This window comes from Conger conger, chromosome 6, assembly GCF_963514075.1.
Source record: "Conger conger chromosome 6, fConCon1.1, whole genome shotgun sequence".
Lineage (NCBI taxonomy): Eukaryota > Metazoa > Chordata > Actinopteri > Anguilliformes > Congridae > Conger > Conger conger.
The window spans coordinates 53615024-53675971 of record NC_083765.1 but is presented as its reverse complement, the minus strand read 5'-3'; the positions used below and the strand labels follow the sequence as shown (position 1 = coordinate 53675971).

The window sequence follows — 60948 nt, the reverse complement described above, 5'->3', positions numbered from 1 at the left end:
ACCAACCCAATTTTTCATACAAAACTCATCGGTGAGTAAGAAAACCATCACCTGTTACAAAGCGCAGGGCACTATGATACACAGCATCAAGCAGCTTCAAAATGGCAGGAGAAGCATGCATATACACAATGTCACCATAATCAAAAGCAGACATAATTTGGTACTGAACAATGGATTTCCTGGTTTGAAGAGAGAAACAGGATTTATTCCTGTAAAGAAAGCCAATTTTAATCCTCAGCTTCTTTATGAGATGTTCAACATGTGTGTGAAAAGAGAGCTTGGTATCCAGCCAAATACCCAGGTATTTAAATGAGTCGACACAATCAATTAGTTCTCCCTGCAGAGAGTGAAGAGAAAGGCTATTATTAACAATTGACGATCGAGAGAAAAACATCCATTTAGTTTTGTTTGAGTTTAAGACTAATTTGAGATCAAGCAGAGATCGTTGGAATGTGTCGAAGGCTGACTGCAGGCTTGCAGCTGCCTGAGCTGGGGTGGGTCCAAAGCAGTAAATTATTGTATCGTCCGCATAATAATAGACATTAGTGTGTACAGAAGGGAAAAAAATATTATTTACATAAAGAGTGAATAAAATTGGACCAGTAATGGACCCTTGTGGGACACCCTTAACAACAGATAAAGAGCTGGATCTAAGATTGCCAGCAACAACAGACTGCTTTCTCCCAGACAAGTAGTTAGAGAACCAACAAAGAGAAAGGTCATCCAGGCCAATGGAAGCTAACTTACTTAACAAAATACCATGATCAACAGTGTCGAAGGCCTTAGAGAGGTCGACAAAGAGGGCAGCACAATGTTGGCGATTATCAAGACCATTCACAATATCATTAATGACGAGGGAAGTGGCAGTAACAGTGCTATGACCGGGTCTAAATCCTGATTGATGTGAGTGTAGGATATTGTATGCGTCTAAAAAAGCCCGCAGCTGTTCAATTGCCAGGGTTTCTAAAACCTTAGCTAGGCAGCACAGTCTAGAGATGGGACGATAATTGTTTAGGTCACTGGTGTCACCCCCTTTGAACAGGGGCACGACCTGTGCGGACTTCCAGACCGATGGGATTTCACCGGAGATAAAAGTTAGGTTAAAAATGTGAGCAAGCGGGGAGGCGACCAGGTGAGCACTGAGACGCAAAAGATATGGGGCTATGTCATCCTCACCCTTAGACTTTTTAATATTCAGATGGGAGAGTGCCATGAAGACTTCATAGTCACTAACCGGTCTAAAAGAGAATCTATTAGCAAGAGGGGAGGGGATCGAAGGGTTTTCGGCCAATGACGGGTCATGGACGTGTCCCGGCGAGACCGTATTGGCTGATAGCCTATCAAATAGAAGGCCAGAAGCTACAAAATGTTGGTTAAATGCGTCGCACATTTTTGATTTGTCTGAAATCACATTATTCTCATAGCTAATTTGAGGTGGGAGAGCAGAGGTGGATCCAGATTTAAGTGATTTTACAGTTTTCCAAAAACTAGCTGAGTTTCCTTGGGCATTTGCAAATGAAGATAAATAGAAATCAGATTTGGCTTTCCTGACTATACTAGTACTTTTATTCCGCATTTTCCTGAAATGTAACCAGTCTGTCGGATTACCAGTAGATCTGGCAGTAGTCCAAGCGGAGTCTCTGAGTTGAAGGGTTTCAATGACTTCCTCAGAGATCCAGGGACTAGAGTGATTTTTTACTCTGAGATTTTTATAAGGAGCATGCTTATTAGTAATGGAGTTAAAAATATGGGAGAAGTGGTCAGAAGCTAACTCGGAATCAGGGATTAAGCATAATCTATCTAAATCAGAGTGGGATAAATCGTGTAAGAAGCCTTGTTCTATAAAATCTTTAAAATTACGCTTTGTGATGAGGTGACCGGCGGCACGGATGGTGCAGTGGGTAGCACTGCCGCCTCACAGCAAGGAGGTCCTGGGTTCGAATCCCCGTCGGCCGGGGCCTCTCTGTGTGGAGTTTGCATGTTCTCCCCGTGTCTGCGTGGGTTTCCTCCGGGTAATCTGGTTTCCTCCCACAGTCCAAAGACATGCATGTTAGGCTGATTGGAGAGTCTAAATTGTCCGTAGGTATGAGTGTGTGTGAGTGTGTGAGTGAATGGTGTGTGTGCCCTGTGATAGACTGGCGACCTGTCCAAGGTGTATTCCTGCCTTTCGCCCAATGTATGCTGGGATAGGCTCCAGCCCCCCTGCGACCCTGATCAGGATAAGCGGGTTCAGATAATGGATGGATGGATGGATGAGGTGACCATTGGATTTATTAGCTTTGACTAATCTAACACAAGCTATAGGGCAGTGGTCGCTAATGCCTGGTGCAAACACCCCGCACTGAGGATATTTAAATGGCCTATTAGTTAATATAATATCAATTATGGTGGATCTAGATGGAAATTTGGTCTTGTGGGGTGTAAAATAAGTTGAGATAGATCTAATTCTAAGCAGAGCTGTTTAAGACTAGTAGAGCTATCAGAGAGCCAGTCCAGGTTTAAATCGCCCAGCACCACCAATTCGGAAGAGGCATACAAAGATAACACCTTCCCCAACTCCTCTAATGCTGATGTTGGCGCAGAGGGTGGGCGATAAACACCAGCAACCACAATATGGACGTCACCACCCAGGAAAACATCTAAAACTAAACACTCAAAACATTTCGGGACAGTGGAGGACACAAGGACCCGTACGGCTAGGTGTTCCCTGACAAATATAGCCACTCCACCTCCTTTAGCTCTCCTATCAGATCTAAACAAATTAAAACCAGCAATAGAAACATCCGAGTTGGAAATTTTCCCAGACTCGGTAATAACAAGTATGTTGGGGGCGGCATCGACAATCATACAGTTAATGAAATCCATCTTGGGCAGCAAACTCCTCGAATTTAGGTGCAGAAGCTTCAAACCGTTTATGGCCCGCAAGTCCTGCAATGACCCCAAATCATTAGATCCCAAAGTAGCAGAAGGAGCAGAGCCGGGCAAAGCAATACCAGTAGAAACAACCACCAGGTTTCCCTGCACAGCTCTGCTTGGACTGGAAGCACGACGAGGAAGACGTACTGGGAGGGGGCTGATAGTGGGGATGACACACAAAGCCGCGGTATCCTTACCAGACCATTCAGGAAGCCAGCTGTTGCTCCGCAACTCAGTTGCTGGACTCGAGGCAATCGTTGTTGACACTAGTCCGCTGCCGCTCCGAAGCCCAACTGCGCAGTAGGGAAGCGCAGGCCGCCTTGCTACGGATCCGGGCTGAAGACGAGCCACCACCGCAGCAGGAGCGAATTCCTTCCGGAATGAACCAACGCCAGAATAGGCCGACAGTCCGGCGATCACCTCAACAGCCCCGCCGCAACATACCGGAAGAGACTGCAAATCAGCCAGCAGACCTCCACCGAAGCAGGCCAGAGGAGCCAGCAACCCAGTCACCAGGCCAATCACCCCCAGTGCGGGACCGCCACGGCCCGCTGAAGAAAGCAGCGCAGGTGGAGGAAAATCCAAGCTAGCTGCTAGGCTAGCTGGGCTAGCTGGGCCAGGGTTTAGCTCAACATCACCGGCCAAGAGGAGTATCAGCGTCAGCCAAATGAATCCAACAGAAGAGCTCGACGTAGGGACCCCATCCTTACTAGATGATGACGGGGCTCTGGCACGGCCAATATCCAGGACCCTGGAGAACAGGAGATGTTGGCTACCTGCAGTCGGGAAGTAGATTCCCTCCCCATCGTCAGGCAAGAAGTGACAGCGTGACGAGCAAGCGATCAGGCAAAAGATTAAAACAATGACAATCACGCATCTTTGTGGAAAAGTTAAAATAGGAGGCAATCCACAATTGAAACGTTTAAAAGTAGGACGGTTAAAACGTTTAAAACGTTTAAAAGTTTGTCTCGCTTGAGCAGTGGACGCTGCGGTCGCCATCTTGACATCACGTGACATGACCCTTGACCCTTAACCTGACCCTTGACCCTTAACAACTTTGTAACGCAACTTTTTTTTGTCTTTGTAACGTGGTTTATTCATTAGCTGATCTAGACTCTCCGCATAGCGGTCATTATTATTTAACCCTGCTAATATTCTTCCAGCAACACCAGAAGGACAAGCATGCAAACCCCTTCGGCCCTCGCTAAATTCCGTCATTGGGTTAGCGTGGGGTTTTACACAGCAGACGCAACTCTGGATCTTAATTTGAGTCTTAACTGTAGTTACTTAGTTCGCACAGCACATAATTGGCAATGGGCATTTTTGGTTTCCATATTCACAGGGTTCGGCGTCGGTACATGTGTGTGTGTGTGGTCTCTAAATTAAAGAAATTAAGAATGTTGCACACTTGAATAATGACACTTCGTGATATCCAGGTGCTCATATTTTATTGTATTCTGCAACAACACATGAAAATATTGTTAGCTGAACTGTAGTCACGATAAGTAGCTATGACACGCTTCTGCTTTCTGCTTTCATTCACACTGACATGACTTGCTCTGGCCAAGGTACAGCGCGTGTGAATGATATTGTTTACCCTTTAAGATCAAGCTTGTTTATTGACCATTGTTATTGACTTCTGTTTTGTTGACCATTGCCTGCCTGTACCACAAACTTTTCCTGCTCCTTTTGTGCTTCTGCCACACAGAGATTTCACGTGTATGAACTTTGCTTGTTTTTTGACTGGACATTCCCCGAATAAAGCCCTGACGGGACTTTATTACATCCCTTTTGTCTGAGTCGTGCATTTTTCTTCCAACCCCCCACGCACCTGTCTCACTTTCTTTGATTCTCTCACAGTTCCTCCCTCTCCCGTCACTACGGCAAAGTTTGCACACGTCTCGTTGGTGTTGCAGTCTTCTGCACATGGAGTATAGGTTGTGGTGGTGAGGAACCCCATGGATCTCTCCACAGATGTCCAGCTGCAGGTGATCCCTGGGCCGAGAGGGCCAGCCAAGATGTTACAGGGGTGGGGGAGCCTGGTGGCCAGTTTTGCCATTCATGAGGCAGGTAGAGTAGTCCTGGACCAGGGCTTCAATGTCTCTGTCTATTCCTGGCCATCACACAATGCTGTTTTAGCTTCACAATGCCCTGGTGGCCCTCATGTGCCATGGTCAAAACATGCACATGCAGAGCACTAGGGACCACTGTGCAAGGTCCGCAAGCCACACAGGTGTCGTTCTAGCAGGAGACCTCCTGTTTGACTATCCGGTGTGACTACTGCCACCTAGCGGCTAGGAGTGGTATGCGAAGTTGCAGGCAAACTGTGTCCAAAATACTGTTTGAACAACCAAAGAAATATTCAACGAACATTAAAAAAAGGAGCAGAGCTGAGAGAGGACAAGGTCATGTTTGGAGGCTTCTGTGAGCTCCTGCAGTGAGACAGTGGCTTGAAGGGGTGTGTGTAGCAATAACACAGGGCTCATACCATATTCAATTCAATCAGTTCAATTTTATTTTGTGCTTTTTTTAGAGGCAGTGTCACACAGTTTCACCAATTTTAGCATATAATAAAATAGCAATAGCAAATAGCAATAATAAAAATATAGCCCAGAAACACGCATCACTATTTATGTAACATTCAATATTTTTTCTCTTCACGCTGAACCCATTTTTGGCTTAATGTCGAAGACTTTCACAATTATTGTCCCAATACCGAATGCAGTATACCATACTACAAATGCAGAAACAAACAGATCTCATTTCAATTAACAGACATGAAAAACTAAATTAGAGTGTACTCTCATTCATTTCCATTCAGTGTAAATGTGTCCAGTTCTGTTTTGTCTGATGGCGAATGGCTAGAACAGTCCTACTTGTTGACTAGATGCACTTAACAGATCAGTTCAGCCACAGCAAGGGGCAAGGCAATGATGCAGTTGATGCAAGTGCATGTCACATCAGTGATGTCACTGATGACCATAGACAGTGAGACTGAAGTCCATAGCACAGAGCAGGAAGCACAGCAAGAAAAAAGTTTGGGATGCAATTTTCTTTGAAAGATGGACAAATATAAAAATAACAGCAAACAGAACACTCACATGAAACAACTCAATTATGTATCTATGAATATTTGATGCTGTAATAGGTCAAATTGCATGGGGTCACACACAGCCACACATCTGTCAGTCCATACAATTCATGTTCTGAATTAATCAAAACAGTGTGTACTATTATAAACAATTAACAGTTAAAAAGAACAGAACAACAACATATAAGAATAGGGAGTTTTGTTGAATTTATATGCAGTTTTTTTAAAAGGTATTGGAATACATCTGCCATCTAGTTTTGTGTCTCATGTCAACTATTCCTAAATTTAACATTGGTTAGTAATGTTTAGATCCATTGAGTTTAGCATCTTTCACATGATTATTAAATTCAGCTGTACTTCTCCGGAAAAAGGAAGAGAATGAAATCCATGTCCACGATAATTAGGATTACACAGTTCTTGCATGCAGCTTACAGTGGCAGTTAAGACTGGCTTAGAAGATTTTGTTATTCATGTTTTAGCTTTCTCTTACAACACACCCTGCAGCACAGATACCTGACAAGAAAAATTAGAATCAGTAAGATGAACAACATAGCAGCTAGCAAGGTTCCTATGACATCCACTGAGTGGTAGACATACCAGGGCATCCTGTAGGACTCTGTGCGCAGGTGACCAGCACCTTTGTGTCGCATGACAAACTCAATCCAGAAGAGGGCAAGGTCCAGTGGCTTCATTGGCTGGTCGTGGTGCAGCCTGGAAAGCCTCTGCATGTTCATCCTGTAGGAGGGCTCATGGAGCACTTCCTGTAAGGCCTGGAGGAAGATGTTCCTGTCTAACGTCACGATATCCACTATCTTTGCTGCCCCTTTTACTCTCATTCTATTGAGGTTGTCGGGCTGGTCAAAAATAAGTGGGAGGCCAACTATAGGAACGCCATGATAAATGGCCTCGAGAACTCCATTGGTTCCCCCGTGAGCAACAAACGCTCTGATTTTAGGATGACCCAGGAGGTCATTTTGTGGCATCCAGGTGACCAGTCGAGTGTTGTTGCCCAGAGTAGCTGGCCTGTCCCCTGTGTGTCTCCAAATCACCTTTTGAGGCAACTGGGCGAAAGCAGCGGCTATTTCATCAGCCAAATCATGAGGAAGCTTACCAAATAATGTTCCCAAGGACATAATAATGAAACCATGCTCTCCTGAGCTCTGAACAAACTCCTCCAGGTCCACTGGGAGGGGCTTAGCAGGCTTACATTGGAATCCCCCCATATAGACAACATTAGGCATGGTGGGGCGCGGGAACTCAAAGACAAAATCTACCCTCATGAGCCAAATATCTGCTGCCTGAAAGAGCTCAAAATAGTCTACCTCTGAGCCAAAGTAACGATGACACAACGCAGTGTAATGGGAACTAACCATGCCTTTGTAGAGAAGTGGTCTTAACATATGAAAAATCATGTTGCGGACTCGATTGGGGAAATTCATTGTATCTGTTAATTCTGCTACTGGGAAAGGAACATAGGAAGGTGGCGAGGGAGCGATTGCCAAATGAGCTTCTCCATGTACTGTCCATCGAGCATTAAAAACAAGGGGTAGACTAAGGTAATGGGCTAGCACAGCGCCACCACCTGAACCGGGATCAGCCAGAACCAAGTCATACTTGGCATTGCGCAGGGACTGCATCAGCAGCTGATCTTCAAACATCCGTACCACCATTTCAGAAACGTTTTTATGCATTTGGTAAAACCCATCCTTTAATTCCATAGTTAAGCTGTAGCGAGACCAAGCAGATGCACCTTGTCTTTGTATCTGTAGTAACCTAGACACAAGCGAGCTGAGAAACTCCTTGGGCTGTCCCCCAGTGCCATTGATTGTGATTGAGGTGTAGTGAGGGGACGTCTCCTTGATGTACCAGCTGTCTGATGCTCGCACCACAGAAACGTTGTGGCCTCTCGAATGTATCTCTTCAATCAAGACTCTCATGTTTACCCAGTGGCTGCCATCCATTGGGAACACAAGGACCTTGCCTCCATGGACTCCAGGCAATGTGAGAACCACCAGTGTGATCAGGAACAGGATGGAGGAATGCATCTCGTCACAGAATGCTCGATACACTCAAGCTTGTGAAGAAACCTGAAATGTATATATGGTAGAATACAGTTGTTGGAATAGAAGCAAAAAATTAATTAATTCATTATCCTAAACCACTTATCCTGAACTGGGTCGCAGGGGGGCTGGAGCCTATCCCAGCATACATTGGGAAAAAGGCAGGAATACACCCTGGACAGGTTGCCAGTCCATTGCAGGGCACAAACACCATTCACTCACACTCATACCCACAGGCAATTTAGACTCTCCAGAGAGAGAGAGGCCCCGGCCGACGGGGATTCAAACCCAGGACCTCCTTGCTGTGAGGCGGCAGTGCTACCCACTGCACCATGCGTGCCACCAGCAAAAAATGGAATCTGTTAATAATAACCATAATATTTGATTTGGAATTATATGGCTTATTTTTTTTGTATGACTGTGCTTCATGTTTACTACATGTTGTGCTTGGAAATCTTGGTTATCTCTTCCATAAAAATCAGACCAAAGATCCTTCAAGATAATTAATTTTTTGTCAATATACAAAGAGAATGTTTGGCAACAATTGGAGAGTGATGGATATTAATGAATTTAGGATGAAACAAGTCTACAGGTCCCAACATGAGACCTGTCATGTCAGTATGTTCAGGTATGTGCAATACTGTACACTCACCAAGCACATATTCATGAGATTATCTTATCAGCCAATTGTGTGGCAGTGCAATGCATACAATCATGTAGATACGGGTCAGCAACTTCAGCTAATCTTCAAATCAACCATCAGAATGGGGGAAAATGTGGGGCCATGGTGGCGCAACATTCTAACATGCAGCAGACTTGCGGTTGCAGTTCTCTGTAGTTGCACACCGGGGACCAGGATTCGAGTCCCGGTCCTGCCAAAAGGCAAGTTTGGCCGGCTCATATGGAGCGGCATTAATTGGCTCGCCCCTCCAGAGGGAGGGTCTTGGCAGGGTTAGCTGATCGCCGTACAATAAGTGCCTCGGACACCTTGGAACCACGGACAAGATTAGAGAGATGAGACGTCTTGAAGAAGGCGTGTCACTCTTCCTCGGCCCGCCAGGGGGCGGGGTGTGGACGGTGTATCTAACACTGACTCGAATTGAATTAGAGGAGGGTACAATTGGCTACTAAATTGGGAGAAAAATCAGAAATAAATTTATAGAATGGGGAAAAATGTGATCTAAGTGACTTTGACCGTGGAATGATTGTCGGGGGCAGACAGGGTCGTTTGAGTATCTCAGAAACTGCTGATCTCCTGGGATTTTCATGCACACTAGTCTCTAGCGTCAGCAAAGAATGGTGCAAAAAACAGAAGTGAGCAGCAGTTCTGCAAACAGACACTCAGAGACATCAGAGGAGAATGGCCAGACTGACAGGAAGGTGACAGTGACACAAATAACCACACATCACAACAGTGGTAGGCAGAAGTTCATCTGTGAACACACAACACATCATAACTTTAAGTGGATAGGCTACAGCAGTAGAAGTAAAAAAAAGAAGTCTAATAAATACCTAAGAAAGTGCTCAGTGAGTGCATGTGCAACAGTTGTTTCATGGCGTCTTGTAATATGTCCTCTACTGTAATGCAAACCATGTGCAAACCATCCTTACAGAGTAGACTGTAATATGGCATGAAATTAAACACAACTGAAATAATATTTCATTATTCAGATGAAAATAGAGCCTGGTTCTAGAAATATATTTGTGTGGATTTCTGCTGATTTCAAACTTTCGACATAATCATCTGTGCTGTAATAGGTCAAATTGCATGGGGTCACACACAGCCACACATCTGTCAGTCCATACAATTCATGTTCTGAATTAATCAAAACAGTGTGTACTATTATAAACAATCAACAGTTAAACAGAACAGAACAACGACATATAAGAATAGGGAGTCTTGTTTAATTTATATGCAGTTTTTTAAAAGGTATCGGAATACATCTGCCATCTAGTTTTGTGTCTCATGTCAACTATTCCTAAATTGAACATTGGTTTGTAAAAATAATTATTTAAATTTGTCTGAGGCTATATTTGAAGCACAAGAGGAAACCACACTTACTTTTGCGATATATGGCACAGATAGGACTGTATATTATTATTATTTTGTTTGTTTTTCCATATAAACGATGCATAATCTACTCACAAAATAAAACAACACAACGCGGATTATACCCTACAGGAACACTGCAGGTGCCATATGATCATGTTTCTAAACTCACATAAACTAAGATGAACAGCTACGAAAGTCGCCTATGCTAATGTTTAATGGCATATAACGATACTTACTGGACTTGTTCGCTCAGTTCCAGATATGCATGCTTCACAGCGTTAAGCGAATTGTATGGTTGGCAGGATTAGGATTAGTTAAAATGGTCTCTTCTTGTATTAGCACGCAACATTTCACAAGAGAGAACAGATAATTACACACGAATTCCTTGTTCGCTCTCCGACTAGGAACTAGGAAGTAGGAGTACTGTAAATTAACTGGAATGAAATCGCGTAATACATGCTGAAAGATATGTTTTGAAATAGCTGGTAGCTATTTGACCACCAGAGGTGCGTTCAAGATATGACCAGTTCCATACTCAACACAGTTTGGCCAGCTCACGCTGTTTTGACACAGCTGGTAACTGGTATTTCAAGATGGTCATAGCGCAATTTTACACCAAGGTGGACGGCTAGCCACAGCTCCAGTGAAATAAAGCTCTCTCTTATTTCTTGTGTTCAGTTCAGTTTATTATCGAATCAAAATTGACCTGCGAAGAATGACTCAGTATCATGATATTAACCCTCTATAGCGCCTAGATATACGGGTACTTGCACAGTTCACTGCAGAATATTTATCACAGACATCAGAAGCAAAAATCATGAATTCAAATGTGTGTGTGTGTGTGTGTGTGTGTGTGTGCGTGCGTGTGTACACGCCTGTGTGTGTGGTACCTATTTAAAAATCCAAAATCTGTAATCTGTAAAAGCCTTACATATATATTCAAATATTTCATGAAACATGTCAGACGTTACTGGAGTCCAAAAGCAAAACAAGCTGTACTGAAACAAAAAGAACCAGTAGTAAGTATTAACACATAAAAACAAACAAAGAAATTAAGCATTTGTAAAAAAAGGGTCAATAGGTTAATGAATAATTTTACAAAAAAGGTAAAATTGCTATCATTCATTACCAACATTGGCAATATTGGGCACCATACACCCCACAAGGCCTGGATGATGATGTTGCTGTTTAAAGTAAAGCTGCTGTCTATGGTGCCTAAATTTATAATTGTGGTAATTGTGGTAATCTGCGGAGGTTGTCATATTGGTTGTAAAAGTGGAAGCCTCCTTACAGGAAGGCAGTAAATTGCTTCTTGAACTCCATTGGTTCCTCCACAAGAAACAAAGGCACCAATCTTAGGATGTCATCAAGTAACCACTGGCCATCCAGGAACTACAGGATGGATCTAGCATTCCAGTACAATACTGATGAAAGGCAACTGCAAAAAAAAGTTTTTTAAATAAATAAATCAGATAATAATTCATAAAATGTGTTTTGTGTGTACTCAAATTATATTTTGTGTAAAGATCTGAAATCATGCAGTGTGACAAATATGCAATGGGGACATCCCATCAGCAACATCCCATTTTGTGCAAACATTTCTTAAACAAGCTATTTTACCCAAAGTATGTAAAGCATCAAAAAATAAATCATGTTACTAAGATATTGAAAATAATGGGTATCTGTTTCCTGTCCTGTCTGTGGCAATGTGCTTCAATCAGTTTTATATGAGATATATATTAGCTAATGCTTAATGTAACTATCAATGTGACTATAATGTGACTATAAATGCTTAGATCGCAGGTTAGATTAACCTACAAAAGTTTTCTCCGCTTGTAGCACATCTTCATTGGAGCAAAGGAATATGCAAACCTTTCTCACAGGTGTTCAGTTGTATCGTAGAACACCTGTTGACCTGTTTTATCTGAAGACTGACAAACACACCAGCGCTACTCAACTCCACATTGAGTGGAGTGTCTGTCGGCATTTTCTTCAACCGTGCGCTACACCGCCTGAATTAGCTGTGGAGGGCTGGAATCATTGCGGTCTCAGGCTGCCTATGGACCACCCCAATGATCAGGGTCCAAAATGGCAGCTGGTGGTTCTGTCTTGGCTTCCATCCACTGAATAATAATATCACCCTCTCTCTTGCCCTCTATATATTGAGTCTCTGGATCAGAGTTCCCAGTCTCATGGTTGTTTTACCTTGATTTGCATTGCTTCCATTGCAAGGTGACCTTTGCATAGTTTATGAATATTTATGTATGTTACTTGTTGTATTGACAGCAAATGCTAATCAAGTAAATGTTTCATTCAGACTGATACATTAAAAAAAAGAAGGTATCATAAATTCACTGAACTTAATTTTCCTTTCATAAAGCTATGCCTCATATGTTTCACCCAACTTACAACTAGAAGCTTCCAGTCATCCTCCTAGTTTATGCTAATCTTTCACAGACTACCTTTCTCATGAACGTGCTTATTTAAAAGTGCTTATCAAAGACTGTTGTTATGACCACGCCTGCCTTACAGGAAGCGAGTGGGCATAACTGCACCAGGAGGAATGGAGAGGAAATGAGACTGTGCAAAATGGCCCTGATTCAGGAAGTACCTTCATTCAAAACATAAAAACCGCAAACCATGCACACTGTATGCATGGAAACAATTCATGTTCAGCAATAACAGTTTAATTGTACTGCAAGAGGAAGAAAAAAACACTGTTTTGAGTAACACTGTTTATTAGTTCACACGTTCACAGGGGGAATATGTACTTTTTTATGTTGTATGATGTTTCATTTGTAAATAAGTAAAATGCTTAATTATACAGTAGGCACCAGAAGTACTGGCACCTGACTGGCAATGCACAAAAATTACTTTGAAAAAATAAACGGAACCATTTCTCTGTTAATTTTGAGGTATGCGTTTGGGTCATTTGCGTTTCATTTGACTTTTCCTGGTTGCGACAGCCTGTCATTTCCCTAGCAACGGAACCCCAAGGCGGTAGGGAATAGATTCATTGAAACCCTGCCCTCTGAAGAAGTAATAAAATATGGTTCCACTGAAGTAAATTCAGTGTAGCACATTGAGAAAGAACCACCTAATATGAACCTCCCCAAATTGAGAAACAAAGATCGAGCTAGTGGAAAAAAAATTTAGTTCGTTTTTGGAAAGACATGGCGCTCATGCATGGCCTAGGGGCTGACTCCTTATGTATATGAGAGGTTTTAATGTGAGTGAGACACAGGCACACACCCTTAAGTGACATGAACAGGCATGTTGGTACTGGGAGAAGAATGAAACCCTTAAAAAGAACCAGAAGACTACTTAAATTTAATTCACTTATATATAATGCAAAATTTGGAAGAAGCTATTTACAAAGTTTGAGGGAAGGATCTGGGTGGAGGTAAAAAGCTTTAATAATCGTGTGTAAAATGTGTGTAGGGCGGCCTGTAGCGTAGTGGTTAAGGTAAATGACTGGGACACACAAGGTTGGTGGTTCTAATCCCAGTGTAGTCACAATAAAATCCGCACAGCTGTTGGGCCCTTGAGCAAGGCCCTTAACCCTGCATTGCTCCGGGGAGGATTGTCTCCTGCTTAGCCTAATAAACTGTATGTCGCTCTGGATAAGAGTGTCTGCCAAATGCCAATAATGTAATGTAAATGTAATGTGTAGATTTCATGAAAGGCAATATGAAACTATGCATTGTGTACACAGAACCCCAGTGGCACTTAACAAAATGTTACACAACCTGCATAACTTGATTTCAACCTGGCTGTGTTTTGTCCGGTGGTGTGTTTTTTACAGGAGGTGTATGCATGAATTGGCATGTGTTATGTGGTTATGTGGGCACAGAGGCAATGGGCTGGGTTAATGAGTCAATAAAGATAATAATGAAATAAATGTGTGTGAATGTGAAAGGTTGTGAATGTGTTACTCAACACCTGCAGACGGGCTTCAGCAGGAAACAAACCACCGCGTCCTGAAGGCAGTTTTGCGATATGAGGGAAACGTTGTGGGCAAGAAACAGTTATCGTCATCTCTCAGCTTAGTACACACCATGTGCCTATCTTTGCATGTTCTCATTTTGTTCTTGCACATATCCACCATCATTAGTGAGTTAAAATTCATATTTAATTTACCTTTAATTAAATACCAATTTTGTTGTTATATCATTAGACCTTTATCACACCCAGATAGTCATATGTTCATTTTAATATTTGTTCTGTTATGTTTTACAAATTATACAAATTATTCATTGTTTTTCTGCAATTCTGAAATTGTTCTCTTTAGTTGTGAGTGATGCCACCACCATAACTCAGGACAAGGCTTTTGTGCGGAGGGAAGAAGAGCATGTTTACCTAAAGTGTGAACAAGACGGCACAGACCAACAGATGTACTGGTACAGGCAGGGTCGAAACCAAAACGGCCTGGAGCTTATGTTCTTCTCGCCGATGGATGGTCTGGAGACAGAGAAGCTCCTGGTTGAGGAGAAATTCACAGCCACCAGAGAGAACAGACAGCGTTTCCACCTCAACATAACAAACCTGCAACCTCACGATTCAGCTGCATATTTCTGCGCCTCCAGTATACACAGTAATCAACAGTAATGTGTTGGTAATGCTAAAACCTGCAGAGATCTGGGTGGCCACTAGAGGCCAGTATCACTGAAGGTGTTATACAAGTCTTTCCTATTTGTTTGTTTGGCTTTGTTCTATTTACTCTTGGTACATGCACATAATACACACATCTCTTATCACACCCTGGTTTAGTATGCCATGAAATGTTTTTTTTGTTATTGGGAATTACAAAAATACAGAACCTAAGAGAGATAAACTATTTTAGAAGCAGTTTACCATTGGCCTATAAAAGGCAAATGTTCAAGAGAAATAAGTGTTAATAAGCTAGCCCAGCTGTAGATGGGAATGTCTGGGCTGTTTGTCAAGACAAATTCACTCCAGATGCTGAGGTTCTTGGTCGTACCAACCTTAGAATGCTGTATAAATGCTTTTATGTTTGGCTACTTTCCAACCAAAAGTATGCATCAACATTGGCCTTTCGTTCAGAAATGCTTGCCCCTTTCCTTTATTTTTGGGATTGTCCAAATTGTATGTAATGTACCTTTATCTTTCTCATCCTCATGTTTCTATAATTCAAACATGCCGTACAGTAATGTGAAACCTATATTTTTTCTCTGCTTTGGCAGTGAGTATATCATTAAGCACCTTCTCATCTGAATCTTTAACTGCACAGTGCAGGCCCCTCTATGTACAGGTACAGACAAACCCAAAAGGTGTACAAGATGGACTTTAACACTGTTCCAGTGTTAAAGAAATTCCCTGTGACAACATGAATAACATTTGATGTAGTGGGTATAAAATATCGAAAGCATTTGATACGTGCATTCCAACCCCCACCCCACACTTCTGGAGCACATACGCACACACACACACACACACACACACACACCCCTGCTTCCTGCCTGCTGAATGAAGGCACACCTGCTATGTTGAGCCTGGCTGGTGTGTTTGAGAGCTGCACTCCTTCTCTGCAGCTAAAAGCATGCGCTTTGGTTTCTTGGCCTACTTCCACTTTGCCCACACTACGCTCAGACTTTCCAGAGTAAACGGCACATTCTCACCCACCAAACCACATCCTGCTGCGCCTCGTACAGGCTGTTCCACTGTCAGACTCACCTCTGTTTCTCCCCTGCAGCAATTCAAATCAAGCACAATGTGAGTGTCTGTATTAATGAAATGAAACCCATAAGTATATATATATATATATATGTATTTCTTATTATTTGACTCCCAGTTTGTCTTAGGTAGACATCATGGAAACATGCTTGTTTGACAATTACCTCATTTTAAGGTGATTTAAATGAAACAAAGACAGACACACCGCCGTTTTTCTACTCAATTGTACTTGAAACATCATGAAATTATATTTCATTGTTTTTTTGTTGTTTTTTTACTGAAAGTCTTGACATTTGGATAATAGAGTATGTCTTCAGAAGAATAAGTAAACTGGAAATTAAATGTTTTAAATTCTGTACATGAATGTACAGTATGATAATAGTCACATTCAGTATACTTGGAAAAAATACACAGAAAGTACACATATGTGATTGTGATTTGCAGGCTTATATATCACTCCTTTGATTAAATAGAGTTACTGGTTAACATGCAACAACAGTCATAACAGCAGTAAATTCTATATAGTGTTGTTCTGTGAATTGTTTCATTGGTGTGAATAACTGGAAGTATAGTATGCTGTTGTCAGGCAACTGTATTTTTCTCAGAAAGCCCTGCCGTTCTGGAAACCCACTCTAAGATGAACAGGAAATATGCTATCTTTAATAAGCCGTGCAAACAAAGCAAGTCATTCTTTGCAGACGCCCACACTCCAAAGCAAAGTTCATAACTGTGCCGATTGCGCAAGATGCAGTGCAGTGACGCTAATGCTGAGTTTGCATTGCATGTCAGTTATATAAATAATTTTGGAATTCACAGAAAGAGAGCATGCGGCAGTAAATTAATATCAATAAATGGCAGTGCACACATTTCTGTTCATTGGGACAGAAAGTGGCAAGTTTTCTCCCTTGCAGAAGAGATTTTCCAGGCAGTACCGTTTTTCTGGCTCACGCATGCAGATTGCTGCCTTGGTTAATTGGTATCCAGATGCAGTCTAATTACCAAACCAATGATCTGTTATTGGTAGGTGGGCTCTGCCCTATTTAAGACTAATTGTCCCTCAGCTCTGTGCTTGAGTGTTACATTGTGTTTCAGACACCAAGCCAGGTAGAGGTAGCCGTCAAGGCTGGTTTTTCGCTTAGGTGTTTAAAGGCGTGTTACCCCATATTCGGGTAAACTGATCAGTTCGTCTTTAGTATTTTCTTTCATGTATTGAGTCAAAATAGACTCTCTTGTACCAGGTTTTTGGTACTATTTTAGTTGCTGTTTCGCCAGGGAGTTTCCAGTCCTGTTTTCTGTTTTCCCCTTTCTCCTCTAGTGGTTCCCCTAGATTATATTAGTCTTATTGCATATTTTTTATTTTCAGTATTACTTTTAATTTAAATAGATACGCATTCCGTTTGGCAGTTTAATATTTAAATGTTTTTTATATATATACACACACATGTATATATATATATATACATATATTGATTATGGTCTATGGTCATGCAATTCTCATATAGCCTTTATCATTTTTTAACAAGAAAGGCAGTTACAAGTGCATAATGAATATAGGGACTTGTATAATGATTATAATGAATTCCTAATAGGATATTATTGCATTTTTATAAAGGAGAACAACAACAAACAATTTATAGCTTAAATTCATTTTTGCTGCTTTTATTTAGTGAGTACGTCAGTGTAAGGAATCAACATTCTGTAGCCATTGGTTTATAGAAAGCAGGAACCGGAAAATATCACAATAAAGATATAGGCTAGATATAGCTACAGTATACATATTGCATACAAACATGACACACACATACTCTTTTGTACACACTTTTCTATAAACTACCCTAATATTCGATAAACTGAAACACGTAGCTTTAATAATTATAGATTTCTGCTCAACAGGATTATAAGTATAAGTTCTCACAGCCATTATTCAGGTAGTCAATTTACTTTTATATTACATTACTTTATCTTATCCCCCCCAAAAAACATATTCAGAACAAGGGTGTCTGAATTTGGTCACATGACATCCTCTGAAATAAACATACTATGCAGGTGGTGCCCTGACAGTAATATTTTTCAATAGCTGCTGTATATAAAACTGCAATTACTTAATGTGACTTATTTTACATAATCTAAAAATACCTGATACACCACAACTACTTGGGTATCTAAGAGATGATGACATGCAACAGCTAATGATGAACTTATACATATCATAAAAATATAAACCATAAACATATAAACCAACATTTTTCAAAGGATTCATTTGATGTTCCTTCTTGTCCGTCTACTATCAGTCAAACCTTTGAGCCCTGGGGAAAAACAAAATATTTATATTAATTAGCAGCATTAGCCATGGATACAGTGCTGGCAGTGCAAATTACCTTTTGGGAGGATAATTTCAATAGTTTCTTACCTTGAATTTCCACACAAAGATTGTGAGAAACAATGCAAAAAGCGCACTTTTCACCAGGATGAGAGTGTATGATAACTCCGCTGCATTTCCACTCCACTTGTTTTCCTCTGATTGTGAAATAAGAGATAAATCAACATTTTAATAACAGTGAGGAGAAACACTCCCAACAAACAACAGGAATTAAACAACAGGCTTTAATGTGGTAGGAATTATTGTCTTTTTATATTAATGTTTCTATTAGCCTTTCAGCTATTTGAATATAATCATTATTACCTGCTGTAGTTCCACAATCTGAAATAAAAAATGAGTGTTAAAATGTAATTTAATTCAGTTTTATAGCACATTCATCAATGTTCATGCTCCTCAAGTTAATTACAAGTCCATGCCATCATTTTCATAGTCAACTTTCATAGCCAACATAAAATACCCAAAATGTAACCTTGCTGTACATAGAATAAATATGTAAACTTCCCTGTTTGGTGATGTACACGTGTTCTGCAAGAATGTTAATCTATGTAGACTTATATTATGATCACATAAAATGAATGAATAGCTAATTATGAAATTAATTATTTACTTACGCTGGATCCCTCGGATGGTGGCAGGAAAGCATTTGGTTGCATTTCCATTGAAGAAGCAGACTGAACAACTAAATAGATTTTTGGTGTTGGACCATTCTTTCCAATGGACCCTCAGTCGACTGGTGATGCTGAATGTACTGGACTTCTCTGACCATGCAGCGGAGTCGTCCATCTTACAGCGGTCGGTCTCATTGCGCTCGTTGATCTTCCAGGTGATCGAGACATGATCAGGGTAGAAACCAGTGGCCACGCAGACCAGGGTGACCAGTTTCTTCCGCGTAGTCTCCCTTTTGGACGGTTCGAGAATTTTCACAGTTGTCGGCTCTATGATATCATTTTCTGTAAGTCAAAATGAAGAGAGGAACATCCTGTCTGTCAGTATCATCTAAATCAGGACTGGATGAGAAGGGGACATTATAATAGACTCAAATGTTTGAAGAACACATATTCACAAACCTCTAATCAAACTCACCCAACACTGTGAGCTTTGTTCCTGTGCCAAAATACAGTACATTTGCCGAGCACGGTCTTGCATGACCGATACAAAAACTATCTTTCTGTCCCGTTTACTCTACTGGAACTCACTGCCATGTCAATCATTGATATAAAATCCAATCTGTACTTGATAAATGTTTTACTTACATTTCCTTGCAGCATACAAAACATGTCAGGAATAACAATAATTTCTTTGTTTACTCCAAATCATACAGCAAAATATATGGTGCTATCTTACCCAGAACAGGTAACTGGGTGCCTTCCCTGAAGAACAGCTCCCAGTTATCACACTTTCCTTTAGTGATAATATAGCTATGCTAGTTATAGCTATTATAATGGCATGTCTCTTTGAAAGAACTTCTGCTGTACGATACTTGCTATAATTTTAATCCATTAAACTCAAATTATGTTTGCAGTCATTCCAGAGCAAGATTCCAGAGGTTTACTAAGCAGTCATTCCAGAGGTTTACTTCTGACAGTTAAAGCTTAATTAGTAACAAAATTTACTTTTCTTTTTTGGCCTTATGTTGACATATTTTTTTAGCTTTGCTTGATTTTGCTGAACTAAGAGTTGTCTGATGTAACATGCTCTGGAGAATGAATAATTTATTCCTTGTAACTGAACTAGCTGATACGAGATATTTTAAATAAATTAACCCAAAACAAACCCAAAACAGTTGACACCCCTCTTACCTAAAACTGTGAGTTTTGTGCCTTTTCCGAAGTAAGCACGATCAGTGTTCACATTGTTTTTTTGCTGCAGAAAAACTGGCTCCTAAGTAAAACTCCCGTTTCTTTGGAAACAGACATTTCTGAAACCTGATGTACTATACAGTATTAATGAAGGTCAGATTAATTAAATACTTTTTAGTAGTTTACACTATTTGCAAGCAATCAGAAAAGCCTTTACTTTGAACTTCTATAAATGGAGCCTCATATATGTAGTTATTTTTAGATAACAGAATAAAAACTATGGTAATTTATTAAAATGTCTTACCTAATACTGTAAGCTTGGTTCCTTCTCCAAAGTACGCTGGATTATTGTATGCACTGTTAGATAGCATGCGCACAAATCTACTCTGACAGATTTCAGTTTACCATTGTCACAATTTCATTACATGTTAAATTTTATAACACAAATGCAAACTTCTTGTCGAATTTGATTTTATGTTGCCACAAGAGCACAACCGCACAATCGTCAAAGTACAAACTATGTGATATGCAAACGGATCCACGCTTACTAATATTTTAATTATTTTAACTTATCTAATTTAACTAAACATTTACTTATAAAATTAGTGTTCTAGCAACTCGCTTACCTAAAACTGTGAGTCTGGTTCCTTTTCCAAAGTAAGCTTGATTCAAGTTCACAGTGATTTCTTACAAGAGAAAAACTGTCTAATTTGCAATAGGACATTCTCAAACCAACGTTGAGTATGCAGTGACAATCAGAACACAGCTATATTAAAGAAATATTTCTGAATTACCTAAAACAGTGATTTTTGTGCCTCCACCAAAGTATGCAGGATAGTTGGTCACATTGTTTTTAAGCTGTCATAAAAGCCTTTCCTCCAAACACAGAAAACGGTCCTATCTGGATAGTATGTATAAAAATGACAGTTTACTTTTATTTACAATGACTAGTTTGGAATGAAATGTCATTTTTTTCTGTCTTACCTATCACAGTAAGCTTGGTTCCTCCACCAAAGTAAGCTTGTTCATAACTCGCACTGCTAGATGGCATGTGTATAATTCCCATTGCAGGAATTCAGCTAATCATGGTTCGATTCATTGCCATTAAATACCTTGATTTTATTAATATTTTTTAGGTTATCTGAAGCTAAATTGCCCCCCAATCATCAAAGATGGACAAATAGGTACTACAGAGTTTTTCTACTCAATCCAAGATTACTGATTACTAAAAGAACATATACTGTAATTTGGCACCAACTGGACAGACCAGCATTCACTCCACTTACCGAGAACAGTTAGTTTGGTTCCATCACCAAAGTAAGCTTGCCCAGCATTCACCTTGATCTGAGGTAGAATTAAAACCTATACTCTTCCAGGACATGTAGTGAGATGTGGCCTCAATTCACGAATCGTAGGCAACGCTATAATAATCTCACCACAGGACAGAGGAAATAGTATTTTTAAAAGCAATTTACACAAACCGAAAACTGTCAGTTTGGTTCCTTCTCCAAATAATGATGGAATTGAGGAGCACTGAAGGAATTAGCAGCCTAGGAAAAGTACCGCTACACTGCCAAGTTGTTGAACATAAGAGATTGTCTTGTGATTAAAAACCTACAGTGTAGAACGCTGATTGGAAATTGGATTGGAAATTATTTTCTTACCGAATACAGTTAGTTTTGTTCCCCCGCCAAAATATGCTGGAGAAGTTGAGCACAGCATGAGATTTCTGACTAAGAATAAAGGCCGTTACTTATGCCAGTGCTGTTAAACCATTAATGCTCAATTTATACAAAATGTATTATTTACCATCTTATAATGGTTCATAAAATGTCATATTTAATAATAAAATAGATTTTGAACTTACCTATAACTGTGAGTTTTGTGCCCGGACCAAAGTAATACTGAGTGTTTGCACATTGCTCAGATCATGGCACATAACATTTGGCTTGTATACCTTACACAGAAATGTACATTTCTTACCTAAAACAGTCAGTTTTGTACCTCCACCGAAATAGGCTTCAAGTCCAGCACAGTGACTGGCCCTCAGTAAATTACAACTTCTTGAAAAATAGCTCAAAGCAACAGAATTGGTATGCAATAACTCAGAAATGACACATTGTGTAAACTTACCCAGCACAGTTAACTTAGTTCCTTTTCCAAAGTATGCTGCTGATCCAGTGGCACCATGCTCAAGCCAAACACATGAATATTGGCACTGTCGCTGATGAGGTCAGGTTGTCTCCATGTCATTATGTGAAATAGCAGCATTCCACCGTCTCCTGCAGGTTACTCAGGCCTGTTTTGTGAGGAGCTGGATCCCTGCCAGTGACCACCGGGCCGCCATTTTGGCTCTGTTGCCGGCCTTTGCCACTGTCCTCTGAGGCAGAGGTTTTTGTACAGCCATCCTACGGAGATGTATCACTGTGCCCCCCCCTGTCCCCACGGTGTTAAACAGTCTAACAAAAATGTCAGGCCCCACTCCTACCCCTGCAGTGCGGCTAAGATGTGAAGTTGGCGGATCCGATAAGATATATCTATTTATATGCCAAACGAGAAACAGCGAGACATCTGTCATGACATGGTGTTTGGAGGATGCACAACGGCGTGATATGGAGCCACATTTCTGCGATCCGCCCCTCACCTGCGTGACATTGGAAGAGTGCCAACTATATGAGGTTCACAGGATAGAGTAGGGCAGAGTATTGTATCCATCCACACTTGCTCATGTCTCTATAACCTGATTAATGTTTGTAGTAATATTCCACACTGTATTCATTAAACCATGTTGGGTAGTTGTCCTTTCGTTATACTTGATTCGCAGATTAATTCAAAACCTCAGTTCCATGGTTTTGTCTAATCAATTTAAATGAGGGATAACAATACCTTATTTTGAGAGTAGAGAATTGTTTAGCTTTCAGGAGATACAGGGGACTCTTTCTGCACTTATTAAAATGGAGTATTGCATGCGCTCAATAATAAAACAAAGAAAATAAATAATTTGATCAAAGTTGAGCTCCCAAGAAGGAATTCAAACACCAGCCTGTTGTGCAACCTGTAGGGGGAGCTCTCTTCAAGGTCAACTGTTCTGTTGAGGCAGTCGCCAGAGAATGCAGGCAGTCTACAGACTGGATATGCTATCGTGTAAGGCTGCTCATTTGAGATTGTTTTGGATTAAAAGCGTCTGCTAAATGACTAATGCAAGTGAAGATAATCACAGTGTTTGGAGATGCATTCACGTCTAACTTGTGGAAAGTTTAAGAGAAACATTAGTTTTACTACTGTCAATCCCCTTTTAAAGGGCCAGTAGATCCAGTTTTTCTGCACTTTGACTTCGATTCAGCAAATGACTAATTTATAAGGAATGCTTGGCAGCTGCTTTAAGTCTATGGTACACTTGCTGAGCTGTTATGTGCAGATAACCATTCAGATATCTGTTGCAGCATGTCCACTTGCAGTAGGGTCCTTGGAATGTGATAAGTGATATCTGGCATGGCTGTAAATAAAGGTGAGTCATTAAAGGTTGGGACATGTGATGGCAGTTCATTCAACTCTAATCTTAAAGATATGCCTGCTGTGCATACATTATACACATTCAAAATCAAAGACGTAACCTTGGTGGGGGGCACTTTGAATAGTTTGTTATATGAAAGCACACATTGAAAAATGTGTTGCTTTATTTGACTTTTATTTAATTTAATTCATAAGAGTTTGTCAAACTCCTTGGTGGTGGGGGGGAGGGGGGGGGCATTATGTATCTATAACACTTCTTTTTTTTTTTACTTCTACTGCTGTAGCCTATCAGCTAAGGGTTATGATGCGTTGTGTTTTCAGAGATGCTGTTTTGCATACCACGGTTGTAATGTGTAATGTGTATTTGCATTATTGTCACCTTCCTGTTAGCTTTGACCTGCAGAACTGCTGCCCACTGGATTTATTTTAGTTTTATGCACCATTCTTTGCAAACTCTAGAGACTAGTGTGCATGAAAATCCCAGGAGATCAGCAGTTTCTGAGATACTCAAACCACCCTGTCTGCCACCAACAATCATTCCATGGTCAAAGTCACTTGGATCACATTTTTTCCTCATTCTGATGATTGATGTGAACATTAACTAAAGCTCCTGACCCGTGTCTACATGCATTGCACTGCTGCCACACAATTGGCTGATTAGATAATGACATGAATAAGTTGGCGTAATAAAGTAAAAATGTTCTTAATAAAGTGCTTGGTGAATGTATACGCACATGGTGCAAAACAATATAAAATCTATCACTACAGGATTTTTAGTCCATAGTAAACAAAGCAGGAAGGTATTTACAAGATAGGTTGAAAAGTAATAACAGCACAAATGCAGCCTTCATGTTCTCAGGACAGCTAAAGTGGAAGAACAAGCAGTGCAGTTTCATCTCTGAGACCAACCACTTCCTGTCCGGTCATGTTATTGTAGACAAAATGGAGGATGAAATGTAACACCTTGGTGCTCAAGTTGTCACGGTTCCAGCTGGAAGCCACCAGATGGAGCCCTAGTTTGTTTTGCATTTCTGTTCTGCGCTTGTGCTCTGTGTTCTTTAGTTCCAGACCTAATTGTTTGTATTTTAATATGCTTGTTTTGTGTGATTTTGTGTGATTTGTAAAAATGAGTGGTATATTGTAAGGTTTGTTTGGGAACCATAAAAAGTGATTGTATGGTTATGAATGGATAATAAGTTAGATACATTATGTTGAGTTCAGATTTGACCCGCTAACACAAAAGTTGTGTGCAGCTTTCTAACACATTAGAGTGGTTAAGTGTAAGGGTTTCAGGCCCACTGTACCACTGTGCCTACTAGCTGCACAGAAATAAGTGCCACTGTCTTCAGCACTCAGCCTTGAGATAACTAAAGAGCCTCTCTTATCTCCACTTCCTGTCAAATTAAATTTCCCTTTATACTTTTCATCTTGAGTTACAGTAGCATACGCAAGGAATCCAACCAGCTCCAATGCCTGTTGTGCTTTAACTTCATGGTACCACAGCATTGTGTAATAGCTGCTGTCGTCATGTTGGCAGGTGAGCTGGACATCATCACTGAGTTTCCCAAAGAGAGATGATGGGGACTGCTCAACATTGATGGCTCCTGAGAACCCTGAACAGAGGAGAAAGAGCATTTATAATTCAGAGCAACACACATATACTGTATGTAATATGTCTAACAGATATTTACTGTATGTGAGTAAAATAACATATACTATATAATAATAAATAATATAGTTGGCCAAAGCACTGTCTACTTACCAAACAGAGAAATTATGCAGACATTGATTATATAGCAGACTCTATCCATCGTAAAAAAGTGCAGGGTGTTCATGCTACAGGACTCGCATTATAGAGAGGAATGTTCTTTCGATTCAGAACATGACCAAATGAGTGACACTCCTTAGGCTCCGTTCTCTCATGAGCCCTGTGGTCACATGGTATGTCTGCGGCTAGTGTCGCCTCCCCCTACTGGCAGGCCCTGCATGAGTTTTTGTTCATGGGTGAGCCAATGCTGCCCCACTGTGCTGAGTCGCTGCACAGAAGTACACCGCACTGTCGGGCATCTGCAGCACTTTGATCCTGAATGATCCAAACAGGGTCTCTGGCTTCTTTATCTCACATCTTTCTGTCCAGTTGCTGAAGTCGCTTTCAAACTTTGCATCCTCATTTGTGAGAATGTATGCGATTAACTCGATGCCTTTACCAGGCAGCTGCCGGTACCAGTATAAATAGTGTAGACTGCCGTCCTTGTGAGAGCAGGAGATCTCCACTGATTCCCCAGTCTTCATCACAGCAACCTTGGGTGTCTGGATGACATCAGCTCCCTGTGCAAATGCTGTGAAAAAAGCAAGCAGTCAGTGAATTGTTCTCGAGAAAATGGCAGCGTCAATGGACCGGGGAACAGTGATGAGTACTGCATTGAGGGGTTAAGTGTACATTGCATCTGAAATGGAAATAATGCATCAGGAACAATAAGGTGTTGACAATACGTGTGGCATTTTGCAGCAAAAGTTGAAATTCACACCTCTCAGCTGGGAGTAGAAGAACAGGAGAAGTACAAGCGATTCACAAGTGCTCATGTCCACGGCTTCTTCCCTGAGATCTACTGTATGTGTGGTGAACACCCAGCGCTACAGAACATCATGACAGGAAGTGATAAACCTGACAGGAAAGCAACCAAAAAACTATTAGAGTTTTACAGTTTTACAGTTGTTCTCTGCAGTCTTTTAATGAATCCATCTGAATTGAATGGACAAATGCAATGAAATAAAAATGAAATGAAATGAAAACTGAATCCATAATCCTGTCTTTACAAATGGGATTTATAGGCCTAATTCAATTAGTAAACAGTTTGTAAGACAGTAACTATCATAGGCAATGTATTTATTAACAATAATGAACGCATGCATAAAGTTTGTTCAGGATTTATTGATTACATGTTTTCTTCATCTGTTATTTTGATCAAAGTATTTATATTGCTAACATTAGCTACATTAACATTACGGTCCATTTAAACTGTTTTAAAAATATATAAATTATAGTTAAGTAGATACTTTGAGTGAGTTACAATAGCTTGTGATGGCTTAAAAGACCTCTTAATGTACACATGCTATGTTGGGATATGCTATCAGTATAAACCATATGAATATAATGAGGTCATGAATTACCTGACATTTATTTAATCTTATTTGGGGATTGAAGATTTTTAATGGCTGGTAGTAAATACATGAAGTAATTATAATTAATGACAGTTTACGAATGGTTAACAGACTATTTAGTAATAGTGCCTTTCAAAAGCAGATACTAAAATAAGTGCTACCAATTGGGTATCTTAATACCAAACATTTTATTCTGCATTTAAATAATCTATGACGTTTTTGTGGAGGAGGAGGGACAGAGTCGCTTGCTGTGGGACTCGCTGCACAGAAATAAACACTTGTGTCTGACTCCTCTGTCTGAGTGATACTGAGAGAGATATTCTCTGTCTTTGGTCTGGTGCTGGTGAATCTAGCGCTGATGTTCTCTCCCCTCTCTGGCTCATTCAGGTACACAGAAAACATGACAAGCTGTAGTCCTGTAGAGCTCTGCTGGCGGTACCAGTACATGTAGGTATCAGAGCCACTCTGTCTGCACTGGAGCTCCACAGAGGAGCCTTGGGTCACCACTGTCTGTGAGGGCCACTGAGAGACCTTCTGTTGAGATTGACACTGGACGTCTGAAAAAAACAATTTGCTCATGATGTTGAAATGTAGCACAGTTAAAACATTGCTAAGCATCAATTAAGCTGATAAAGTGTTAAATTATATTACACTTATAATATGGCACAGTAATTTTACATCTTGGAGGCACTTACAAGCCAGGCTGGAAAGTATAAGCAGTAAAAGAGCAGAATCCATTCTAATAGTTTCTGCTTTGTACAGCCGATGAATTACACTAAACTGTGCCTGTTAGACTGAACAAACTGAACAAACACACACCCACCCACACACACACACACTTGCATCAACTCTTTCATTTTTGAGATTACCCATTTCCTGTCTGGATGTGTTATCACACTGCTATTCAAAAGCATAACCAATTAAATCCAACCTTACTCTATTGCATGAACCACCTACTCCAATCATCTCCTTGTTCAAGCAATGGTCCTGTCCCGCCTGGACTATTGCAATATTCTGCTGGTTGGCCTTCCAGCATCTGCCATCAGACCCCTACAACTGATCCAGAATGCTGCAGCCCGTCTGGTATTCAATGTTCCCAGACATTCACATGTCACCCCCCTGCTCAGCAACCTCCACTGGCTGCCTGTTATGGCTCGCATCAAATTAAAAACTTTGGTGCTTGCATACCAGGCAGTTAAAGGATCAGCCCCTGTATATATTCAATCACTTATCAAGACCTATACACCAACAAGACCCCTCCGTTCTGCCACTTTGTGCCGTCTGGCGCCTCCCCCTCGCCACACCTGCACTTCACGCTCATGACTGCTGTCTGTCCTGGTCCCATGGTGGTGGAATGACCTCCCGGTGGATGTCAGAACGGCAGAGTCTCTGACCTCCTTCAAGCGCAGATTGAAGACCCATCTCTTCAGGCTCCACCTTTCCCTCCCCAACTCACCACCATGATTAGCCTTAGACAGTAATTGCACTTATGTATAGATTGTATAGACATTGTAACTTGTATAGGTATCGTTGTTTTTTATTGGCTGTTGTATTGTTGTATTCTACCTGCCAACTGTGGTATGCTAGTTTGAAGGTTGATTGTACTCTTCAAGGGTTCTGATTATCTGTATGTTTACACTAGGACTGGGAACTGTACTGTCCTCTCAGGTCCTCTTTGCACTTGTTCTTGTGTTTGATTTGCACTTTGTTGCACGTCGCTCTGGATAAGAGCGTCTGCTAAATGCCATTTAATGTAATAAACCCGAACTAAATAAATGTATCTATCTATCCTTCATCAACAAGAAACTTGCTTTCAAAAGCTGAGGTCATGACTGTCTCAGTGTGATTTCACCAGGTGGTTTATGTAGGCTATGTGCATGTTATCCTCATAACTTCATAAAGCCTCCAGTTTCTATCTAGGTGTTTTCTTATAAAGGTGCACATAATCTACTGCCAGTTTTTATGTTCATTATATGAAAGTGATCACATTACTACAAAGAGAATAACTCGCTGGTACCAATACATTCTGTCATAGTTGCTGTCATCATGTTGGCAGGTGAGCTGGACATCATCACTGAGTTTCCCAAAGAGAGATGATGGGGACTGCTCAACATTGATGGCTCCTGAGAACCCTGAACAAGAGAGGAGACGTTTCAAACAGAGCATGTAATGTACATCTGTGATGCTTAACAAATATTTAAATCAATAAAATAAATAATAGCTTTAATAAAATAATAAATAAATGAAATGTGTGCAGCCAAACTATTTGATTGGGGCAATGCGATCCTTACTTAACAGATAGATTATGTAGAGAGCACATGAAGGTAGATAGCAAATTGTGTCCATCTTCAGTAGTATTGTGTGTTCTGATGGATCATCACTGAAAGCACCTTTCCTCTGTTTCAGAACATGAGCTGACTCCTACAGAGTCACACTCTTCACAGCTCATCTCAGATCTGCTCTGAGGAACTGAATATCGCGTATCATTTCTGTGAGGTCACACTCGTGTGAAACATGGAGGTTATGTAGATGTTGCCAGTATTAGCTCCCTCTACTGGTCAGCCTTCTCCCCGTGTGAGAGACAGCGTCCCATTGTGAAAGCTTATTACTTCTCAGCTGATGGTATGAAAAATATGAATAGTTAGAATAGAAGTCGGATTACTGCATAAGAAATGACACAACTATGACAAAAATAAACAGTAAGTCTGCATTTGTGGACTGCCCTCCAGATCAAACCTCATATTTTCAAAAGGTTCTTGTTTGCTAGCAATTTAGATATTGTCTTGTAGGCTGATTTCTATGGGAATTCCAATCCATTTCTAGTACACAGCATTTCAGCATTCAACATTACTTGCCATTTTGGTCATTTTTTCATCAATATTTTACAAAATATTCTAAATAGTAGGGTCAAGTAAAAAGATTTCAGTTCATTGCTAACTATTAATACCATAAACCGCATCTAGTCAGTTAACACCAGAATGAGAATGTTTTCAAAATGATTGGCTTACTCTAATAATCTAATAATCTTATGTTTTGTTGCAGGAGGAGGGACAGAGTCACTTGCTGTGGGACTCGCTGCACAAAAGTAAACACCTGTGTCAGACTCCTCAGTCTGAGTGATACTGAGAGAGATATTCTCCCTCTTCGGTCTGGTGCTGGTGAATCTAGCGCTGATGTTCTCTCCCCTCTCTGGCTCATTCAGGTACACAGAAAACATGACAAGCTGTAGTCCTGTAGAGCTCTGCTGACGGTACCAGTACATGTTCTGGTCGGAGCCACTCTGACTGCACTGGAGCTCCACAGAGGAGCCCTGGGTCACCACTGTCTGTGAGGGCCACTGAGAGACCTTCTGTGAAGACTGACACTGGACATCTGCAAAAAAAAAATGTTTTGCTCATGATGTTGAAATGTACCACAGTTAAAACATTGCAAAGCATCTAGTAAGCTGATAAAGTGTTAAATGATATTACACTTAAAATATGGCGCAGCAATTTTAGGTCTTGGAGGCACTTACAAGCCAGGCTGGAAAGTATAAGCAGTAAAAGGGTAGGATCCATCCTAACAGTTTCTGCTTTGCACAGGCAATGAATTACACTAAACTGTGCCCGTTAGACTGAACAAACTGAACAAACACACACACAGGTGCATCAACTCTTTCATTTTTCACATTACGCATTTCCTGTCTGGATGTGTTATGACACTGGTATTCAAAAGCATAACCAATTACATCCAGCCTTACTCTATTTCATGAAGCTGAACTAAATAAAGTAATCTATCTATCCTTTATCAACAAGAAACTTGCTTACAAAAGCTGAGATCATTTCTGTCTCAGTGTGATTTCACCAGGTGGTTTATGTAGGCTACAGTGCATCCGGAAAGTATTCACAGCGCTTCACTTTTCCCTCATTTTGTTATGATACAGCCTTATTCCAAAATGGAATAAATTCACACACAACACAATTCTACACACAACACCCCATAATGACAACATGAAATAGGTTTATTTGAAATTTTTGCAAATTTATTAAAAATAAAAAACTTAGAAATCACATATGCATAAGTATTCACAGCCTTTGCTCAATACTTTGTTGATGCACCTTTGGCAGCAATTACAGCCTCAAGTCTTTTGAATATGATCCCACAAGCTTGGCACACCTATCTTTGGGCAGTTTCGCCCATTCCTCTTTGCCGCACCTCTCAAGCTCCATCAGGTTGGATGGGGAGCGTCGGTGCACAGCCATTTTCACATCTCTCCAGAGATGTTCAATCGGATTCAAGTCTGGGCTCTGGCTGGGCCACTCAAGGACATTCACAGAGTTGTCCTGAAGCCACTCCTTTGATATCTTGGCTGTGTGCTTAGGGTCGTTGTCCTGCTGAGAGATGAACTGTCGCCCCAGTCTGAGGTCAAGAGCGCTCTGGAGCAGGTTTTCATCCAGGATGTCTCTGTACATTGCTGCATTCATCTTTCCCTCAATCCTGACTAGTCCCCCAGTTCCTGCCGCTGAAAAACATCCCCAAAGCATGATGCTGCCCCCACCATGCTTCACTGTACGGATGGTATTGGCCAGGTGATGAGCGGTGCCTGGTTTCCTCCAAACATGACGCCTGGCATTCACGCCAAAGAGTTCAATCTTTGTCTCATCAGACCAGAGAATTTTGTTTCTCATGGCCTGAGAGTCCTTCAGGTGCCTTTTGGCAAACTCAGGCGGCCTGCCATGTGCCTTTTACTAAGGAGTGGCTTCCGTCTGGCCATTCTACCATACAGGCCTGATTGGTGGATTGCTGCAGAGATGGTTGTCCTTCTGGAAGGTTCTCCTCTCTCCACAGAGGAATGCTGGAGCTCTGACAGAGTGACCATCGGGTTCTTGGCCACCTCCCTGACTAAGGCCCTTCTCCCCCGATTGCTCAGTTTAGACTGTGAATACTTATGTACATGTGATTTCTTAGTTTTTTATTTTTAATAAATTTGCAAAAATGTCAAAAAAACTTCTTCATGTTGTCATTATGGGGTGTTGTGTGTAGAATTTTGAGGAAAAAAATGAATTTATTCAATTTTGGAATAAGGCTGTAACATAACAAAATGTGGGAAAAGTGAAGCGCTGTGAATAATTTCCGGATGCACTGTATGTGCATGTTATCCTCAGAACTTCATGAAGCCTCCAGTTTCTATCCAGGTGTTTTCTTAGAAAGGTTCACATAATCTTCTGCCAGTTTTTATGTTAATTTTATGAAAGAGACCACATTACTACAAAGAGAATATCAACATTGAAGCAACGTTTTATTTTGTTTGGATGTGTTAGTGAATGCAGTCACAGAGAAAAAGAAACGTTCTTAGGCATGTTTAAACAGCAGTTGTGGTTGGTGGGTTTTTTTGTGAAAGTGCAAGACACTCTGTACCACTGTGCTGACTAGCTGCACAGAAATATGTGCCGCTGTCTTCAGCATTTAACTTTAAGATGAATAAAGAGCCTTTCTTATTTCCATTTCCTGTCAAATTAAATTTGCTTGTGTACTTTTCATCTTGGTTGACATTGTCATTGTTAAGGAATCCAACAAGCTCTAATGACTGTTTCCCTTTAACTCGCTGGTACCAATACATTCTGTAATAGCTGCTGTCATCATGTTGGCAGGTGAGCTGGACATCATCACTGAGTTTCCCAAAGAGAGATGATGGGGACTGCTCAACATTGATGGCTCCTGAGAACCCTGAACAAGAGAGGAGACGTTTCAAACAGAGCATGTCATGTACATCTGTAATGCCTAACAAATATTTAAATAGTTGAAACAAATAATAGCTTTAATAAAATAATAAATAATAAATGCAGGCAACCAAGCTATTGATTGATTGAGGCAATGTAAGTCCTTACCTAACAGATAGATGATGTAGAGAGCACATGAAGGTCGATAGCAAACTGTGTCCATCTTCAGTAGCATAGTGTGTTCTGATGGATCTTCACTGAGAGCACCTTTCCTCTGTTTCAGAACATGAGCTGACTCCTACAGAGTCACACTCTTCACAGCTCATCTCAGACCTGCTCTGAGGAATTGAATATCGCGTCTCATTTCTGTGAGGTCACACTCGTGTGTAACATGGAGGTTATGTAGATGTTGCCAGTACTAGCTCCATCTACTGGTCAGCCTTCTCCCTGCGTGAGAGACAGCGACCCATTGTGAAAGCAGATTTCAGGTGACTCCCCACACATTCTCTGACATAGACAAGAAATTAGTTTTTAAAAATGCCTTGCACTAAATTAAACTTGATAGTGACAGTAAAGCAATATGTATGGCTGTTCTGTTGCAGTAAAATATGAATAAATAAAAATTAACCTGAGCTTTTCAGCTGATGGCATGAAAAATATGAAGACTTATTTTCTTCATAGAAGTCAGACAACAGCATAAGAAATTGCACTATGACAAATATAAACAGTACATCTGCATCACATCTGCATTCGTGGACTGCCCACCAGATCAAACCTTTTCAAAAGGTACTAGTTTGCTAGCAATTTACCATTGCTTGGTTGATTCTGAGATGTACTTGGATCAGGTATTGTCTTGAAGGCTGATTTCTATGGTAATTCCTATCCATTTCAAATACAAAGTTCAGCATTCAACATTACTTGCCATTTTGGTCATTTTTTAATCAATATTTTTTGAAGGAAAATAATTATTCTAAATAGTATGGTCAAGTAAAAAGATTTCAATTCATTACCAGCTATTAATACCATAAACCACGTCTAGTCAGTTAACACCAAAATGAAAATGTTTTCGAAATGATTGGCTTAGTCTAATAATCTTGTGTTTTGTTGCAGGAGGAGGGACAGAGTCACTTGCTGTGGGACTCGCTGCACAGAAGTAAACACCTGTGTCAGACTCCTCTGTCTGAGTGATAGTGAGAGAGATATTCTCCCTCTTCGGTCTGGTGCTGGTGAATCTAGCGCTGATGTTCTCTCCCCTCTCTGGCTCACTCGGATACTGAGAAAACATGACAAGCTGTAGTCCTGTAGAGCTCTGCTGGCGGTACCAGTACATGTTGGTATCAGAGCCACTCTGACTGCACTGGAGCTCCACAGAGGAGCCCTGGGTCACCACTGTCTGTGAGGGCCACTGAGAGACCTTCTGTTGAGACTGACACTGGATGTCTGTGAATTTTTTTTGAAATGTAGCACAGTTAAAACATTGCTAAACATCTATTAAGCTGATAAAGTGTTAAATGATATTACACTTAAAATATTGCATTGTAATTTTACATCTTGGAGGCACTTACAAGCCAGGTTGGAAAGTATAAGCAGTAAAAGGGCAGGATCCATTCTAACAGTTTCTGCTTTGTACAGCCAATGAATTACACTAAACTTTGCCCGTTAGACTGAACAAACTGAACAAACACACCCACCACAGAGACACACACACACACACTTGCATCAACTCTTTCATTTTTGAGATTACCCATTTCCTGTCTGGATGTGTTATGACACTGCTATTCAAAAGCATAACCAATTAAATCCGACCTTACACTATTGCATACACCTGAACTAAATAAATGTATCTATCTATCCTTCATCAACAAGAAACTTGCTTTCAAAAGCTGAGGTAATTTCTGTCTCAGTGTGATTTCACCACGTGGTTTATGTAGGCTATGTGCATGTTATCCTCAGAACTTCATGAAGCCTCCAGTTTCTATCCAGGTGTTTTCTTATAAAGGTGCACATAATCTTCTGCCCGCCTCACAGCAAGGAGGTCCTGGGTTCGAATCCCCATCGGCCGGGGCCTCTCTGTGCGGAGTTTGCATGTTCTCCCCGTGTCTGCGTGGGTTTCCTCCGGGTACTCCGGTTTCCTCCCACAGTCCAAAGACATGCATGTTAGGCTGATTGGAGAGTCTAAATTGCCCGTAGGTATGAGTGTGTGAGTGTGTGAGTGAATGGTGTGTGTGCCCTGTGATGGACTGGCGACCTGTCCAGGGTGTATTCCTGCCTTTCGCCCAATGTATGCTGGGATAGGCTCCAGCACCCCTGCGACCCTGATCAGGATAAGCGGGTTCAGATAATGGATGGATGGATGGATAATCTTCTGCCAGTTTTTATGTTTATTATATGAAAGAGACCACAGTACTACAAAGAGAATATCGACATTGAAGCAAGGTTTTATTGTTTTTGGATGTGTCAGTGACTGCAGTCACAGAGAAAAAGAAACGTTCTTTGACATGTTTAGACAGCAGTTGTGGTTGGTGGGTTTTTTGTGAAAGTGCAAGACACTCTGTACCACTGTGCTGACTAGCTGCACAGAAATAAGTGCCACTGTCTTCAGCATTTAACCTTGTAATGAATAAAGAGCCTTTCTTATTTCCATTTCCTGTCAAATTAAATTTGCTTCTGTACTTTTCATCTTGGTTGACATTGTCGTAGTTAAGGAATCCAACAAGCTCTAATGACTGTTTCCCTTTAACTCGCTGGTACCAATACATTTTGTCATAGTTGCTATCATCATGTTGGCAGGTGAACTGGACATCATCACTGAGTTTCCCAAAGAGAGATGATGGGGACTGCTCAACATTGATGGCTCCTGAGAACCCTGAACAAGAGAGGAGACGTTTCAAACAGAGCATGTAATGTACATCTGTCATGCCAAACAAATATTTAAATCAATAAAATAAATAATAGCTTTAATAAAATAATAAATAAATAAAATGTGTGCAGCCAATCTATTTGATTGGGGCAATGCGATCCTTACCTAACAGATAGATTATGTACAGAGCACATGAAGGTAGATAGCAAATTGTGTCCATCTTCAGTAGTATAGTGTGTTCTGATGGATCATCACTGAGAGCACCTTTCCTCCGTTTCAGAACATGAGCTGACTCCTATAGAGTCAGACTCCTCACAGCTCATCTCAGATCTGTTCTGAGGAAGTGAATATCGCGTCTCATTTCTGTGAGGTCACACTCGTGTGAAACATGGAGGTTATGTAGATGTTGCCAGTACTAGCCCCCTCTACTGGTCAGCCGTCTCCCTGCGTGAGAGACAGCGACCCATTGTGAAAGTGGATTTCAGGTGCTCCCCACACATTCTCTGACATAGACAAGAAATGAGTCTTGAAAAATGCCTGCACTAAATGAAACTTGATAGTGACAGTAAAGCAACATGTATGGGTGTTCTGTTGCAGTAAAATATTAATGAATAAAAATTAACCTGAGCTTTTAAGCTGATGGCATGAAAAATATGAATAGTTATTTTCTTCAGTGAAGTCAGACAACAGCATAAGAAATTGCACTATGACAAATATAAACAGTACATCTGCATCACATCTGCATTCGGGGACTGCCCACCAGATCAAACCTTTTCAAAAGGTACTAGTTTGCTAGCAATTTACCATTGCTTGGTTGATTCTGAGATGTACTTGGATCAGGTATTGTCTTGCAGGCTGATTTCTATGGTAATTCCTATCCATTTCAAATACAAAGTTCAGCATTCAACATTACTTGCCATTTTGGTAATTTTTTCATCAATATTTTTTAAGGCAAAATTTTTTTCTAAATAGTATGGTCAAATAAAAAGATTTCAGTTTGTTACCAGCTATTAATTCCAAAAACCGCATCTTGTCAGTTAACACCAAAATGAGAATGTTTTCAAAACTGTCGGCTTACTCTAATAATCTTGTCTTTTGTTGCAGGAGGAGGGACAGAGTCGCTTGCTGTGGGACTCGTTGCACAAAAGTAAACACCTGTGTCAGACTCCTCTGTCTGAGTGATAGTGAGAGAGATATTCTCTGTCTTTGGTCTGGTGCTGGTGAATCTAGCGCTGATGTTCTCTCCCCTCTCTGGCTCACTCATGTAGGCAGAAAACATGACAAGCTGTAGTCCTGTAGAGCTCTGCTGGCGGTACCAGTACATGTTGGTATCAGAGCCACTCTGACTGCACTGGAGCTCCACAGAGGAGCCTTGGGTCACCACTGTCTGTGAGGGCCACTGAGAGACCTTCTGTTGAGACTGACACTGGACGTCTGCGAAAAAACATTTTGCTCATGATGTTGAAATGTAGCACAGTTCCAACATTGCTAAGCATCTATTAAGCTGATGAAGTGTTAAATGATATTTCAATTAAAATATGGCACAGCAATTTTAGATCTTGGAGGCACTTACAAGCCAGGCTGGAAAGTATAAGCAGTAAAAGAGCAGAATCCATTCTAATAGTTTCTGCTTTGTACAGCCGATGAATTACACTAAACTGTGCCCGTTAGACTGAACAAACTGAACAAATACACACCCACCCACCCACCCACACACACACACTTGCATCAACTCTTTCATTTTTGAGATTACCCATTTCCTGTCTGGATGTGTTATGACACTGCTATTCAAAAGCATAACCAATTAAATCCGACCTTACTCTATTGCATAAACCACCTACTCCGCTCAGCTCCTTCTTCAAGCAATGGTCCTGTCCCGCCTGGACTATTGCAATTCTCTGCTGGCTGGCCTTCAAGCATCTGCCATCAGACCCATACAATTGATCCAGAATGCAGCAGCCCGTCTGGTATTCAATGTTCCCAGACATTCACATGTCACCCCCCTGCTCAGCAACCTCCACTGGCTGCCTGTTATGGCTCGCATCAAATTAAAAACTTTGGGGGTGTCTCGGTGGCGCAGCCTGCAGAGCACTGACCGCATGCTCATTGTGAGCTGCGACGTCAAATGGTTAGAATCCGACCGTCTGACAATTTGTTGCATGTCTTTCCCTCTCTCTCGCCCCCATTCTTCCTGTCTCTATATACTGTCCAATAAAGCTAAAAAAGGCCTAAAAAATATCTTAAAAAAAAAAAAGAAAATTTAAAAACTTTGGTGCTTGCATACCAGGCAGTTAAAGGATCAGCCCCTGTATATATTCAATCTCTTATCAAGACCTATACACCAACAAGACCCCTCCGTTCTGCCACTTCGTGCCATCTGGCGCCTCCCCCTCGCCACACCTGCACTTCACGCTCATGACTGCTGTCTGTCCTGGTCCCACGGTGGTGGAATGACCTCCCGGTGGATGTCAGAACGGCAGAGTCTCTGACCTCCTTCAAGTGCAGACTGAAGACCCATCTCTTCAGGCTACACCTTTCCCTCCCCAACTCACCACCATGATTAGCCTTAGACTGTAATGCACTTATGTATAGATTGTATAGACATTGTTACTTGTATAGGTATTGTTGTTTTTTATTGGCTGTTGTATTGTTGTATTCTAGCTGCCAACTGTGGTATGCTAGTTTGAAAGTTTATTGTACTCTTCAAGGGTTCTGATTATCTGTATGTTTAGACAAGGACTGGGAACTGTACTGTCCTCTCAGGTCCTCTTTGCACTTGTTCTTGTGTTTGATTTGCACTTTGTTGTACGTCGCTCTGGAAAAGAGCGTCTGCTAAATGCCATGTAATGTAATAAACCTGAACTAAATAAATGTGTCTATCTATCCTTCATCAACAAGAAACTTGCTTTCAAAAGCTGAGGTCATGACTGTCTCAGTGTGATTTCACCAGGTGGTTTAAGTAGGCTATGTGCATGTTATCCTCATAACTTCATAAAGCCTCCAGTTTCTATCCAGGTGTTTTCTTATTAAGGTGCGCATAATCTTCTGCCAGTTTTTATGTTCATGAAATGAAAGTGATCACAGTACTACAAAGAGAATGTCGACATTGAAGCAAGGCATGTTTAAACAGCAGTTGTGGTTGGTGAGTTTTTTGTGAAAGTGCAAGACACTCTGTACCACTGTGCTGACTAGCTGCACAGAAATGAGTGCCACTGTCTTCAGCATTTAACATTGTAATGAACCAAGAGCCTTTCCTATTTCCATTTCCTGTCAAATTAAATTTTCTCCTGTACTTTTCATCTTGGTTGACATTTTTGTTATAAAGGAATCCAACAAGCTCAAAAGACTCTCTTCCTTTAATTCGCTGGTACCAATACATTGTGTAATAGCTGCTGTCATCATGTTGGCAGGTGAGCTGGACATCATCACTGAGTTTCCCAAAGAGAGATGATGGGGACTGCTCAACATTGATGGCTCCTGAGAACCCTGAACAAGAGACGTTTCAAACAGAGCATGTCATGTACATCTGTGATGTCTAACAAATATTTAAATAGATGAAACAAATAATAGGTTTAATAAAATAATAAATAATAAATGCAGGCAGCCAAGCTATTGATTGATTGAGGCAATATGATCCTTACCTAACAGATAGATTATGTAGAGAGCACATGAAGGTAGATAGCAAACTGTGTCCATCTTCAGTAGTATTGTGTGTTCTGATGGATCATCACTGAGAGCACCTTTCCTCTGTTTCAGAACATGAGCTGACTCCTACAGAGTCACACTCTTCACAGTTCATCTCAGATCTGGTCTGAGGAACTGAATATTGCGTCTCATTTCTGTGAGGTCACACTGGTGTGAAACATGGAGGTTATGTAGATGCTGCCAGTACTAGCTCCCTCTACTGGCCAGCCTTCTCCCTGCATGAGAGACAGCGACTCATTTTGAAAGCTTATTACTTTTCAGCTGATGGCATGAAAAATATGAATAGTTATTTTCTTCATAGAAGTTGGATTACAGCATAAGAGATGACACAACTATGACAAAAATATATAGTAAGTCTGCATTTGTGGACTGCCCTCCAGATAAAACTTCACATTTTCAAAAGGTTCTTGTTTGCTAGCAATTTAGATATTGTCTTGTAGGCTGATTTCTATGGGAATTCCTATCCATTTCTAGTACACAGCATTTCAGCATTCAACATTACTTGCCATTTTGGTGCTGGAAAGTATCAGCAGTAAAAGGGCAGGATCCATTCTAACAGTTTCTGCTTTGTACAGCCAATGAATTACACTGAACTGTGCCCGTTAGACTGAACAAACTGAACAAACACACCCACCACAGAGACACACACAGGTGCATCAACTCTTTCATTTTTCACATTACGCATTTTCAACGTTTGTTACCAGCTATTAATTCCAAAAACCGCATCTTGTCAGTTAACACCAAAATGAGAATGTTTTCAAAACTGTCAGCTTACTCTAATAATCTTGTGTTTTGTTGCAGGAGGAGGGACAGAGTCACTTGCTGTGGGACTCGCTGCACAGAAGTAAACACCTGTGTCAGACTCCTCAGTCTGAGTGATACTGAGAGAGATATTCTCACTCTTCGGTCTGGTGCTGGTGAATCTAGCGCTGATGTTCTCTCCCCTCTTTGGCTCATTCAGGTACACAGAAAACATGACAAGCTGTAGTCCTGTAGAGCTCTGCTGGTGGTACCAGAACATGTAGGTATCAGAGCCACTCTGACTGCACTGGAGCTCCACAGAGGAGCCCTGGGTCACCACTGTCTGTGAGGGCCACTGAGAGACCTTCTGTTGAGACTGACACTGGACGTCTGTGAAAAAACGTTTTGCTCATGATGTTGAAATGTAGCACAGTTAAAACATTGCTAAGCATCTATTCAGCTGATGAAGTGAAATGATATTACACTTAAAATATGGCATTGTAATTTAAGATCTTGGAGGCACTTACAAGCCAGGCTGGAAAGTATGAGCAGTAAAAGAGCAGGATCCATTCTTATAGTTTCTGCTTTGCACAGCCAATGAATTACACTAAACGGTGCCCATTAGACTGAACAAACTGAACAAACACACAACCACGTACACACACACACACACTTGCATCAACTCTTTCATTTTTGACATTACCCATTTCCTGTCTGGATGTGTTATGACACTGCTATTCAAAAGCATAACCAATTAAATCCGACCTTACTCTCTTGCATGAAGCTGAACAAAATAAATGTATCTATCTATCCTTCATCAACAAGAAGTTCGCTTTCAAAAGCTGAGGTAATTTCTGTCTCAGTGTGATTTCACCAGGTGGCTTATGTAGGCTATGTGCATGTTATCCTCATAACTTCATAAAACCTCCAGTTTCTATCTAGGTGTTTTCTTATGAAGGTGCACATAATCTTCTGCCAGTTTTTATGTTTATTTTATGAAAGTGATCACATTACTACAAAGAGAATATCAACATTGAAGCAAGGTTTTATTTTATTTGGATGTGTCAGTGAATGCAGTCACAGAGAAAAAGAAACGTTCTTAGGCATGTTTAGACAGCAGTTGTGGTTGGTGGGTTTTTTGTGAAAGTGCAAGACACGCTGTACCACTGTGCTGACTAGCTGCACAGAAATATGTGCCGCTGTCTTCAGCATTTAACTTTAAGATGAATAAAGATCCTTTCTTATTTCCATTTCCTGTCAAATTAAATTTGCTTGTGTACTTTTCATCTTGGTTGACATTTTTGTTGTAAAGGAATCCAACAAGCTCTAATGACTGTTTCCCTTTAACTCGCTGGTACCAATACATTCTGTCATAGCTGCTGTCATCATGTTGGCAGGTGAGCTGGACATCATCACTGAGTTTCCCAAAGAGAGATGATGGGGACTGCTCAACATTGATGGCTCCTGAGAACCCTGAACAAGAGAGGAGACGTTTCAAACAGAGCATGTCATGTACATCTGTGATGCCAAACAAATATTTAAATTAATGAAATAAATTATAACTACAATAAAATAAATAAATCAATGCATGCAGGCAAGCTATTGATTGATTGAGGCAATATGATCCTTACCTAACAGATAGATTATGTACAGAGCACATGAAGGTAGATAGCAAACTGTGTCCATCTTCAGTAGTATAGTGTGTTCTGATGGATCATCACTGAGAGCACCTTTCCTCTGTTTCAGAACATGAGCTGACTCCTACAGAGTCACACTCTTCACAGCTCATCTCAGATCTGCTCTGAGGAAGTGAATATCCCGTCTCATTTCTGTGAGGTCACACTCGTGTGAAACATGGAGGTTATGTAGATGTTGCCAGTATTAGCTCCCTCTACTGGTCAGCCTTCTCCCCGTGTGAGAGACAGCGTCCCATTGTGAAAGCTTATTACTTCTCAGCTGATGGTATGAAAAATATGAATACTTATTTTCTTCATATAAGTCGGATTACAGCATAAGAAATGACACAACTATGACAAAAATATAAAGTAAGTCTGTATTTGTGGACTGCCCTCCAGATCAAACATCACATTTCCAAAAGGTTCTACTTTGCTAGCCATTTACCATAGCTTGGTTGATTCTGAGAAGTACTTTGATTAGATATTGTTTTGTAGGCTGATTTATATGGGAACTCCAATCCATTTCTAGTCCACAGCATTTGCGCATTCAACATTACTTGACATTTTGGTAATTTTTTCATCAATATTTTTCAAGGAAAAAAAATATTCCAAATAGTTGGGTCAAGTAAAAAGATTTCAGTTCATTGCCACCTATGAATACCATAAACCGCATCTCGTCAGTTAACACCAGAATGAGAATGTTTTCAAAATGATTGGCTTAGTCTAATAATCTTGTGTTTTGTTGCAGGAGGAGGGACAGAGTCGCTTGCTGTGGGACTCGCTGCACAGAAATAAACACCTGTGTCAGACTCCTCAGTCTGAGTGATACTGAGAGAGATATTCTCCCTCTTCGGTCTGGTGCTGGTGAATCGAGCGCTGATGTTCTCTCCCCTCTCTGGCTCATTCAGGTACACAGAAAACATGACAAGCTGTAGTCCTGTAGAGCTCTGCTGGCGGTACCAGAACATGTTGGTATCGGAGCCACTCTGACTGCACTGGAGCTCCACAGAGGAGCCCTGGGTCACCACTGTCTGTGAGGGCCACTGAGAGACCTTCTGTAGAGACTGACACTGGACGTCTGCGAAAAAACGTTTTGCTCATGATGTTGAAATTTAGCACAGTTACAACATTGCTAAGCATCTATTAAGCTGATAAAGTGTTAAAAGATATTACACTTTAAATATGACACAGCAATTTTAGATCTTGGAGGCACTTACAAACCAGGCTGGAAAGTATAAGCAGTAAAAGGGCAGGATCCATTCTAACAGTTTCTGCTTTGTACAGCCAATGAATTACACTGAACTGTGCCCGTTAGACTGAACAAACTGAACAAACACACCCACCACAGAGACACACACAGGTGCATCAACTCATTTATTTTTCACAATACGCATTTCCTGTCTGGATGTGTTATGAAACTCCTATTCAAAAGCATAACCAATTAAATCCGACCTTACTCTATTGCATAAACCTGAACTAAATAAATGTATCTATCTATCCTTCATCAACAAGAAACTTGCCTGCAAAAGCTGAGGTCATTTCTGTCTCAGTGTGATTTCACCAGGTGGTTTATGTAGGCTATGTGCATGTTATCCTCATAACTTCATAAAGCCTCCAGTTTCTATCCAGGTGTTTTCTTATAAAGATTCACATAATCTTCTGCCAGTTTTTATGTTTATGATAGGAAAGTGATCACATTACTACAAAGAGGATATCGACATTGAAGCAAGGTTTTATTGTGTTTGGATGTGTCAGTGAATGCAGTCACAGAGAAAAAGAAACGTTCTTTGACATGTTTAGACAGCAGTTGTGGTTGGTGGGTTTTTTGTGAAAGTGCAAGACACTCTGTACCACTGTGCTGACAAGCTGCACAGAAATAAGTGCCACTGTCTTCAGCATTTAACCTTGTAATGAACAAAGAGCCTTTCTTATTTCCATTTCCTGTCAAATTAAATTTGCTTGTGTACTTTTCCTCTTGGTTGACATTGTCATAGTTAAGGAATCCAACAAGCTCTAATGACTGTTTCCCTTTAACTCGCTGGTACCAATACATTCTGCCATAGCTGCTGTCATCATGTTGACAGGTGAGCTGGACATCATCACTGAGTTTCCCAGAGAGAGATGATGGGGACTGCTCAACATTGATGGCTCCTGAGAACCCTGAACAAGAGAGGAGATGTTTCAAACAGAGCATGTAATGTACATCTGTGATGCCTAACAAATATTTAAATCAATAAAATAAATAATAGCTTTAATAAAATAATAAATAAATGAAATGTGTGCAGCCAAACTATTTGCTTGGGGCAATGTGATCCTTATCTAACAGATAGATTATGTAGAGAGCACATGAAGGTAGATAGCAAATTGTGTCCATCTTCAGTAGTATAGTGTGTTCTGATGGATCATCACTGAGAGCACCTTTCCTCTGTTTCAGAAAATGAGCCGACTCCTACAGAGTCACACTCCTCACAGCTCATCTCAGATCTGCTCTGAGGAAGTGAATATCGCGTCTCATTTCTGTGAGGTCACACTCGTGTGAAACATGGAAGTTATCTAGATTTTGGCAGTACTAGCTCCCTTTAGTGGTCAGCCTTCTCGCTGCGTGAGAGACAGTGACTGATTGTAAAAGCTTTTTGCTTTTCAGCTGATGGCAAGAAAAATATGAGTAGTTATTTTCTTCATAGAAGTCGGACTACAGCATAAGAAATGACACAACTATGACAAAAATATACAGTAAGTCTGCATTTGTGGACTGCCCTCCAGATCAAATCTCACATTTTCAAAAGGTTCTACTCTGCAAGCAATTTACCATAGCTTGGTTGATTCTGAGATGTACTTGGATCAGGTATTGTCTTGTAGGCTGATTTCTATGGGAATTCCAATCCATTTCCAGTACACAGCATTTCAGCATTCAACATTACTTGCCATTTTGGTCATTTTTTCATCAATATTTTTCAAGGAAATTTTTTTTTCTAAATAGCAGGGTCAAGTAAAAAGATTTCAGTTCATTGCCAACTATTAATACCATAAACCGCATCTAGTCAGTTAACACCAGAATGAGAATGTTTTCAAAATTATTGGCTTACTCTAATAATCTTGTGTTTTGTCGCAGGAGGAGGGACAGAGTTGCTTGCTGTGGGACTCGCTGCACAAAAGTAAACACCTGTGTCAGACTCCTCTGTCTGAGTGATCCTGAGAGAGATATTCTCCCTCTTCGGTCTGGTGCTGGTGAATCTAGTGCTGATGTTCTCTCCCCTCTCTGGCTCACTCATGTAGGCAGAAAACATGACAAGCTGTAGTCCTGTAGAGCTCTGCTGACGGTACCAGTACATGTAGGTATCAGAGCCACTCTGACTGCACTGGAGCTCCACAGAGGAGCCTTGGGTCACCACTGTCTGTGAGGGCCACTGAGAGACCTGCTGTGGAGACTGACACTGGACGTCTGCAAAAAAAACTTCTTGCTCATGATGTTGAAATGTACCACAGTTAAAACATTGCAAAGCATCTATTAAGCTGATAAAATGTTAAATGATATCACACTTAAAATATGGCACAGCAATTTTAGATCTTGGAGGCACTTACAAGCCAGGCTGGAAAGTATAAGCAGTAAAAGGTTAGGATCCATTCTAACAGTTTCTGCTTTGCACAGCCAATGCATTACACTAAACTGTGCCCGTTAGACTGAACAAACTGAACAAACACACACCCACGTACACACACACACACACAGGTGCATCAACTCTTTCATTTTTGACATTACGCATTTCCTGTCTGGATGTGTTATGACACTGGTATTCAAAAGCATAACCAATTAAATCCGACCTTACTCTCTTGCATAAAGCTGAACAAAAAAAATGTATCTATCTATCCTTCATCAACAAGAAGTTCGCTTTCAAAAGCTGAGGTAATTTCTGTCTCAGTGTGATTTCACCAGGTGGCTTATGTAGGCTATGTGCATGTTATCCTCATAACTTCATAAAACCTCCAGTTTCTATCTAGGTGTTTTCTTATGATCATAATGTTCATAATCTTCTGCCAGTTTTTATGTTTATTTTATGAAAGTGATCACATTACTACAAAGAGAATATCAACATTGAAGCAAGGTTTTATTGTGTTTGGATGTGTCAGTGAATGCAGTCACAGAGAAAAAGAAACGTTCTTAGGCATGTTTAGCCAGCAGTTATGGTTGGTGGGTTTTTTGTGAAAGTGCAAGACACTCTGTACCACTGTGCTGACTAGCTGCACAGAAATATGTGCCGCTGTCTTCAGCATTTAACTTTAAGATGAACAAAGAGCCTTTCTTATTTCCATTTCCTGTCAAATTAAATTTGCTTGTGTACTTTTCCTCTTGGTTGACATTGTCATAGTTAAGGAATCCAACAAGCTCTAATGACTGTTTCCCTTTAACTCGCTGGTACCAATACATTCTGCCATAGCTGCTGTCATCATATTGGCAGGTGAGCTGGACATCATCACTGAGTTTCCCAAAGAGAGATGATGGGGACTGCTCAACATTGATGGCTCCTGAGAACCCTGAACAAGAGAGGAGATGTTTCAAACAGAGCATGTAATGTACATCTGTAATGCCTAACAAATATTTAAATTAATGAAATAAATTATAACTACAATAAAATAAATAAATAAAGGCATGCAGCCAAGCTATTGATTGATTGAGGCAATGCGAGTCCTTACCAAACAGATAGATGATGTAGAGAGCACATGAAGGTCGATAGCAAACTGTGTCCATCTTCAGTAGCATGGTGTGTTCTGATGGATCATCACTGAGAGCACCTTTCCTCTGTTTCAGAACATGAGCTGACTCCTACAGAGTCACACTCTTCACAGCTCATCTCAGATCTGCTCTGAGGAACTGAATATTGCGTCTCATTTCTGTGAGGTCACACTCGTGTGTAACATGGAGGTTATGTAGATGTTGCCCGTACTAGCTCCATCTACTGGTCAGCCTTCTCCCTGCGTGAGAGACAGCGACCCATTGTGAAAGCAGATTTCAGGTGACTCCCCGCACATTCTCTGACATAGACAAGAAATTAGTCTTTAAAAATGCCTGCACTAAATTAAACTTGATAGTGACAGTAAAGCAACATGTATGGGTGTTCTGTTGCAGTAAAATATTAATGAATAAAAATTAACCTGAGCTTTTAAGCTGATGGCATGAAATATATGAATAGTTATTTTCTTCAGTGAAGTCAGACAACAGCATAAGAAATTGCACTATGACAAATATAAACAGTACATCTGCATCACATCTGCATTCGTGGACTGCCCACCAGATCAAACCTTTTCAAAAGGTACTAGTTTGCTAGCAATTTACCATTGCTTGGTTGATTCTGAGATGTACTTGGATCAGGTATTGTCTTGCAGGCTGATTTCTATGGTAATTCCTATCCATTTCAAATACAAAGTCCAGCATTCAACATTACTTGCCATTTTGGTCATTTTTTCATCAATATTTTTTAAGGCAAAAAATTATTCTAAATAATATGGTCAAATAAAAAGATTTCAGTTTGTTACCAGCTATTATTTCCAAAAACCGCATCTTGTCAGTTAACACCAAAATGAGAATGTTTTCAAAACTGTCGGCTTACTCTAATAATCTTGTGTTTTGTTGCAGGAGGAGGGACAGAGTCGCTTGCTGTGGGACTCACTGCACAGAAGTAAACACCTGTGTCAGACTCCTCTGTCTGAGTGATAGTGAGAGAGATATTCTCTGTCTTTGGTCTGGTGCTGGTGAATCTAGCGCTGATGTTCTCTCCCCTCTCTGGCTCATTCAGGTACACAGAAAACATGACAAGCTGTAGTCCTGTAGAGCTCTGCTGGCGGTACCAGTACATGTAGGTATCAGAGCCACTCTGACTGCACTGGAGCTCCACAGAGGAGCCCTGGGTCACCACTGTCTGTGAGGGCCACTGAGAGACCTTCTGTTGAGACTGACACTGGACGTCTGCGAAAAAACATTTTGCTCATGATGTTGAAATGTAGCACAGTTCCAACATTGCTAAGCATCTATTAAGCTGATGAAGTGTTAAATGATATTACACTTAAAATATGGCACAGCAATTTTAGATCTTGGAGGCACTTACAAGCCAGGCTGGAAAGTATAAGCAGTAAAAGAGCAGAATCCATTCTAATAGTTTCTGCTTTGTACAGCCGATGAATTACACTAAACTGTGCCCGTTAGACTGAACAAACTGAACAAATACACACCCACCCACCCACCCACACACACACACACTTGCATCAACTCTTTCATTTTTGAGATTACCCATTTCCTGTCTGGATGAGTTATCACACTGCTATTCAAAAGCATAACCAATTAAATCCGACCTTACTCTATTGCATAAACCACCTACTCCACTCAGCTCCTTCTTCAAGCAATGGTCCTGTCCCGCCTGGACTATTGTAATTCTCTGCTGGCTGGCCTTCCAGCATCTACCATCAGACCCATACAATTGATCCAGAATGCAGCAGCCCGTCTGGTATTCAATGTTCCCAGACATTCACATGTCACCCCCCTGCTCAGCAACCTCCACTGGCTGCCTGTTATGGCTCGCATCAAATTAAAAACTTTGGGGGTGTCTCGGTGGCGCAGCCTGCAGAGCACTGACCGCATGCTCATTGTGAGCTGCGACGTCAAATGGTTAGAATCCGACCGTCTGACAATTTGTTGCATGTCTTTCCCTCTCTCTCGCCCCCATTCTTCCTGTCTCTATATACTGTCCAATAAAGCTGAAAAAGGCCTAAAAATAAAATAAATTTTTTTAAAACTTTGGTGCTTGCATACCAGGCAGTTAAAGGATCAGCCCCTGTATATATTCAATCTCTTATCAAGACCTATACACCAACAAGACCCCTCCGTTCTGCCACTTCGTGCCGTCTGGCGCCTCCCCCTCGCCACACCTGCACTTCACGCTCATGACTGCTGTCTGTCCTGGTCCCACAGTGGTGGAATGACCTCCCGGTGGATGTCAGAACGGCAGAGTCTCTGACCTCCTTCAAGTGCAGACTGAAGACCCATCTCCCTCCCCAACTCCCCACCATGATTAGCCTTAGACTGTAATGGCACTTATGTATAGATTGTATAGACATTGTTACTTGTATAGGTATTGTTGTTTTTTATTGGCTGTTGTATTGTTGTATTCTAGCTGCCAACTGTGGTATGCTAGTTTGAAGGTTGATTGTACTCTTCAAGGGTTCTGATTATCTGTATGTTTAGACAAGGACTGGGAACTGTACTGTCCTCTCAGGTCCTCTTTGTACTTGTTCTTGTGTTTGATTTGCACTTTGTTGTACGTCGCTCTGGAAAAGAGCGTCTGCTAAATGCCATGTAATGTAATAAACCTGAACTAAATAAATGTATCTATCTATCCTTCATCAACAAGAAACTTGCTTTCAAAAGCTGAGGTCATGACTGTCTCAGTGTGATTTCACCAGGTGGTTTATGTAGGCTATGTGCATGTTATCCTCATAACTTCATAAAGCCTCCAGTTTCTATCCAGGTGTTTTCTTATGAAGGTGCACCTAATCTTCTGCCAGTTTTTATGTTCATGAAATGAAAGTGATCACATTACTACAAAGAGAATATCAACATTGAAGCAAGGTTTTATTTTATTTGGATGTGTCAGTGAATGCAGTCACAGAGAAAAGTAAACATTCTTTGGCATGTTTAAACAGCAGTTGTGGTTGGTGGGTTTTTTGTGAAAGTGCAAGTCACTCTGTTCCACTGTGCTGACTAGCTGCACAGAAATAAGTGCCACTGTCTTCAGCATTTAACATTGTAATGAGCAAAGAGCCTTTCCTATTTCCATTTCCTGTCAAATTAAATTTTCTCCTGTACTTTTCATCTTTGTTGATATTGTTGTTGTAAAGGAATCCAACAAACTCTAATGACTCTTTCCCTTTAACTCGCTGGTACCAATACATCCTGCCGTAGCTGCTGTCATCATGTTGGCAGGTGAGCTGGACATCATCACTGAGTTTCCCAAAGAGAGATGATGGGGACTGCTCAACAATGATGGCTCCTGAGAACCCTGAACAAGAGAGGAGACGTTTCAAACAGAGCATGTCATGTCTGTGATGCCTAACAAATATTTAAATAGATGAAACAAATAATAGCTTTAATAAAATAATAAATAATAAATGCAGGCAGCCAGCACCTTTCCTCTGTTTCAGAACATGAGCTGACTCCTACAGAGTCAGACTCCTCACAGCTCATCTCAGATCTGCTCTGAGGAACTGAATATCGTGTCTCATTTCTGTGAGGTCACACTCGTGTGAAACATGGAGGTTATGTAGATGTTGCCAGTACTAGCTCCCTCTACTGGCCAGCCATCTCCCTGCATGAGAGACAGCGACTCATTGTGAAAGCTTATTACTTTTCAGCTGATGGCATGAAAAATATGAATAGTTATTTTCTTCATAGAAGTTGGATTACAGCATAAGAGATGACACAACTATGACAAAAATATATAGTAAGTCTGCATTTGTGGACTGCCCTCCAGATAAAACTTCACATTTTCAAAAGGTTCTTGTTTGCTAGCAATTTAGATATTGTCTTTTAGGCTGATTTCTATGGGAATTCCAATCCATTTCTAGTACACAGCATTTCAGCATTCAACATTACTTGCCATTTTGGTCATTTTTTCATCAATATTTTTCAAGGAAAATAATTATTCTAAATAGTATGGTCAAGTAAAAAGATTTCAGTTCATTGCAACCTATTAATACCATAAACCACGTCTAGTCAGTTAACACCAAAATGAAAATGTTTTCGAAATGATTGGCTTAGTCTAATAATCTTGTGTTTTGTTGCAGGAGGAGGGACAGAGTCACTTGCTGTGGGACTCGCTGCACAGAAGTAAACACCTGTGTCAGACTCCTCTGTCTGAATGATAGTGAGAGAGATATTCTCCCTCTTCGGTCTGGTGCTGGTGAATCTAGCGCTGATGTTCTCTCCCCTCTCTGGCTCACTCGGATACTGAGAAAACATGACAAGCTGTAGTCCTGTAGAGCTCTGCTGACGGTACCAGTACATGTAGGTATCAGAGCCACTCTGACTGCACTGGAGCTCCACAGAGGAGCCCTGGGTCACCACTGTCTGCGAGGGCCACTGAGAGATCTTCTGTGGAGACTGACACTGGACGTCTGTGAAAAAAACGTTTTGCTCATGATGTTGAAATGTACCACAGTTAAAACATTGCTAAGCATCTATTCAGCTGATGAAGTGAAATGATATTACACTTAAAATATGGGATAGTAATTTTAGATCTTGGAGGCACTTACAAGCCAGGCTGGAAAGTATGAGCAGTAAAAGAGCAGGATCCATTCTTATAGTTTCTGCTTTGCGCAGCCAATGAATTACACTAAACTGTGCCCGATAGACTGAACAAACTGAACAAACACACAACCACGTACACACACACACACACACACTTGCATCAACTCTTTCATTTTTGAGATTACCCATTTCCTGTCTGGATGTGTTATGACACTGCTATTCAAAAGCATAACCAATTAAATCCGACCTTACTCTCTTGCATGAAGCTGAACAAAACAAATGTATCTATCTATCCTTCATCAACAAGAAGTTCGCTTTCCAAAGCTGAGGTAATTTCTGTCTCAGTGTGATTTCACCAGGTGGTTTATGTAGGCTATGTGCATGTTATCCTCAGAACTTCATAAAGCCTCCAGTTTCTATCCAGGTGTTTTCTTATGAACGTGCACATAATCTTCTTCCAGTTTTTATGTTTATTTTATGAAAGGGATCACATTACTACAAAGAGAATATCGACATTGAAGCAAGGTTTTATTTTATTTGGATGTGTCAGTGAATGCAGTCACAGAGAAAAAGAAACGTTCTTAGGCATGTTTAAACAGCAGTTGTGGTTGGTGGGTTTTTTGTGAAAGTGCAAGACACTCTGTTCCACTGTGCTGACTAGCTGCACAGAAATATGTGCCGCTGTCTTCAGCATTTAACTTTAAGATGAATAAAGAGCCTTTCTTATTTCCATTTCCTGTCAAATTAAATTTGCTTGTGTACTTTTCATCTTGGTTGACATTGTCGTAGTTAAGGAATCCAACAAGCTCTAATGACTGTTTCCCTTTAACTCGCTGGTACCAATACATTTTGTCATAGTTGCTGTCATCATGTTGGCAGGTGAACTGGACATCATCACTGAGTTTTCCAAAGAGAGATGATGGGGACTGCTCAACATTGATGGCTCCTGAGAAGCCTGAACAAGAGAGGAGACGTTTCAAACAGAGCATGTAATGTACATCTGTGATGCCTAACAAATATTTAAATCAATAAAATAAATAATAGCTTTAATAAAATAAATAAATAAAATGTGTGCAGCCAAACTATTTGATTGGGGCAATGCGATCCTTACCTAACAGATAGATTATGTAGAGAGCACATGAAGGTGGATAGCAAATTGTGTCCATCTTCAGTAGTATGGTGTGTTCTGATGGATCATCACTGAGAGCACCTTTCCTCTGTTTCAGAACATGAGCTGACTCCTACAGAGTCAGACTCCTCACAGCTCATCTCAGATCTGTTCTGAGGAAGTGAATATCACGTCTCATTTCTGTGAGGTCACACTCGTGTGAAACATGGAGGTTATCTAGATGTTGGCAGTACTAGCTCCCTTTAGTGGTCAGCCTTCTCGCTGTGTGAGAGACAGTGACTGACTGTGAAAGCTTATTGCTTTTCAGCTGATGGCACGAAAAATATGAGTAGTTATTTTCTTCATAGAAGTTGGACTACAGCATAAGAAATGACACAACTATGACAAAAATATACAGTAAGTCTGCATTTGTGGACTGCCCTCCAGATCAAACCTCACATTTTAAAAAGGTTCTACTCTGCAAGCAATTTACCATAGCTTGGTTGATTCTGAGATGTACTTGGATCAGGTATTGTCTTGTAGGCTGATTTCTATGGGAATTCCAATCCATTTCCAGTACACAGCATTTCAGCATTCAACATTACTTGCCATTTTGGTAATTTTTTCATCAATATTTTTCAAGGAAATTTTTTTTTCTAAATAGCAGGGTCAAGCAAAAAGATATCAGTTTATTGCCAACTATTAATACCATAAACCGCATCCAGTCAGTTAACACCAGAATGAGAATGTTTTCAAAATGATTGGCTTACTCTAATAATCTTGTGTTTTGTCGCAGGAGGAGGGACAGAGTCACTTGCTGTGGGACTCGCTGCACAAAAATAAACACCTGTGTCAGACTCCACTGTCTGAGTGATACTGAGAGAGATATTCTCCCTCCTCGGTCTGGTGCTGGTGAATCTAGCGCTGATGTTCTCTCCCCTCTCTGGCTCACTCATGTAGGCAGAAAACATGACAAGCTGTAGTCCTGTAGAGCTCTGCTGACGGTACCAGAACATGTTCTGGTCGGACCCACTCTGACTGCACTGGAGCTCCACAGAGGAGCCCTGGGTCACCACTGTCTGTGAGGGCCACTGAGAGACCTTCTGTTGAGACTGACACTGGACGTCTGTGAAAAAACATTTTGCTCATGATGTTGAAATTTAGCACAGTTAGAACATTGCTAAGCATCTATTAAGCTGATGAAGTGTTAAATGATATTACACTTAAAATATGGCACAGCAATTTTAGATCTTGGAGGCACTTACAAGCCAGGCTGGAAAGTATAAGCAGTAAAAGAGTAGAATCCATTCTAATAGTTTCTGCTTTGTACAGCCGATGAATTACACTAAACTGTACCTGTTAGACTGAACAAACTGAACAAATACACACCCACCCACCCACACACACACACACTTGCATCAACTCTTTCATTTTTGAGATTACCCATTTCCTGTCTGGATGTGTTATGACACTGCTATTCAAAAGCATAACCAATTAAATCCGACCTTACTCTCTTGCATAAAGCTGAACTAAAAAAATGTATCTATCTATTCTTCATCAACAAGAAGTTCGCTTTCAAAAGCTGAGGTAATTTCTGTCTCAGTGTGATTTCACCAGGTGGCTTATGTAGGCTATGTGCATGTTATCCTCATAACTTCATAAAACCTCCAGTTTCTATCTAGGTGTTTTCTTATGAAGGTGCACATAATCTTCTGCCAGTTTTTATGTTTATTTTATGAAAGTTATCACATTACTAGAGAATATCAACATTGAAGCAAGGTTTTATTTTATTTGGATGTGTATTTGGATTGGCATGTTTAGACAGCAGTTGTGGTTGGTGGGTTTTTTGTGAAAGTGCAAGACACTCTGTTCCACTGTGCTGACTAGCTGCACAGAAATATGTGCCGCTGTCTTCAGCATTTAACTTTAAGATGAATAAAGAGCCTTTCTTATTTCCATTTCCTGTCAAATTAAATTTGCTTGTGTACTTTTCATCTTGGTTGACATTGTCATAGTTAAGGAATCCAACAAGCTCTAATGACTGTTTCCCTTTAACTTGCCGGTACCAATACATTTTGTCATAGCTGCTGTCATCATGTTGGCAGGTGAGCTGGACATCATCACTGAGTTTCCCAAAGAGAGATGATGGGGACTGCTCAACATTGATGGCTCCTGAGAACCCTGAACAAGAGAGGAGATGTTTCAAACAGAGCATGTCATGTACATTTGTAATGCCTAACAAATATTTAAATTAATGAAATAAATTATAACTACAATAAAAAAATAAAAAAAATGCATGCAGCCAAGCTATTGATTGATTGAGGCAATGTGAGTCCTTACCAAACAGATAGATGATGTAGAGAGCACCTGAAGGTAGATAGCAAACTGTGTCCATCTTCAGTAGTATAGTGTGTTCTGATGGATCATCACTGAGAGCACCTTTCCTCTGTTTCAGAACATGAGCCGACTCCTACAGAGTCAGACTCCTCACAGCTCATCTCAGATCTGTTCTGAGGAAGTGAATATCACGTCTCATTTCTGTGAGGTCACACTCGTGTGAAACATGGAGGTTATGTAGATGTTGCCAGTACTAGCCCCCTCTTTTGGTCAGCCTTATCCCTGCATGAGAGACAGCTATTTTTATTGTGAAAGTGGATTTCAGGTCCACGCACATTCTCAGACATGAACAAGGAATGAGTCTTTAAAAATGCCTACACTAAATGAAACCTGATAGTGACAGTAAAGGAATATGTACGCTGCATGGGTGTTCTGTTGCAATGAAATACAAATAAAAAATTTATCTGAGCCTTTCAGCTAATGGCATTAAAAATATGAATAGTCATTGTCTTCATAGAAGTCGGACAACAGCATAAGAAATGACACAACTATGACAAAACTATACAGTAAGTCTGCATTTGTGGACTGCCCTCCAGATCAAATCTCACAGTTTCAAAAGGTTCTACTCTGCAAGCAATTTACCATAGCTTGATTCTGAGATGTACTTGGATCAGGTATTGTCTTGTAGGCTGATTCCTATGGGAATTCCAATCCATTTCGAGTACACAGCATTTCAGCATTCAAAATTACTTGCCATTTTGGTCATTTTTTCATTAATATTTTTCAAGGAAAAAAAAAATTCTAAATAGTAGGGTCAATTAAAAAGATTTCAGTTCATTGCCACCTATTAATACCATAAACCGCATCCAGTCAGTTAACACCAGAATGAGAATGTTTTCAAAATGATTGGCTTACTCTAATAATCTAGTGTTTTGTTGCAGGAGGAGGGACAGAGTTGCTTGCTGTGGGACTCGCTGCACAGAAGTAAACACCTGTGTCAGACTCCTCTGTCTGAGTGATACTGAGAGAGATATTCTCTGTCTTTGGTCTGGTGCTGGTGAATCTAGCGCTGATGTTCTCTCCCCTCTCTGGCTCATTCAGGTACACAGAAAACACGACAAGCTGTAGTCCTGTAGAGCTCTGCTGGCGGTACCAGTACATGTAGCTATCAGAGCCACTCTGACTGCACTGGAGCTCCACAGAGGAGCCCTGGGTCACCACTGTCTGTGAGGGCCACTGAGAGACCTTCTGTTGAGACTGACACTGGACGTCTGCGGATATAAATAAGCACCAATTTCACTCACATGAATAGATTCAAACATCGAACAACTGAGCGTAAGATAAAATATGAAGCAAAATGCAATACAATCATTTCACAACCTGAAATTCTCTGATAGTTGACCTGTACATATGAATGTTGTCACTGCATTTTAATTTATTCATTAGTGTAAAATAAAATAAAATACACTCACAGGCCAGGCTGAAAAGTAACAGCAGCAAAAGTCCAGGCTCCATTCTCTGAGCTCTGAGAGACAGACTCAAAGCAACTCTTTTTAACGGGAGGAAACAGCACTTCAGTTCACTAACCACTTCCTATCTGACAGTGCTACGGTTTGAATGAAGTACATAAATAATACACTTGGAACCTATGCACATAAAATGTATTTCTTGTTTCAAACCATGAATGTCATGCTGAATTGATCTGTAGCGAAGAAATATATCTTTAAATATCACACACACACACACACACACACACACACACACACACACACACACACACACACACACACACACACACACACACACACACACACACACACACACACACACACACACACACACACACACACACACACACACACACACACACACACACACACACACACACACACACACACACACACACACACACACACACACACACACACACACACACACACACACACACACACACACACACACACACACACACACACACACACACACACACACACACACACACACACACAGGAGGCGACATGGCTCAGGCAGTAAGAGCAGTCGTCTGGCAGTCGGAGGGTTGCCGGTTCGATCCCCCGCCCGGGGTGTGTCGAAGTGTCCCTGAGCCAGACATCTAACCCCCAAATGCTCCTGACGAGCTGGCCGGCGCCTTGCATGGCAGCCAATCGCCGTTGGTGTGTGAGTGTGTGTATGAGTGGGTGAATGAGAAGCATCAATTGTACAGCGCTTTGGCGCTATATAAAAGCCAAATTTACCATTTACACACACAGGTCCAAAGATCTCTTTAAGTGGGGACCCCTTTTTAGTAAACCCCACCCTGTGGCTGTTTTTTTACTGCCATTTAAGTCTCTGAACTCTTCATTTTACATAAATGGTGTAATTTCACTGACCAGTAGTCCTCACTTTCAGAAATTAAGACTTTATGAACATATTTTAACAGTCATGGAATGGGAAATTGATGTATTCTTTGCAGTGCACATAACATTGCTGACATAATATGGCTTCAAGAGGGTAAAACATCTCTCAGTAAACATTTAAAGTGCCTGATAGAAAAGAATGAGCATTGTCGTACAAGCTGCTGCAGTTGTGTTTGGAATGAAAACCAAACACAGCGCCACAGAATCCCTGCATTATGCGACTGTGCAGAGACTGTCAACATCTGATGACCTGGTAATGTTGTTTGTGAATATATCAGCCTGGTAATGTTGTTTGTGAATATATCAGTCCCTATCAAGTGTACTCATTGTTGCACAATGAAAGAGATGTTACCGCGTGCGTTTAGGCAGCTTCACTTTGAGTGCTTTGTTTTTTTGTGTGGGTTCAAGATAACTTGTACCACTGTGCCTACTAGCTGCACAGAAGTATGTGCCACTGTCTTCAGCACTCAGCCTTGAGATAACTAAAGAGCCTCTCTTATCTCCACTTCCTGTCAAATTAAATTTCTCTTTATACTTTTCATCTTGAGTTACTGTAGCATACACAAGGAATCCGACAAGCTCTAATGCCTGTTGTGCTTTAACTTGTTGGTACCACAGCATTCTGTTATAGGTGCTGTCGTCATGTTGGCAGGTGAGATGGACATCATCACTGAGTTTCCCAAAGAGAGATGATGGGGACTGCTCAACATTGATGGCTCCTGAGAACCCTGAACAGAGGAGAGAGAACATTTATAATTCAGAGCAAAACATGTGGAACTAGTAAGTCTTACAAATACTGTATGTACATTAATACAATTATAATATATAATATACATTAAGATAGGTGCAGAGTACTTACCTAACAGAGACATTATGCATACATGGAGTACATAGCAGGCTCTCTCCATCTTAGACAAGAGCAGGGTGTTCATATTAATCACAGCATAGACAGGAATGTTCCTGTGTTTCAGAACAATAGCAAACCCAGCAGAGCGACTCTATTTAAACTCTCAGCCTATCACTGCCCACTCATGAACTCTGTGATTGTTTAATGTTGAATTTGGAGGCTTCATGTTGCTAAGAGTGGCTCCCTCTACTGGTAGGAATCCTCACTACACTGTAAGGAATAGCACATGGAGGGTTTTTTTAAAAGCCTTTGAGTAGAAGAACAGGAAAAGTATAAACAATTCACAAGTTTTCATGTCTATGACTTCTTGCATGTGTTCTATGTGAGGTGAAAACCCAGCACTTCAGAACATCATGCCAAAAAAGACTCTGAAGGAAAAAAACTAACAAAAAACAAATCATCAGAAAAATAAGAAGTATCACGATTGTCGTCTGCACATACAGTATGAGAATCAGCAGTGATTATTATTATTATTTTTTGATATTTCTTTTTAGGCCTTTTTCAGCTTTATTGGACAGTATATAGTATAGAGAGACAGGAAGAATGGGAGCGAGAGAGAGGGGAAGACATGCGACAAATGTCGGACGGTCGGATTCGAACCGCCGACGTCGCGGCTCGCAATGAGCATGCGGTCAGTGCTCCACAGGCTGCGCCACCGAGACACCCTGAAACTGCAGTGATTATTGAGTGTAGTGCTAAGCTACACGAAGAAAATAAGGAAAATGAGACAAGCCAGATGAGCTCCAGACCTTGGGTATTGAGTTTTGTTTTGGTACTGAATTTTAACTTTGTGACTTTACTGGTAAAATGTTTGTGTAGATAGATAAAACCAACCAGTGCCCAGTCCAAATGCAGAGCGGAAGATGAAAACTGTTAATTTACTTTGTTGGGAGAAACGGAAACATACTCTTAAAACTAGAATTAAATTGAAACTGAAATCTAAAATGTTTAGGTTATTCCGGTTATTAGTTCATGTACTTAACATCAATAGCCTATTAAGGCATATATTTGTACTGAAAAACTTGAGGTCTGCTTCTTTATCCCCATCCACCCCATCCAACTTGTGGTTGAGTTGTCGATGTCTCAAGTTATATAATATCATATCATTATATATTTATATCATACAAAAAACTGCGACGTAATAAAACCTCAAAACAGTGATGTCATATTCTCTGCTAGCGAGAACAACAGTTTAGATTCTTATCTGTTTATTATTTGCAATTCTGGGAAATAAAACAGCAGGCTCTCCCATGCCACGCTACTGGTTTACAACCCTGACCTAGTCACAGACTCAGACAATAAAAGGCATATTCTTGATCCTTGATACCATTCCTCTACGTCAGAAAATCATGTTCCAATATAAGAACAAAAATATAAAATTCAGAAGTCACATGAATAAAATGTATCTTCACTCTCTTTTCTTCCGCGTCAGGCGGTAAAAGCAGTCAGAAGGTTACCAGTTTTATCCCGCCCAAGGCATGTAGAAGTGTCCCTGAGCAAGACACCTAACCCTCTCTCCCCGTTGCAGCACCTGCAGGAATGAGCATCCTGTGGATGTCAGAACAGCAGAGTCTTCGACCAATTTCAAGCCCAGGCTCAAGACTGCTCTTCAGGCTGCACCTTTCCCTCCCTATCCCACCACTATGATTAGCCTTGTGCATGCCATAGATTATGATAGCACTTATATATAGCTATTTTTGTACTTGGGGTATTCTAGCTGCCAACCATGATAGTTGATAAGTTGATGTATTCTTCAAGGTTTCAAATTGTATGGGTATGGTCACGCTAGGACTCGGAACCGTACTTTCCTCTAGGGTCCTCGTCGCACCTGTCCCTGTGTTTGATTTGCACTTCATTGTAAGTCGCTCTGGTTAAGAGTGTCTGCTAAATGCCTGTAATGTGATGTAATGTTATGGTTTGGTAGAAATACAAGTTTGTTTTGTTCAGCCATTTTCAAGAAAGGTATAGTTCCGGCAAAAACATAGTCAAGTAAATTCTGTCTTGAGCTACTTGCGTAAATGCATTGCTAGGTCATTTCATAACTAATGTAAAACATGGCACGCTTCTTGTACAAAGTTTCCCCACCATTTCCAACAAGGTGTAATGTGTCATATTGAGTCGATGGACAGTTTAGGAATATCGCTGCATTTGCATAGCAGAATTAATATACATACGTGCATAATTATAGCTATGGATGTAAACCTGTTATTGTACTGGCTAATGGGGCTAACAGGGCTCTGAAACTTTATTTAAAAATGAGGGAAACTGTTATGTCGAGGATGGACGGAGAGCCAGACGCGACTAAAGGTAAACCCCTATAAGTGAACACGCTGGCGTGTTCGCCACAAAATCCCGGAAAAGAAAGGAACTGGGATGTACAAATACAAATGGGGAATACTCCCGGAACAGAGGGAGGAACAGAAAATAACATGGATGAAAACTCAGTTCGAATCAGAAGATAAAGCCCAAAAACGGCTATGAGAAAATAAAACGATCCTTAAAAAACAGGGTGACTACCCAACCAAAATAAGTGCGTAAGTAGAGCACTGAAATCCCCGGACTTGTAAAAGTACAACCTAGCAAAAGACTAGGCACGAAAATAAAACCTTGAGTTGCAGCTCAGGAACAAAACACAAACCAAAATACACCGTCCCTCTACTACCGGCTCACACGAGCACGAAAAATAAAAGAGAACGAAAACAAAGAACCTATAGGAAGGTGTCAGCCGTGAACACACACTAACAAACTGAACACCTTCCTTACCTTTTCTTTTTAAGATTGTCAGAAAAACTAACCAGCATATTACCTGACTCAACCAGCTCTGAGTCTACCTTGTGCATACCAGCTTTGTGCCAGAGCGAACAGTGGACACCAAAGCGTCGATCGAATGTCAGCACTGCCCTTAAATACTCTCAGGGGGAATGCTTCCCTGGCACTAATGAGGGCCAGGTGAAGGCAATGAGCCCCCTGCCCCCTGGTGGCCCCAATCGGTCACTACACCATGACAGTAAACCATTTTAAATATGGTGCAAATTTGTTAGAAAGAGGTTGAGTAATCTTTTTGAGAGCTTTTGAATAAGTGAATAAAACACCTGAAGGTTAATTTTCTTTACATTTTTTTGGTTTCCATTATTTAGCTAAATGTATAACCACTTAGCTAAATTTACAAAACATTCAGCTACATATTTAGCTAAATGTATGAAACATTTAGCTAAATATTTAACTAAATGTATATAACAAATCTAGGATACATTCCCTTGCTGGGTGTTCTCCTTTCTGTGTCTCCCTCTGCTGTACACCACATAATGTACAGAGTAATGTAACCACATAATGGTTTTAAATCTGGGACTACAGCACATGAAATGACGCAATGATGACATGAATTTGAGTCTGTGAAATTCTCTCCAGTTCAAACTACACATTTGTGGATCCAACTACAGTTCACTTGTCACGTTTCAGGTCTGTCTTGCCTTGTTTTATGTTTATTCATTTTGTATTAGTCTTGTATTGTCTTAGTCACGTAGTGTCTTCATGT

At 40.7% G+C, this 60948-nt stretch overlaps 2 protein-coding genes and 6 gene segments (V, D, J or C); all 8 read right to left on the bottom strand.

Annotated features, from left to right (window-relative positions):
* Positions 1 to 5408: 5408 nt before the first annotated feature.
* LOC133131229 (UDP-glucuronosyltransferase 2A2-like) lies at positions 5409 to 10741 on the bottom strand. The gene is made up of 2 exons (XM_061246484.1): positions 10357 to 10741; positions 5409 to 8094 (listed from the first exon to the last, which is right to left on the bottom strand). Exon 2 carries the CDS (start codon positions 8050 to 8052, stop codon positions 6472 to 6474), a length of 1581 nt encoding a protein of 526 aa, XP_061102468.1. The 5' UTR covers positions 8053 to 8094; positions 10357 to 10741; the 3' UTR covers positions 5409 to 6471.
* A 6703-nt stretch (positions 10742 to 17444) lies between these two features.
* On the bottom strand, positions 17445 to 27508 carry LOC133131601 (uncharacterized). Its single transcript, XM_061246972.1, has 10 exons — positions 27364 to 27508; positions 26918 to 27225; positions 26035 to 26140; positions 25531 to 25845; positions 24954 to 25119; positions 20298 to 20386; positions 18806 to 19144; positions 18498 to 18515; positions 18225 to 18331; positions 17445 to 18120 (listed from the first exon to the last, which is right to left on the bottom strand). Exons 1-10 carry the CDS (start codon positions 27404 to 27406, stop codon positions 18106 to 18108), a joined length of 1506 nt encoding a protein of 501 aa, XP_061102956.1. The 5' UTR covers positions 27407 to 27508; the 3' UTR covers positions 17445 to 18105.
* Positions 27509 to 33406: 5898 nt separating this feature from the next.
* LOC133131600 (T cell receptor beta variable 7-2-like) lies at positions 33407 to 34065 on the bottom strand. The segment is given in 2 exon segments: positions 33407 to 33807; positions 33933 to 34065. Coding segments are annotated over 2 exon segments (444 nt in total).
* Positions 34066 to 39698: 5633 nt separating this feature from the next.
* Positions 39699 to 40243, bottom strand: LOC133131599 (T-cell receptor beta chain V region C5-like). The segment is given in 2 exon segments: positions 39699 to 40063; positions 40201 to 40243. Coding segments are annotated over 2 exon segments (408 nt in total).
* A 1810-nt stretch (positions 40244 to 42053) lies between these two features.
* On the bottom strand, positions 42054 to 42694 carry LOC133131598 (T cell receptor beta variable 30-like). The segment is given in 2 exon segments: positions 42054 to 42427; positions 42567 to 42694. Coding segments are annotated over 2 exon segments (417 nt in total).
* Positions 42695 to 45438: 2744 nt separating this feature from the next.
* Positions 45439 to 47538, bottom strand: LOC133131231 (T-cell receptor beta chain V region C5-like). The segment is given in 4 exon segments: positions 45439 to 45882; positions 46042 to 46320; positions 46956 to 47311; positions 47451 to 47538. Coding segments are annotated over 3 exon segments (411 nt in total).
* Positions 47539 to 48993: 1455 nt separating this feature from the next.
* Positions 48994 to 50975, bottom strand: LOC133131230 (T cell receptor beta variable 14-like). The segment is given in 2 exon segments: positions 48994 to 49397; positions 50233 to 50975. Coding segments are annotated over 2 exon segments (489 nt in total).
* Positions 50976 to 54936: 3961 nt separating this feature from the next.
* On the bottom strand, positions 54937 to 55631 carry LOC133131232 (T-cell receptor beta chain V region C5-like). The segment is given in 2 exon segments: positions 54937 to 55360; positions 55562 to 55631. Coding segments are annotated over 2 exon segments (390 nt in total).
* Between the last annotated feature and the right edge of the window lie 5317 nt (positions 55632 to 60948).

Bases quoted from the DNA above. Each gene is read 5' to 3' on its own strand.
- LOC133131229 (XM_061246484.1), bottom strand. From the start codon at position 8,052: ATGCATTCCTCCATCCTGTTCCTGATCACACTGGTGGTTCTCACATTG.
- LOC133131601 (XM_061246972.1), bottom strand. From the start codon at position 27,406: ATGGATTCTGCTCTTTTACTGCTTATACTTTCCAGCCTGGCTT. The intron at 27,226-27,363 runs GTAAGTGCCTCC...TGTTTTTTTCAG, and splicing joins TATACTTTCCAGCCTGGCTT to ACGTCCAGTGTCAATCTCAA. The intron at 25,846-26,034 runs GTGTGAATTTCA...CTTTTTTCACAG, and splicing joins CTTCTACTCCCAGCTGAGAG to CATTTGCACAGGGAGCTGAT.